Source organism: Uloborus diversus, chromosome 8, assembly GCF_026930045.1.
Source record: "Uloborus diversus isolate 005 chromosome 8, Udiv.v.3.1, whole genome shotgun sequence".
Classification (NCBI taxonomy): Eukaryota; Metazoa; Arthropoda; class Arachnida; order Araneae; family Uloboridae; genus Uloborus; species Uloborus diversus.
In genome coordinates, this window is record NC_072738.1 from 124,614,758 (window position 1) to 124,686,846 (window position 72,089).

Genomic DNA, 72,089 nt, shown 5'->3' on the forward strand with positions numbered 1-72,089 from the left:
CCAGGCCTAGATGTTTCAAAGTCTTATATTTAATATTTATCAACCAATAAACTACTGGCCAACACATAGTTAATGAAAACAGAAAGAAAGTGCTTTCAGACATCCTAAGGTTAAGGCAAGAAATTTTTGAATTTTGACAATTCTTGATATTTGTGTAATTTTTTCAGAATAATAAAATTTTGTGAATTATATATTTGAATGCTATTATAAACGTCCTTAACCAATTTTAATTTCTAAAATCCTCAAAGAATTATGAGGAGCTTTGATTTATCTGCATAAAAGTTAATATTCATTTCGACAAGTGGCTACATCTCGAATGCAACTAAATTGAAATTTTAGAGTGGGAGTGGTGAAATGACAATTGCACAATTCTGCTATCTTTACTAATAATGAAGCTAAGTCTGGATCTCTGTGATTGGCATAGCGCCTAGACCGTTCGGCCGATTTTCATGAAATTTGGCACAAAGTTAGTTTGTAGCATAGGAGTGAGCACCTCAAAGCAATTTTTTAAAAATTCGATTTTGTTCTTTATCTATGATTTTATTTTTACCAATATTGGTGGATTTAATTCTTTTGCATCGAGTGAATCACCATAACGTGGACGAGCAAATTACCATACCGTGGACGAGCAAATTACCATACCGTGAACGAGCAAGTTACCATAACATGAATGAGCAAATTACCATTACGTGGACGAACAAATGAACATAGCATATTGGCGAGAAATTCATCATTCATTATTTGTAAATGTACAGGCGAACCAAATGACCTTTTAATTTTCTACTATTCGTAAAACCGTGCCCGTACCGCTAATGTAATATAAAATATAATAACCACTGAAAATTATTGTATGTACAAAATTAGGGCTGTCCAAGTGATAGCAAACAAAAGCAGGGGAGTTTTACTTAAGGAGGATGGTATTGGATTTCAAAATGCGTAAAAGTGGGACAAAATCAATCCTTAAAAGTTGGCTAGTATGTAAGCATACCTTTTTATTGTTGGGAATTTTTTCCCATTGTAAAGGTTTAATGAAATCCACAAGTTTTGTTAAAATCAAGTCCACAAAATTTCCTCAGATGGCTCAACTTTTCCCACAATCCTAGATCACTGGATCAGACATATTCTGCAGCCTAGCTTATCCCTCCAAGAGCATCTCCCTCAAATGCTGCAAAGCCCGAACCCAAAAATGAGACTGCCTAAAAAAAAGAGAGACTAATGTAATGCCCCTCTAATAATTTCAATGGAGCAGCCTGCATCATGACCCCTGACCCCTTCCCTACTGCAGAGCCCCAAGCGTTCATTAAATATTTATATTCTTAGGAACTCTGTATCAATTATATATGATATATTTTCTTTTTTTTTTGTCTAGTCTTTTTGAAAACTCTGATTTTTCCTGCATTAAATATACCATTTATTCATGCTTTGTGTTAATACATAAATTTCACTTAAAAATTATTCATAAAATTAAGTGTTTTTGTTTCCCTGCCTTCAACACAATTTTAACTGTAAAAATTTACTTTAGCTATGGGCCCCGTAGAAGCGGATCCTGAATATTTACTCATTGTAGAGGCAAATAATTTAGCTGTTGAAATCGATAATGAAATAAGTAAGTGTGCTTCTTTAAGCTTAAACTCTTATAAAACACCATTTGACAAATTTTCAATTTTATTATTTCTGTTTTCTTGTAGGTATTATTCACAAATTCACACGAGATAAATATTCAAAAAGGTTTCCTGAGCTTGAGTCTTTAGTTCCAGTTCCTCTGCAATATGTATCAACAGTGAAGGTAACTCAGAGTGATGAAGCATGTTAGTTTTTTTTTTGTTTGTGTTTTATGCGAGAACTGAACAATTTCAAAGTTTGTAGACTCTCACAAAAGTATAATTTTTTTGTTACCTCTGCAATGTTTCAATCATTTTATATTATCAAGCAATTTTCAAATCCATGCTGTGCAAGGTTAGTTTTAATTTAAAGATAACACAAAACTTTAGCAGTAATACTTTCAGTCTTAATATTATTCACATTACATAGACTAACTATCTGCTTTTCCCAGTCCACCTTGAAAATAAAAATTGAATAAAAATTGTGTCAAGTGACGTATATTCAACAACCAGGCTTAAGTAAATAAATAAATAAATAAAACATCATGCAAAATTTCCCTCCCAAACAATGACAACAGATATGAAAATAATTTGAAGAAATTAAATCGAGATAGATGATTTAAAAAACATAACCATGGAAACAAAAAATAAAATAAGTTTAAGGAATTAAAATGCAAAAGAAAATGGTTAACAATTTGAGTGGAAATGAGATTTTTTGAACTTGACTAAAAAGGCTTGTAACTTTTTCTCCTTTCAAGAAAGAAGCTTAGTTTTTCAACCATAGGTCGAGAGAGATCTGGAGTAAAAAATATCGCTTTTTCCAATGGTGTCTAAAAGAAAACTGTGGGTCAATTCCTTCACTTTTTATTGATGGATTTAGTAAAGAAAGTAGTGCCTAAATTTCACCTTAGCCTAAAAAATTCAAGCTCAAAACGCAAATAAATCCCGCCGTGATTTAGTTACAGCACTGATTCAAATTGCCTAGAACGCGGAAAGTTCTACCTTTTCCAACGATATATAATTTTAATATATGGAAGCAATTCCCCCCCCCCCTCCATATTTGAGAATTTATGTGAAAATTGGGATAAAAAAGAACTATTTATCAGATTTTTTCGAACTGATTTACAAACCTTTCCAGTGCTGAATGAAAGATACTGTGAAATTTTCAGCGAAATCGACCGGGTAGTTTTCAAGTTTTGTGGGTTCAAACAAAGATGCTTTTTGGAGACTTCATTTTATACTATATAGATATAAAGCATCTTATAATAATGTATATTGTACTTTTATGCTTGCAGGAAAAAATATATCTTAATCAGGGGTCTGGCCAGAGGATATTTGGGTCCGTTAACGGACCCTTCACAAAAATACGATCAACCAAAACGGACCTTTCACAAAATCCCGATCAAACAAAACGGACCCTTCACAAAATTCTGATCAACAGGATCGGATCTTTCACAAATTGTTTATTGAAAGAGCAAATCTGAAAGCAAAATAACGCATATTTCTGTGTATAAACTGATAATTTTTAGAACCTTTTTTTAAAGTAAAATTAGAGGAATCAGCTTATACCAAATCGGCAAATTTTGAAAAAAAAAAAAAAAAAAAAAAAATCGGCACTCTAGCGATGCTCTTGCAAGCGATAAATAATTGCTACTGCCAAATAAATATAATGGTTGTTTGTTTTATCACAGCTAATTAGCAGCGGTGTTGTTGTAAACTTTTCTGAAAAGGCATTGGTAAGCACTTTTCTTCCCGCTCATGATTTTATAAACAATAATATATCTGCGAAATGAACTTAGAAATGCAAAGGGATAGTAAGGGTGGGGGAAAAAAATTATCGCTTCACATAGGGTTACCAACTTCAAAATTATCACCACTTAGCATCTGGAGTTGAACCTTTATAATGAATTGATTAGAAAATATTCTCATCATTTTACCAGCTTATCGATATTTGCGTTTTTATGGTGCAGTGCGGTGCAATGTTTAACTGTTATTTTGGGAGAAAATTATATGGGTTTTGATTTTTCGATGTTAACAAGGATGATTAACTTTAAATAAACTCTTTTAATTACCGTTTTTTTCTTTAGATGTCTACATTTTGAAAAATGCAATCTTTTAACATCCGATATGAGAATCATATTTTGTTCTTTTTTCAAGCTAACTTCGCTTCATTGGAATGCAAATAAAAGAAAAGTCTCTTTATTTCTGTTAGAACTCTCATTTCAAGTTTTTAAAGCAAAATTCCATTTTCTGTTATTAGTCAAAAATTAAAATGCTGAATAGATGGTTTATTTTATTTATTTATTTATTTATTTTTTTACGTCAACTGTGTCCACACATATTGATGAAATGTTTAGGACTCTAATATGCAATTTTAAAATAATTTTATCAAAAATATTTCTTTTACAAGCCGTTTTTATACTTTTGATGCCTTCACTTTGAGAATTGCGATCTCTTTGCATCCGCTATGAGAATCCGATTTTTCAAATTTTTGATGTTTATTACGCTTTGTTAAGAGGTAAACAATTAAAATATCTTTTTATTTTTGTTAAAATCACGGAATTTTTAAGTTTTAAACGAAGTTCTGTGCTTTTTAAGAGTATCTTGGGTCAAAAAGTTAAATGCTGAACCCTATTCCGAATTTTATTTTATTTATTTATGTTTTTGTTACAATTATTTTAAATACTGTACAGAAATATTTCTAGTATAATTTAACATAATGTAGAATGGTAAATAAATATTGATACTTGAGAGAGCGATGAGCCCCCCCCCCCCCCCGCCCCCGTCAAATATCACACCACTCCAGAATGATTTTCACCACATAGAAGAGGAAAACACTCAACTTTAAGTTTAATTGATGTAGTTTGTGCCATCTCTGAATTCTAAAATTTCGTTTTAACAAAATTTTTTTTTTTTTTTTTTTTGCGAAATTATTTGATTTTTCACAAAATTAATTCATTTTCCACAAAATTATTTGATTTTTCACAAAAAACGGACCCTGTAAAAAATCCTGGACAGACCCCTGTTAATTGTGTTTTTAGTTTTAGGCATATAAAATGCTTTGCATATCTTGCTTTACAAAGGAAGTCCTTCAATTGTAGAAAATGTTTTATTCATTTCAGCCATTTTCTCTGCAAATTCAACTAAGTTTAAAATATTCTTTTACTTTTATCTTGTGCAAGCAATATTTAAAATAAATAGGTATTTGATCTTTTTATGTTTGTTTATGGATTAATCCCAGATTTTTCTAAAATTTCTGTTGGAACAATTTTAGTAAAATTTTGATTTATCTACAAGCAGGCCAGTCATTTCAAATTTTTCCAAGGAGTCAAAGGATACGTACATAGCTTATATTATACTGAAAAAAAAAAAAAAAAACCACAAACCACTTTTGATAGCCACATGGTTACTGAAAATACAAAAGATGCTACCATTTTATGTGACTTTGGTAGCCAGTGGGGATATTCAGAATTCCTAGTCTAGAACTTTAAACATCGAACTAAACCATAGTTTTTCATTAAAAAAACTACAGCTATATTTTTTATCTTTTATGACTGGAGCAGTTCTAAGAAATTAACTAAATAATTTAATGCAAAATTAAAAAGGAAAATGTTTTTTTGTTCATGGTAAAATATAACTTGCAATTTGAAAGCAATACAGTGAAACCTGCCTACAATGATAGTGTTGGGACCTAAAAAAAATATAGGCAGGTATAATTTTACAGGCAGGTTATCGTTATCGACAGTTCGATTATTTATGCTGACGTTTTGCTGGGACCAATAAAAATATCGTTATAGGCAGATTTATTGTTATAGACAGTACTAGCTGCGTTGCCCGCCTTTGCACGGTCCATCTCAAAAATAAAAGTTATGTCAAGTGACACGAGTTCAACACTCAGGCTTGAACCAAAACAAACAAACAAAAAAAAGTCAGTGAAATTTTGCGGCAGATTGTGGAGAAAACCCCAAAAAGTAAACATTTTAAATCCCCTGATTACAGGAAAAGCCTCAAAACAAAAACAAGAACTTAACCTGTTCATATTCGAGAAAATAAATGGCAACAGATCTTTTATCTCAATGACTTTCTTCACGCTATACATTTTAATAGAAGCATTGTTGCTGAAAGTTGAGATAAAGTACTGAATAATAATTTCAATGGAGGGAAACCTTTGAAAAATAAGGATTTTATGTCGAAATCTAAGTGTCATAATCAATAGTTTTTAATTGATATCTCCACTAATTATTATCGAAGGATTATGTTAAGTAGCCAAACATGAAGACGGGAAGATTATGAATTCATCGATACCTGGTTCGATGGTCAGTTCACTGTCGTTCAGGAGAAGAAGCTTGGACATACATAGATACATAAGTACATATGCTCAGTTTTTAATTATATAAGATTGTCATACACAGGTTTCACTGTATTGCCAAATGTAAAAAAAAAAGTAAAGGCAATATTTATGTGTTTTAATTTTTGGTTCATTTGTTGAAATTTTTCATTACATTCTAGGAATTAGGAAATGATTTAGACAAAGCTAAAAATAGCGAAATTTTACAAGAAGTTTTAACTCCTGCTACTATTATGGTTGTCAGTGTTACAGCATCTACCACACAAGGGTAAGTTCTTGAATAGTTTTTCAAATAAATCAGATTATTCTGTTAGCACTATTATTTATTATTTAGTAATTCTTTCTCTTTTTTAAAAAAACATTTTTAGGCAGCTTTTGAGTGATGACGATTTGAAAGTGATATTTGAAGCCTGTGATATGGTATGCTTTTATTTTATTTTTTTCAATTTACAGATTTATTCATGTTTTATTTTGTATCATACACAGTTTCATTTATTGCTGAGTAAATAGTGCACAGAATTGAAGAAAAACCTCTGATCTCATTTTCTGGCAGTAATGAGCGGACAACCAAATGAATCTGTGAGAAATTATATTTCTAAAGTTTATACTTTATGCTTTAGACAAAACAATGAGTCTATTTCAAATGTGTGCTTACATATTTATCGTTAACAGATTTTTTCCATACTTTGTGAGTTATTAGAAGGTTTACCCACTGTTGCCTGCAACCAGCCCCAGGGCTTGAGTAACTCAAAGGGAGGCCCTAGGCCCACAATAATTTGGAGGCCCCTAAAGACTCTATAGCGGAATACAGTGGTTGATTTACAGGTTTATGGCCAGTCGGAATGCATTTTTGGGGTCCTTATGTCTATCACAGAACTATGTAAATAATTTATCAAGTGCATCATGAATCCCCTTGAGGCCCTTTATAATTGTGCATGGACAATTTGCTACTGAGAAAATGAATAAAAATTCTCCTTTGAGGAAGCTTATTTACAATTGACGAGTCATTATTTTATTATTATAGTTGAACTCCGTTAATACGAAATGTCAAAAATCAATGAATTTGTTCTTATTAGCCGTTTTTCATAACACCCGTAAATAAGTGATACTGTGAAAAAACGAAGAAGCTGTAAGTTTTGCTCTCCTTATTTGATTTTTTATCTTCCTAAAAGATGCTGCACGGGATGATAGTTCAAGAATAGCCTAATAATTTTCCTTTCTTTCACCCCAACTTGTGCATATGAAGCCTTACGATGGTCTTGCAGTGTGGGCATTAAGGCTGACAAGGTCTAGAAGTTACCTTGCTTGAGGATGGAATTTGGCACCAAAAATGAGATTTAAAATCCAGTGTCAGCTTGACTAAGTTTCCATAGAATCTCATGTTAAACCATTGATTAATTTTTTTATTAAAACTTTCTGTTAAAGTTTTCCTGATACATTTCAAGTAGTGCAAGAATTACACTTCAAGAGCTACAAATGTGATTTTTGCATCATCAAAATTTACTGGCAGTTCATTTTAATATCCATTGAAACAACTTCATCAGTAAAAGCTCATAAATCTTGTGTAGTTTGTTATTCATATAAAAAAGAAAAGCTTCATTTTATCAGTGTGATAATCATGACTATATGTGTTGATTATTGCATGGTGTGTTGTACTGGGTTGGCAAAAGCCCGGGTTTTTTTTTTAAAAAAGCCCATAGATCCAGGGTTTTTTAAAATATCCCCCCCCCCCAAAAAAAACCCTCTAACTAAAGCTGGGGTTTTTTAGAAAGAAATGTGGGTTTTTTTGTCTTCTTTTAAGGAAATGTGGGGTACTTGTAGCATATTGTAGTGCAAGTATATGGACAAAGCACAAAAATTGTCTTGGGGTTAAAAAAGCTGGAAAATTCAACGTTTTCTGAATAAAAGACGATGAAACCCAAGAATGGTGAAGTTTCAGATTATTTTAGTTTCCATGATTACCAACAGTTAAGGCATACTTCTCCAGTGATAAAATCTATTGTTTGTTCGTTTTTAATTACTACTTTTTTTTTGCATTTTACTTTATTGTATTTCATTTTGGTATGCAAAACTACTGTAGAACCTCAAGTAATTTAAATCCCTTTTTACTGAATTCCAGCTTAATCAAGACATTTCTTTCAATTTTATGTTGCCTGTTTTTCTGTTTCTGTGCACAGAGTAAGAAATATTAAACTTTTTCGCAAGATAATGAAAATAATGTACATCCTATTCTGTTTTCTCTCCTACCGTTTGTAAAACCTGTTAATTTCTAAAAAAATATACCTTGTTTATTCGAGATTTGTGACGTGTTGGTTTGCAGAAAATAATTCACATGAAAACCTTTTAGCTAGATTAGTTTCCTCTGTACAATCTACTAATATTGAGAAAATTAGATGTGAAAGGACTTAGTCAAGATAATTTATTGACCAGTTAAAGAAAAAAAATAAATATATTTATTTAAAATCTTTGAAGTATTTTTTTAATGCCGTTAAGAGTTAAGAAATACTATTGATGTTCAAAATTCATTTTTAGGTCCATTGCCTGTGGTGAAGAACAAATAAAAAAGAAGTTTAAATTGTGAAAGTATTTAAATTAATTAATTTTTTAAAAAACTTCTCAGAATATTAGAAAAACCCAAAAGTGGGCTAAATAATGGGTTTTTTAAAATTGGTTTTTTCAAAAAAAAAAAAAAAAAAAACCGTTGGGTTCCACCCAATTGGGTCCAATCCGGCCAACCCTGGGTTGCATGGTGCCAAACTATTAAATTAAATTTCATAAATTATTTTTAATGTGTTAATTCATTGAACTGAATCAATTTATAAATTCTTTCTGTGTGCCATTTTGGCTTTTTAAAAAAATATCATTTCGGAATGTTTCTCTCTTTAAAAACTTTTGGTGATCTGGACCACTTTTCACTTTTTTGAATGATGCAAGTACAGTGTAACTCCAATTTAACGATTGTCAAGGAACTGGAAAAAGTTATTGTCAATTCAAAGATATTGTTAATTCAAAGAGCATAGACATTTAATGTAGTCAAATCCAGACCAGTGAAATGTACCATTAAATTGAGGAAATCATTAAATCGGGTATCATTAAATTGAAGTTATACTGTAGTTACATAGAATGTAGATGTACTAAACCTTATCTACTAAATGAATGTTAGAATTTTCATGCCTATATTTGTATTTATCTCTTTTTTTTTCTTTTTTTGTTTGTTATTATTTTAAAACTGATCATTATTTATTTCTAATGGAACTTCCTTCATAAAATTTTAGGCTATTGAACTGGATAATTTTAAACAAGAAATATATGCATTTGTTGAGTCTCGGATGTCATTTATTGCGCCTAATTTATCAGTGATAGTTGGAGCATCAACTGCAGCAAAACTAATGGGTAAAATAACTTTTCAGTTGTATGTTTAGTTAAATCACACCTAGAAAAAAAACATTTCTGCTAAGTTCCTTCATTGGCAAAATAATTATGAAAATACAGACATAACTTTTTTAAATAATTTTTTTCCAAAATATTTACATTATTTTGTTTATTTATTAAATTATTTGATTGATTAAAATGTATCAGAAAAGGTTAAAATATATTTGTATAAGATCATGCCAAAAGTAAAACTTTCTTGTAACACAGTGATTTTGATTATTAAACATGCAAAAATGTAAACTCTCAGATAATAGAGGCTTGCTTTTCCACAGAAACTATTCTAGATTTATTAGAATTTCCAGTCTGACAAACATTTTATTCTGGAAAGAAAAAAAAAAGACTTGCATGCATCCATTGATATTTAATCCTTGTTTTACTCTTTTTCATAACTTGTTGCTTTGTGAGCTAAGCTATTTAGTTGATGGAGATGCAATCTCTATTACTGTTCTATATTTTTATTTTAAAACTTTTTTTGTGAAAAAAGTTTTTTTCTTTTTCTTTTTTTATGTTGGCATTTACTTTTTGCATTCGCCTTTGTCAAAGTCACGGATGGTCATGGCTGATTTATTCAGTTTAAAGTTTTGTGCAGGAAAGTTCAAAATTCATGCATTATGAACTGATTACCACTGTCTGCATAAAAATGAATTAAATTTTTTATGTACTTACCATAGTTTATGCTATGAATTTAGTTACATAATTCCCAATAAACAAAGAAGCCCCAATTTAGCAGATGAATGCAAAAATCAGATTTCAACTGCGCTACTCATGCGTTTTTCCTCCCCCAAGATATTTTGATGTCCTTAAATTTTAGTTCTGCAAATATTTTTTGCTGGTGGCATTTCAACTGTGCACAGTTGCCAATCATTTGAGTTTTATTTTACAGTATTTATTGCCCTCTGCCAAGGCTAAGGCAAAAATAGATAAAATACATCACCAGTTCAATCATTCCATCAGGTGTGCTAATTCTACATTAGCTACCAGTTTGTTTGGCTCTCTTGGCTCCTTTCAGAGGTTTTCCACCTCCAGCTCAGTTACTTCCTATTCCGGGCTGATGAGTGCTAAAAACACAAAACTCAGTCCTTGGATGGAATGACTGAGCTGGTGGTGTATTTTATGCATTTTAGTCTGGCACCTTTTATAATTTTTTTTCTTTTTCAGAGTTTTAATAACTTTTATTTGAAGCTATAAAAGATTAGTTTTATCTTTTATTTTATCAACTCTTTACTCAAATTGAACAGGTCAAATTTATTTTTATAATTCATTTATTTGTTAACTTTGTTTGTAAACTCAATTCACCAATGAAAACTTTCCATCATATTTTAATATTCTAATAGGTGTTGCTGGTGGTTTGAGTAATTTAGCGAAAATGCCTGCTTGTAATATTCAAGTTCTGGGTTCACAGCGAAAGACATTAGCTGGATTTTCTACAACTGCCATTATGCCCCATACAGGATTTGTGTATATGAGTGATATAGCACAAAACACTCCTGCAGTAAGTTCTTTGTTAGATACAGTTGGCTCTCTGTTTAACGACTTTCATGGGACCACAAAAAATCGTCGTTAAGTAGAAAGCGTCCTTAAATAGAATGCTTTTAACACTATAGTGGACCATCTGGGACCGTGAAAAGCTGTCGTTAAATAGAGAAATTCGTTAAACAGAGCATCGTTAAATAGAGAGCCAACTGTATTTTCATTTAAAACAATAACTTCAGAAATAAAAAGTAGTACTTTTTTCATAACCAAAACAATAACAGTTATTTCTTTATGTTTTATCTAGAATATTTTTTCTTTGATTTATCAAAAAAAATAAATTCAAAATGTGTTGTAGACTCCTTTGTTTTTTAAAGGATCTGAGAAGAAAAGCTGCCAGGCTTGTTGCAGCAAAATGTGCTATAGCTGCTCGAGTGGATGGTTTTCACGAATCCGTTGATGGTAGTGTTGGCCACTCTCTACGAGAAGATATTGAAAGAAAATTAGATAAATTGCAGGAGCCTCCACCAGTAAAACAAGTGAAACCACTCCCAGCACCCATTGATCAGCCCCACAAAAAGAGAGGAGGCAGAAGGTTCATTGTATTGTTTTTATCACACAATGAGTATATTTTAATTAAATTTAAGATGTCCAAAAACTATGCAACTTTCATGATTTTTGGGTGTCTTGATTCATGCTGTCTTAATAAGAGTAATTTTGGCTTTAAAAAAATGTTTTCCTTTAATATTTCAAAATCCTCTCCCAGATTTTTTTTCATACTGAATTGTTTCTCAAATTCAGTTTCACTTGAGAAAGCAATGGCAGAAAAGTATAATTTTTGAAAGTAATTGTTGATTGATTCTTACATCAAGTTTAATTCATGGACTGATGCATAATGTGATTTTGGATCTAATTTTATGTGCGGTTGGAAGTTCTGTTCAGGGCGGTCATTCCAAGCTCATCAGTTTGCGAGATCGAGATTATCGCTCACGTGATCGGTTGTCACGTAGAAATGTCACAAAGTAGCATTTTAATTTACTCGAACTTAGCTTTCGGCTAGGTTCGAGTAGATTAAAATGCTACTTTTTGACATTTCTACGTCACAACCGATCACGTGAGCGATAATCTCGATCTCGCAAGCTGACGAGCTTGGAATGACCGCCCAGGTGTGTATAGGGAATCAAATTTGAGATAGTGACCAGTATTAGGTTCTGGACTAAATTACGAATGGACTAAAATGTACAAAGATGAAAATTTTCAGCTTTTGCCCAGTTTCAGAAATGCTGGTTTTGTTGCACTTAGAATTTGAAAGAGGTATTTTTCTCAGGATTGAAAAATAGCAATGTACATCTTCGATGGATAGAGTTTAAGTGAAAACTAGAGAAAACTGTTAAGGATTATGTTCTTTTTAGGAGAATAATTTTGTTATTACATGTAAATTTTAATTTAAGATTTGAACTGTAAAAGAAATAATCATTTCAATCTTAATGTTTGATTAGAAAATGGGACATAAATAATATTTGACGTACACCGTTTATTGTGAGTTAAATCAAAATTTTTGCTTGTGTTTTTACCATAAAGAAGCCCCTATCAGTCTCATCAATGAATATGATTTATATTTTGTTTTGATTAAAGTATCATTAATATTTAGTCATTTGTTTCTTGCAATAATTTAGAGTAAGAAAGATGAAAGAAAGGTATGCGATAACAGAATTCCGAAAGCAAGCTAACCGGATGAACTTTGCTGAGGTAAGAATTTTAGGAAATCATCTGTTATTAACCAATTTAAAAATGTTTATTTCTTAATTTTTACTTCCTTTTACAGAAAAAGAAGTATTGTATTCGCGAAAAAATTTTCACTCAAAAATCGACCTTATTTTCCATTTTGCTCACCCCCGAATGAATGTTGAGTATTTTGTTCCACCCAACCACATGTGCATACATGTGTAAGAACGTATAGACGCCCGAAATATCCATTTTGACAATTCCCGAGTTAATTACAATGAGTTTTCTCATGACGTCTGTATTATATGTATATACGTATGTAAGTCTCATAACTCAGGAACAGTAGGTCCTAGAAAGTTGAAATTTGGTACATAGACTCCTAGTGGGGTCTAGTTGTGCACCTCCCCTTTTGGTTGCTTTCAGGTGTTTCTAAAGGGATCTTTTGCACCTTTTTGGGGGGAAATCTTTGTTAATTTCAATGCAAACTCAAGTGGCGTTATAATTTGGCAAAGACTTTGCAATGTATCGGCAAGCTTTTGGTCGGCAAGTTTTTTTGCCAACTTGACCACAAACATTGCGTTTTTTTTTTTTTTTTTTGAAATCTGGTTTTAATTTAGCCACTATTGGTGATAGTTAGAGAGTTAACCATTGAATCACATTAAAATTTAGAACATTGGGAAAATTAATCTGTATGAAATGTTTTTTTTTTCTTTTTTTGCTTCAGTTTGCAACAAACTTGGAATGAAAATATTTGAAGTGTTTCTTTACTCACTCCAAGTCCTAGGCATTATTATCATTAAATTAGCATAAAAGGAAGTCATGTGAGGCATACATCAGCTCGTTTTTAATAAATATGTGTTTTAAAATTTTCTAGATAGAGGAAGATGCTTATCAAGATGATTTAGGCTTCAGCCTTGGACAAGTTGGGAAGGCTGGCACTGGACGTATAAGAGCACCTCAGATTGATGAAAAAACAAAAGTTCGAATATCCAAAACATTGCAGGTATTTTTTTAAAGGAACTGTTTTAATTCTACCATTTAGTTATGTTTCATACAAGAAATACAGAACTGTTCGATTTATTTGGAATTTGTAAACAATAATTATAATACAGTGAAACCCAGATTTTACATTCCTCGAATCTACGTTTTTTCCTCATTTTACGTTTTTCCCCCATCAGGTCCCAGGTTTTCTGTGTATTAATAATGTCGATTCAATCTGGATGAAAAGTTTGTTATTTATGAATTTCCCGCCATTAGCATTTTTGTTTTATGAATTTCCTGCATTTAACAATTAGGAAGGAAAGAAAGAAAAAAATGTTTTGGAATAAGCAACCTGTCTCCTTTTGTTCTTTTTGGAAGCTAATCCATGCTGATGAAAGTAAATCTATGATAACAGTAATGCTACTGCTCTATCCAGTTATATTACAGACATTTTCACCCTAAATGTCCGAATATGCAGATAAGGTTGTTAAAATAATCTAAAATGGTATGTATGATAATGATGTTTTCAAAAATATGGATATTATGCCTTTTTGAAGAGTTATCATTACTACTTTTAGTTTTTTCTATTTGATTTTTGCTTTGTATGCAAATATGCTTTCTATACATTTCCCACATTTGACATTTTTTTTTAAACCCAAATCCCCTGAGAAATGTAAAGTTGTGGTTTCACTGTAGTTAAAAAGAAAAGTGACTTTGAATAGTAATATATTCAGTGGACAGTTTTTAGTATAAAAGAGAAGTACGAACATAAGGCTTACTAATTAATGTAACATTTTTTTTAGAAAAATCTACAAAGACAACAAGTTTGGGGAGGAAGTACATCAGTTAGGAGACAAATATCAGGAACAGCTTCAAGTGTTGCATTTACGCCTCTGCAGGTAATTTTCCATAAGCTTTCAGTGCAGACAATTAAAAAAAAACTCCCAAAACTGCATTTTGTGTGTTAATAGCTTTTCAGTGGAAAAAAATTTCTGAAATGAAATATGTGCCCTAAGTCTAGTTTCTATGATGTTCATTTCCCTTAAATTTCCATTAGTGCTGTTAAATATAATTTGATTAGTATAAGTACCACATTCAAATTTTATTTTGATCATACATCATGTATGCCAGATTTGTCTAAAATAGTTGGTTTATATTTCTTACAAAACTAGAAAATTGCCCGTCAAGGTATGGCGGGTGAAACTTGCTTCTACATTTGAACGAAGCCATTGCCTGTTTGGCTTATATTTTGATAGTTGTAATTTTAACCCTAACTCCAGTGGATTAACCCTAAATTTCAGTAGGTAGCGTTCATTGTTGACCATTTTGTCGTTTCTTCATTCCCCTGAAATGACACAGTCTTACCAGTAAAACAATTAAGTTACCGGATCCAGTTCCACCTCGTCAAAATAAAGCATTTCCCTGCATGTCAAACATTATCAAGAAATATTATCAACTTATCATGCCTTCACGCAAGTTTCATTGTTGATGATGTCAGGAGCGTTACTCAATCATTCGCTATTACGTACATGAGGATGTAATTGAATACATGATGGTAAAAATGATTTTACATGTAAAAATATATTTATATAAAATAGCAGCCTATATTTTACAACAGTTTATTAGTTATAGAATATAGGCTACTGTTGAATTGGAATTCAAATTAAAGTAAAATGCATTTAAGTGAAACAGCTATTCTTAAATTGAAAATCAAGGAATACAGCATTAGTGAATTTAAACGAGTTATAAAATAGATTTTCAAGTAGGAAAACACACACAAAATTGAGCATATTTGCTCTATATGCATAAAAATGGTTAGAAACAAAAAGTGTCCACTTGCATTTGTTTTATAATGCCTAAATGTTTGACTTCTATTTTGGATGGTTTGTTAGACAGCACAATTTATGGAGTTGAAAAACAATATTATTTTCAAATCATTGGTAAAGAACTTTAGTTGCTCTCTGTTTTGGCAAAGCCTTGCAACACTATTATTTTTTTAATTATAAAACAAGATTACTGTAACTAAAGTTAATCATTTCATGCTACGTTTTTGATTTTATAGTTCTTATTGTTCTGTGAGGTGATTCTTTTTAATTAGCTGTTAATTAGTAAGTTACATTAGCTAGTAAACAATTAGGATGAAAGTCATAGTTTTTCTCTAACGCAATATCATCTCAAAGTGCTTCCCAATGTAATACAAATTGCATTATAAAATCCTTATTTTAAAAAGAAGATAATATGAAAAAACTAAAGCTTTTCAAAAGAGATAGAAAGGCAAACAAAATGAAAAGTCTGATTCTAGCAGGATTAGATGGAAGAGATTTGTGTTTGGGTTTTTGTATCTAGTAGGTGTTATTGTCTTTCCAGACTGCAAGACCTGTTCATGGTGTCAGTTCACATGGGCACCCATATGGGGGGGGGGGGCAAGGGGTGGTTCAAGTCCCCCCCCCACTTAGAACTTCCCTGCTTTTTGTACTTTTTTCTTTGCGAAAAAGTAAAAACATTTCTTCTCCAGCCATTAATGAAGAAGTTATTAAAAATGTCAGACTTTAATAACCCTAATCTGCACTGAAATCGGTTTCTATGAGGAAAATATATCCTACAAAACCATGTGAAAAATATCTGAGCCCCCCACCCCCCTCATACAATTTTGCTTATGGGTGCCCATGTCAGTTCATGAGTATAAAGTTGTTAACAAGCAATTTAGGCAAATTAGGCCCAGTTAGGCTGGTCCTACTTAATTTATTCCCTTCAACTAGCACATACCCTCTGAAAACTATTCATTTCATTAGATGTTATAAAAAAACTAGTCCAAATACTTCAAACCCTTTGAAACTAGCAAATTTTCCTAGTTTAAAGATTAGCCTGTTGGTTATTAAATAGCCCAAAACAGTGACTTATGCTTTTGCCTTCTGTGAAAAATTAGCCTATCAACATTTTCTCTTTTAATAAACAATTGAATCATATGTTTATATCCTGTGACTGTCTCTGGTCAAAATTATACATATCAACATTTAAGCCCAGGATCTTAATCTAAATCAGAAAATTTGCTTACAAATAAGATATATTTCTTAAGTTGACCAAAACTGAACAATTTTATCCAACTGAGATCTTAACCAAGCTTCTGTTTATAATGAAAGAAACACTTCCTTGAAATATTTGTTATTGTGCTATTAATATATCTAATCATTCTTCTGTTATTTTTGTTACTTAAAATACTGCACTGCTGACTGAACTTGCTAATAGGGGGAATATAAAAGCATTTTCAAATCATAAGAATTACTAAATGATTTGAAAATGCTTTTATTTCCCCCTAACTTAATAATAGGGGGAAATAAAAGCATTTTCAAATCATTTAGTAATTCTTTTCTTTTATTTCAGTTGTTATGTTAATCTTAAATCCCTTGGTTATCCAGAGTTTAATTTGCTAATTTGTTAAACTTGTGGGATGCACATTTGTGACAATTATTCATATTACTTTTTAGGGCTTGGAAATTGTCAATCCTCAAGCTGCAGAAAAGAAAATTAATGAAGCAACAGCAAAATATTTCTCCAATACATCAGGTTTCATCAAAGTCGAAAAGAAAGGATAACATTGCAGACTTTTAATCTGTGGACATGTCACTGTATATATTCTAACTTGTAATTTAATAAAATGACTTTTTTTTGTACTTTTTTACATTTAATTTCAAAGAGGAGAAACACTGCAAGCATGCCTGGAAAAAGATATTTTGTAACTTTAATTGCTTAGTGATTGTTGGGGAGACTAGAGAACTAAGTGAATTTCAAACATTCATGTTGGCTGTTTTGCCGGATAGTCAATTTTTGTAATGGTCATATAAAAAAAAAAAAAAAAAAAAAAGATATCTAATTCCAGGAATAACATTAAGATATCCTACTGCTGTTTTTAGGTGACAATATCAATGCATCAAAATATGAAAATTTTTGAAACTTGAGGGTATACACTATAGTCTAAAAAATGAGAGTATACGGCGTATATGGAGAACGAGAACCCTATGGAAACACCACTGGTTTTGACACCAAAAGTCAAAATTTCTATGTGTTTAAATATGTGTATGTAATTTCTATGTGTTTCAAATGTTCTACGTAACATGAAGCAGAGCACATCAATATACTAAAAATAACAAATTTTCTTTAAAATATTTTTTTAAAATAGTAACCTCGAAATGATGAATAGTTATTGAGTAACCTAATCGCTTTTATTCCTTTCCTTAAAGAAATTGTGCTATTTCTAGCTTTGGAATGAAAATATGATATGGGAAAAAAAGGGCCCTCAAAGAACTTTAAAAAGTTTAGGGCACATTATTACATCTATTAAATAAACTAATAGTCCAAGAGCCCATGAGTGCCAAACCTACATCATAGTGTAAAGGTCGAGAATTTTTCTGCGTAAGCACATCACAGCAGGTTAGAAAGGTTCGCTAGTATTTAAGCCGAGTCACACAGACTTTGGCAGGAAATAGGTAGCAAAGGTGTGTGTAAAATTGCAGCATAAACCTAAGCATCATAGATTCATTCTATGTCATGTGACCTGGTGGTCCACCTTTGAAACTAACCTATGCAAAATTTCAGCTTCCAAAACACAAATCAAGAGGATCTAGGATAAGTGAAAAAGAAGTGGGCTCCAAAATGACCTCCAATTGGGGATCAACCTAAACATAGGTTGATCCCCAATGATGAGATGAGATATTCGTTTCACAAACTAATTCGCCATTTTTTAGCTTTTTTTTTAAAATATTGATCCTAGAGTACCTTTCTTCATTACACATCCAGACTGTGTTGGATTAATTTTGTTCTTTAGCCACTGCTTGCACTTCAGGATAAACACGAAGTGAATGCTGTGAATCTGTTGCACTTTGGGTAGAAAAGCTGCCAGGTTTGAATTCGTTAAATTCAAGGGGTCGATTGCGCCCCCCCCCCCCCCTTGAATTTAAAAAACATAATAAGATTATGAAATTTTCCTTGTACACTGATGCTTTTTTCCTTCAAAATGCATAGAATTCATACCTCTCCCTCGGAAACATTTGAAATGACCGGTCCTGTTTAAATTCTGAAGAAAGAGTTTGTTACGGATGTATCGTACATCGTCTTGATAATTTAGTTTTCCCCCCATCGAAAATGTGTTTCAGAAACACTTCTGCAATTTCACTCACCTTTTCTGGATCGAATTGGAAAGTATTGAATTGTGAGATGAAATAAAGCCGTTCGAGCTTTTCTTTTAGCAGCTTGAAAGCCCTAGATTTCCCCTTCCTGATCACACTACTGACGTGGCGTTACATCCAGTAGCTGCGTGGTGAAAGAAAAAAGAAAGGACCCAGAGTTTCTTGTATTTTCAATTTATTGTAACATTTTTCTTTGCAATTAACTGCGTAAAAAGTAGAGTTATGTTCCTGGTATACCTCTTTCAGTTAGAATTGAGAACAGATCTGTATCAGTACCTATTACTGCGATTGGTCTGGAGTTGTTCCAAAAGCGGACACACAGGGGTGGGGGGCGATTGCCCCCCCTCCCCGCAGAAAAAGGTTTGTGAATTCGAAAAATTTCAGATCTCTCTCTCCCATCCCCGAACACATCAGAAAAAATCGTCAGCAACTGAATTTTTACGACTTCAATTCCAGAATTTCCTATGGGAGAGTCCCTAAACCCCTCTTTCCAATTTCTTCGAAGATCGGCTAACATTTTGGATTTTTGGAGCTTCAATTTCGAAAAAAATCGCCGAGGAAAATTCCTTGAAACCCACCTCTTTAGCTATATTACCAAAGTTATTTTATTAGTACATTTTTAAGACTCCAGTTAAAAAAAAAACCCTTAGTAACACTACAAAACTTCACCACTTCCCAACATCACAAACAAAATCTTAAACATGCTTTTGGAACTTTTATATCGACATATTTCTGGGGAGAGTTTTGAATCTCATGACTTTTCTTAACGTCCTTAAAGAAGGCCTCCAATAGCGTTTTTTGGACTTCAATTGAATTCCGAAAAACTTCCGGGGCAGAGCCTGTTCCCTAAAATCAATGAAGATCCTCCAACATTGCGTTTTTGAAGCTTCAATATCGAAAAGTTGGACAGCTACTGACCCCATCCCTCCCCTAAACACTACCAAAGATGGCCAACCATTGCGTTTTCAAGGCTCCAATTAGGAACAATTTCCGATGGCAAGTTCTGAACCCCGTTCCTCCCTTACCCCCAGCCCCAACGTCATAAAAGATGGCCTACAACTGCGTTTTTAAGACTTCAATTTCGAGAAATTTCCGGACTAGAGCTCCCATGTCCTTTTTTCCTCTCTTTCAACATTATTTAAACATCGTCTAAAACTTAGTTTTTGGAACTTCTACATCGAAACATTTCTGAGGAAAAGTTCTAAAACCCCATATCTTCTGCTACGTCATAAAAGGTGGCCTAAAATAGGGTTTTTAGGGATTCAACTCCAAAAAAATTTCTGGGGGAAAGCTCACAACCCCCCTCACTTTTAGCATCACTAAAGATCTCTAAAATTAATTTGGATTATGGATCCAGATTATTAGTAGAAACCTTCCTTTTTTTTTTTTTTTCAAAACTCTTTGAATATACACTGTTCGACATTGAAAATGCAACACTAAGCAGGAGTGGTCAGAAAGTGATGAAATTTGGAAAAAAGACAGAGACAGCAAGGAATAATAAATGATCTTAATTTCAAAATGATAGGCAGAATACAGAGCGAGAACGGCGTCGGCTTAGTAGGATGTAGGACCCCCGCGAACAGCAATACACAAAGAAACACATCTAGGCATAGAATCAATAAAGGTGCGGATGGTGTCCAGAGGGATGACTCTCCATTCCCTTTCAATCATTTGCCACAGTTCGTCTTCTGAACGAGGCAGGGACAGAGTCTGTAAACGGCGTCCAATCACATCCCACACATGTTCGATTGGTGACAGGTCAGGAGTATGGCGGCCAGGGAAGCATCTGTGTGCTTTGGAGAGCATGTTGGCAGATGCGAGCACTGTGTGGTCGGGCGTTATCCTGCTGAAAAATTGCATTAGGTAGCCCTTGAAGGTAAGGGATTGCCACCGGCCGCAGCACATTATTTAAGTATCTTTGGGCCGTCGTAGTGCCCTGAATACGAACTACAGGTGATATGGAATTGTACGCAGTTGCGCCCCAAACCATTATGCCACGTTGTCGTGTGGTGGGACGTTCCAGTTACTGCCGGATTAGATCTGTCTCCAAGTCGACGCCACACAAGTATGCGGCGACTATTACTGGATAAACAGAAGCGGGATTCATCTGAGAACACGACATTTCGCCATTCTGTCATCCACGTCGCTCTAGTCCGGCACCATACTAAACGTTGCTGTCTATGTTGTGCGGTCAATGGCCGTCTTCTTAGCGGACGCCGTGATTGCAGACCACGTGCGACCAAACGACGGGAAATGGTTCCGGTTGACACGGGAACATTCAGGGTATCTTGCACCTGCTGCAGAATCGAGGAACAAGTGACTTGTGGGTCTGCTACAGCTTATCGGTGGATGCGTCGATCCACGCGTTCTGACGTCACTGACTGCTCCTGCACCCCTCAATCTTGCCACATTTCGTTGTTCCAACCATCTTCGGCACAGCCGATGCACCGTGCTCGCATCCATGTGGGTATCAGCAGCGATTTGACGTATGGACCAACCTCCCCTTCTTAATCCAATCACCTCGTAAAATCGTCTATCTGCTGGAAGTGCCTTCGTTGACGGCGGCCTGGCATTCTCTCGTGTTACACGTATCCTCCAAGACAAAAACAAAATTTCTTCGACAATTCTCCAGTCAGAAATAACGACACGAATATTGCCCATTCTGCAAGTTCCTTCCCTTATATCTTACTTCACGTGCATCGGAGAGCTGCGCATTTCACATCATTTACATAACTCCGTGATGTACGTCTACTCTAAAATTTGCATAAATTACTGAACACTGCTTCTTGGTGTTGTTTTTCAATGTCGAACAGTGTACATTATTCGAAAAAAGAAAAAAAAAAACGCGCTTCAGTTCTTAAACTCTTTTTAAGTTTTATTTTCATTAGTCACCCCTCCCCTTCATATATTGCATTACTCATTCGTCCCTCCCACAAAGATCGTCTGGATCCGGCACTGAGTTGTTCTGACACGTTTTTATTGAAATTGAACAAATTAATACAGCCAAGTATCTGTCCGCTCAAAAACTTCGTTCTATATGGCTTCAACTTAGAAACAAAATTTAGGAATGCCCCAAAACCCCCTACACGTAGCATCATCAAAGTTAGTCTAAAATTGCGTTTTTGGAACTTAAATTTTGAAAACTTAGACCTATAATCGCTTAAAATAGAATAAAAGTGCCGCGACCCTTCCTAAGCTAAGGTCACCAAAAATAGCTTAAAATTGACTTCAATCTTGAAAGAATTTTAGGGGGGAAACCGCAAAAAAACTTACCTTAAAGTTTCCAAAAAGTTCCTAAAATTGCGATTTTTGACTTCAATTTTGAAAGTTTCTTCGTGGACTCAATGTAAAACTTTTCTTACTCTTCATAAATTCATTCTTTTTCATTTCTTTCTTTTTTTGAAAGATCTAACTTGATACAATAATTTGAAGAGTATGGATAAAGAAGTTACTTATTAGTCAAATTATGCAAAACTCTCTATAGGTGCGGCACATTAGTTTTTTGCACGCGAGCGGACGACAACCTAGGATCGGTCCAGTTGAGATGTTCATTCACTGTTCAGGTCTACCCTATGGACAGGACATGGAAAGTTTTGATGCTGAGAAAGACAAATTAGTTACCTTGGTCACTATCGCTTGGAAGAAAAGTCTCTTCTTGAATATCAAATGCTTTATTGTTATACAAAATACAAGTAAACACATGATTTCTACACTCAAATATACATAAAACTATACTACATCTTTGGTTTTTTTAAACCAACAAAGTGAAAAGTTTTTTAAAACAAACAAAGTGAAAAATCTTGTCTTTAGTTTAAAAAAAAGCATAAAAACTCCCTTTTTAAAAACTTTATGTGATCTTAATGACGATTTTCCATACTTCCTGTAAAGAATGTCAAGTTATTTCGAATATGTTTGTTCTCGCACTGCGTTTCTAGATCAACAGAACTGTCCATTAGGGTGTTCGAAAAAAATAGATTTTTTTTTTTATTTCGGAATCGCGTTACCTCTCAAAAGTTGTTGTTTGATATCCTTATTTGGGGAAGAAAAAAAATTCTGAGTTCAGATCGCACATAAAGCCGAAAGTTTGAAAAAAAAAAAGTTAAAAATTGAATTTTTCAAAAATTTTAAAATTTGTTTTTGTCCAATTTTTATTGTGCGACAACCATAAATTTTCCGTACATAGCGTAGTTTGAACCTAAAAATATTTTATAGCTTTTGCAGAAGATCTTTAGTCGCGCATACGTAAATTTCAAATTTTAGGCGATTTTAGCTCGATTCAAGGCGTATGCACGAACTACAGATCTTATGTAGAAGCTATAAAACATTTTTTCTTTAGTTTCAAACTACGCTACATACGGATAACTTATGGTCGTCGCACTAAAAAAAAGTTATATAAAGCAAATATAAGTAAATAAATAGTTTTTGAAAAATTATATTTTTAACATTTTTTCCAAACTTTCAGCCTTATGCGCGAACTGAAGATGTGAACTCAAATTTTTATTTTTCCCCAATTGAGGATATTAAACTATAACTTTTGAGAGGTAACGCGATTTCGAAATAAAATAATCGATTTTTTCGAAACCCCCTACTGTCCATGAGACTTTATGAGGTATAATTCTCTCGACAATGTTTGGAGAGAACTTAAAAATTTTAAATCTTGCATTAATGTTATAAAACGAAATGAATCTATTTACTGTTCTATGCTAAGCAGATTTTCTATTTATTTATTTATTTATTTATTTTTTTTTTGATTTCATTTGATTAAATGTTATATATGTAGCCATAATTTGGAGGAGTGTGTGTGGGGGTGGGGGGTGTAATTTTTCAAGAGATAAGTTTTGGTTAATTCGAACAGAGGCGTAGGAACTTTGTAGAAGTAGGGGGAGCTGGGACACATTATGAGAAGTGTCTGGTATGTAAGGGGCAGAAGCAGTGGCCTCTTAAAATAGTTGGTGGGGGGGGGGACTTTAATTTTTTTTTCTACATATGAAATTAGCTTCGAAGCTTCCATCTCTTTTTTTTTTTTATCTTGTATCAATTGTTTGTGGAGAGAATGAGGTGATAAAACTTCTCGTTTTGAAAGAAGGTCAGTCTGTACTCGAAGATGAGTACGTAGAAATAGAGGAGTTTCGGGGATCCTCCCCCAGAAAATTTTCAGAATTCTTGTACTAAAAACGAATTTATAGGCGATCTTTGGTAATGTTAAGGGGAGAAAAGGTTTGAATACCTTCCCTGAAAATTTTTCCAAATTAATGTCTTAAAAACGCGATTGTGTACCATATTTGTTGACTTTAGTGAAAATATGACTCGAAGGATTGTCCTCAATCGATTTTTCGAAGCGATTTACATCTCCCGCCCAATTGAAAAAGTAATTGTAGACAACCTTCAATGATGTCAGAGAAAAAGGCTGTACTAGGGCTCTACTTTGGAAATTTTTAAACTTGAAGTCCTACTAGAGAGCGTTTTTCAATGATGTTATCAGAAAAGGTTCAGAGGTTTCTTCTCGTTAATTTTTTCGAAATTATAGTCGCTAAAACACGAGACTGTGGATCATATTTGTTGGGATTAGGAGTCCAGCAATTTTTTTTTAATTGAAGTCCCAAAAACGGAACATCACATAATCTCTCATGTTTTGGAGGGCAAGGTATTCAGGGACTCTCTTCCGGTAATTTTCAGGGAATTGGAGCCTTGAAAATAAAATTTGAGGTGTTCTGTAATAATTTTGGAGGAAAGGGGAGGCTTCGACAACGCAGTATTTAGAAGAATTTCTTATTTTCTGAGAACTCGAAAAAGGCGTATAGATGAAACAGGAGGGCGGAGAAACAGAACGTTGGAAATGTGTTAAAATGAAGTGTTCGTTATGTATTATATTGTTCAGATAAGTTTTTGTAATAGTTTTTGTTAGAAACTATAAAATATTAATATAATAATATTGTTGGGGTTTTTTTTTCTGCAATAGTAGATGAAAAGTAACAATTTTGTCATGAAAATATATCTGTAAGTGACGAAAAAATTGTAATTTAGAAAGCAATCTTTTGTTCCAGAATTATAGAGATATTAGCCCAAAAATCAAAAATAGGATGTTTTTTCTAATTTGAGTGGTCTTAAAAATGTATTCTAGACAGAGGTAAATCATAATGCATAACCTTGCTTGGATGTTCCTAAATAATATTCAGAGATTGCATTTGCTTTCAAATTTTGCAGAAAAAACTCTTTTTGACACTTTTATTCTATTTGTTCACTTATTATTTCTATTACATGTTCTTAAGATTGCAAAGGTTTCCTTTCTGCTTTTTTTTTCATCATCACTAATATGAAATTAGTGACGCCATTTCTAAAAAACTGGGGGGGGGGGGGCGCAAAACCCTTCTTGGTGACTGCTCTGGTGCCCCCCCCCCTCCCCCAAAAAATGTTTGGTTATGACTGGTACTGATTTTCGCAGGCCTCGGAGTAGAGTCCACTTTCCCGCATTTCGGCAATCAAGAGTGTTTAAACAGTGAAAAAAAAAAAAAGGTGAAGGTGAATTCAAGTGCACTGACCACTCCGTCTGCTCACTGTTTTTGTTGCTTATTGGGTAGAAATTCCGAAATTCCCAAAAAAGGCAGATCACATTTTTGAAATCAGGTTTGAGGTAAACAATGTTCGGCAAAAAACAGCAGTGCAAGAATTTTCCAGGGCAGCTGAGCCGGTCTGAAATATTCCAGGGGGAGCTTAAGCTCCCCCAGCTCCCCCGGTTCCGACGCCTATGATTTCCTTTATATTCAATGACAGCACCGTTTAAAAACTAGAATTTAATGGTTCATGGAAAAATCGACGCGATTAAAAAAAAAAAAAGAAGAAAAAATGGTTTAAAACCCTCTGAAATACTGGTTATTCATAAAAATCACAAAATGAAACTTTTATGTACATTTAGAATAAAATTTAGAAATTATATATATTTTTTTCTTTTAAATCATTTTCGTTTTATATAGTGTTGTATTTTCAATTCTGAGCTGATGTTTTATTGTAAGTACGTAATACATAAGTATAACGAAAATAGTTATTATACTTGCATCTTTAAAACGCTATTGAGGGAATCACGATTTTATGGATTATAAAAAAAGGCATATAGAAGAGAGTCGGGGGAGGGGGGATGGGACAACGAGAAAATTGGGGTAGCTGCATTGATGCCAAAATAAAATGCGAAAAATTATTTCTAACTTGTCCAGAAACGCAGTCTGTAAGATCGCCAAAATGACCGGCATATTTGAAAAATCATTGCTGCTCGTTTAGTTAATATTGGTTTTTCAATTGTACCCGTCATTTTGGGGACCTTACACACTGCGTCTTCTTTCATACCTTTTAAAATACCTGCAGCGCCATCTGTTAAGGAACATTATAACTAATTTTGAAAATTTGTCTCTCTGAAAATTTACTGTCGCCCCAAGCATAATGCAACAAACGGTATGTTTCTATCGCTGCCCGTTTAGTTTTTATTGATTTTTCAAATGTATCAGTCATTTTTGGAACACCTTGTATATACTGTTGTTTTGCTTCAGTAATTACCATAGTCCGTGTTCTTTTGGTAGGGTGATGCATTCCCATCCCATTTTCAGTACGGCTCCTCACAATTTAAAACCTGAATATCTCCTTGAATTTTGATCGTAAATGTTCCGATTACTTTTGCTTTATTTTTTTATGCTTGTGATTTTCCTGTATGAAATTTTACTGGGTCTAGGGACCATATAAAACTAAATATCGCATGTTTTTACAAAATATTATTTTTGCTTCAAACTTGTAATAACTTAACTCTGTATCAAATTTTGACCATTTTTGCAATTGGAGGTAGGTATTTGCAAAATGGAGGTCTTGCAGGTGAAACAGGTACACGCTGGTCAGGCGTCCCTCGTATAACACGGTTAATTCGTTCCGTGTAGCATCGAAACCGTGTAATACGAGACTTAAAAAAAAAAAAAACTTATTTTTTACACTAATTAATCATGTACACAGTAAAAAATCATGTCAATATGTATCGAAACAGTGTTTCGTGTTATATGGAAACAGTGTTATACGAGACTTAGAAATAATGGGAATCAAGGGATGTGCACCGTGTTATATCGAAACCAAGTTTCATAAAAACAAAGTAAAAACTTATTAGAGTTATTATCAAACATTAACAGAATGTATTTTTAAACATAACTTGCGTGTTATATCAAAACCACGAAGCATTAAATTCATGTTTCATACCGTGTAATATCGAAACCGTGTTGTATAAGTACCGTGTTATACGAGAGACGCCTGTATGTATTTGAACAAGGGGATCTTTGGATGAATCTTTGAAGAGTGAACAATACTGCCTTACAGTTCCGTAATCTGCAAATTGTGAGAATGGCTACTTGGGGTGTGGTACAATGAAGGCAGTGAGGACGGATCTCCTTTCGGCGTGTCACACTCTTCCGTTGAGACTTCTGTAATGTCACTCAATTGTCTTCTAACGCGTGAAAAATGCAAGGAGGAAAAGTTATTAGAATTAGCAACGGATGATAGTATTTCATCATCGTCGTCGTCCTCCCCTTCGCCATCGCTGTTGATTGGGTCCTTCAGTTTCTCCAGCTGGTGCTTCTCCTCGTTGTCCTTACTGAGCTGCTTGCGATTTGTTTTCATGGGTTTCTTTTCCAAGATGTCCTGGAAGAGAATGCAAATACAGGAATTCGGGAATCATACTCAAAAGCCTCGTTTTAATGGACCTTTCCTACCCCGGAAAAAAAACCTGCTTTAACTGAAATTCCGGCTATTTCACGGGTAAATGTGGATATTTCTTCCTCTTGCTTTTGACTGTAGTAAATGCGGGGTTTTTACCCAGAATGCACTATGTGAAGGAGTTTGTTTACTTGCTGGGTGTATCCGCTAACAGGGCCGTATACAAGGGGGGGGGGGGATGTTAGGTTTCACCCCCCCCCCCCGAAAAGTTCGGTTTGATATTTAAATGTTCATTTATATTTAAAAATTTCCAAAAAATATTGTTCCAAAACTCAAATGTCTTTCATATGTATATTCATTGCATAAAACGCCTTCATAATACATAATCCGAAGACTTGAACATTAAAATAAATTTCTTTATAGTTTGTTTGCTCTGCATGAAAGTTTTAAACCCTTCCCGAAATTATTTTCTGGTTACGGCCCTGTCCGCTAAGGATGCTGAGTAAAACTGCTTTCTCTTGTACAACATACAACCTCTTTTCACATGTGAACGGTGAATTTTCCAACCGTTTTATTTTTTCGGAGCTAGAGAGAGAGGGAGTATTGAGAGATATAAAAGTCTCACGTGAACGCGGTTAATGCAGGAAGACTTTTTGGTAAGCTTTGTGGTATTCAGACTATAGTTAAATTAAAATCCCAAATAAGAGCTTGCAAAAGTTAAATTGCAGTAAGGGTCAGGACCCGATTTAGCCTAAGTGATGCTCAGTTTCCGGTAAAATTTGGTGCTCTTCTCACCAGAAAACTCGCACATTAATAGCTTCCTAAGCAGGGAAGAAAGAAAAAAAAAAACTATTTTGGTGCTCCTAAAATTGTGGTTCTCAAGTTCACAAGACCTGCATATATCATACCATATCACATTCCAGGGTCCCCCGTACCTGCCACTATTTGTAATTTAACCGGTTAGATGGGGCTCTAAAGACAGCTCTGCTTTTTGATTCCGACCAGAAGAGCAATCCCTGGTCCAGCCCCCCCCCCCCCGCCTCCCCAGTGGTATTGATCCCTTTGGAGGATTTCGTAACCTATTTAACGTGCCCAGTCACCATCAACGAACACGGAGAATATTCGATCGGATGACATCTGGACCCTTCGGTCTTTGGTTACGAATCGATACCTTACATAGCAGATATGCCTAATTGCAGGACTGTGTGTTAATCATATCCACACGTTAATTACTGCGGCCCTTGCCTGATCATGTCGTGGGACCCTTCCAGTTTTGTTAAGCTTTGAAACTTGAAAGTTACGCCCAAAAGCAGGTTTTGATCTCACTTTTTCCATCTAGGGTCCCATTGCTGTTGTACCAAAGAAGTAAGTATAAAGGGCTGTTCGCTTATCGTCCGTCCGTCACGTCCGCACCGATTTTTTCCACCCGAAACAGGTTTTTTTTGCTGGTTGCCATGACAGCAAGTCATCTTCGATCGGGACCGGTTTCGATCAGAAGAACCTTGATATCTGACGGCCGTCAAAAGTAGGACAACATTTCATTGGTTTCCGCCACGCAGCGCGCTCTTCTCTCTGGTGGGTGAATTCAATCACGTGATTGATGTATGGCGACCATATGTGAATGCTATTCTGCTTTCGTCGGCAGTCCGTCACGTCAAAAAACGGGATGGACGGGACGGACGGCCGGTAAGTGAACAGCCCTTAACTGTTGGTTGTACCCTCCAGCCTTCCCAATGCAGGGGTCATGATAATATATAGAGTGGTCCAAAAGTGGAAGTACCCCCCCCCTCCTTTATTTTCAACATTATGTTGGTTACGGTTGAATTTTTCTTACACACAATTACTTTGAAGTTTTAAGAGTCATAAATATTGGTAGAACACCATCTATGTCGTAACACAGTTGAATTCTGCGCCGTGTTCTCGCACTTATTTTGCGGCGTTTCGAGGATTTGGAGATGTTTCAGGCAGAATTCAGCTGTGTTACGGCATGGATGGTGGTTTACCGATGCTTACAAATCTTAAGACTTCAAGATAGCTGTGTACAACAAACATTCAACCGTTAACAACATAACGTCGGCGGAAAAAAAGCGGGGTTACACCCACTTTTGCTTTACTCTGTAGTTTTGAAACAAACAACTTTTCCATAAATGAATACTAGTGGCAATTCTCAAAAACTTACATCACAGTATTCCTTCCTTCTTTGGGACCGTCGGCACAGAAGGACGACTGCTGTCACCGTCAGAACGAGGAACATTCCAGTCCCCAATGCTATGCCCACTATGAGGCCTTTGCCGGCGCCATTCCTCTCCTTCTGAAGCTGTATGAGGATGTCGTTGAAAGAATTGACCATGGATTCCAGGCCTTGATAGTACCAGCCAGACTCGAAGTGGATTCTGCAGTCTCTGAGAATTTCGTCGGCCTTTTCCTGGGCGAGGATGTTCTTGACAGCTGAGCCCATGCTGAAATCCGACTTCATAGAGTCAAAATGAGAAGGAACCTAAGTAAAGTAGACATTCCTTTAAATCAGTCTGTGAAAGGTTTCAAAGTTTAATCCTTTGTTTACCACATTATCAGTAACACAGAAAATGTCTTTGGAGTTTTTTTTTCTCTACGTAAGAGCAAATTAAAATACACTGTTCGACATTGAAAATGCAACACCAAGAAGACGTGATTAGAAATTTATGCAGATTGCAGGGTAGACCGTTATGGACGGGTAGACGCACCTCACTCAATTATGTAAATGATGTGAAATGCACAGCTATCCAACGCACGTGAAGTATGGTATAAAAAAAGGAACTTGTAGAATGAGAAATATTTGTGTCGTTATTTCTGCCAGAGGAATCAACGAAGAAATTTCGTTTTGTCTCGGAGAATACGTGTAATATGAGAGAATGTCAGGCCGCCGTGAACGGAGGCACTTCCAGAAGACAGACGATTTAACAATGGGTATGTTGATCGGGCTAAAAAGGACAGGTTAGTCCTTACGTCAACTCGCAGTTGATGCCAACATGGGTGCATCCACAGTGCTTCGGCTGTGGCGAAGATAGTTGGAGGAAGGATTGAGGGGTGCAGGTGTAGGCAGAGTGACGTCAGCACGCGTGGATCGATGCATCCGCCGACAAGCGTTGGCAGCTCCACAAGAAACGTGTATCTCCTTTCTGATGCATGTGAAAGATACCCTGGATCGATCTCCTATTGATCAGAACCATTTCCTGTCGATTGGTTGCAAATGGCCTGCACTCATGGCGTCCGTTTAGAAGACTGCTACATGCCACTGACCCCACAGCATTGACGTCAGTGCTTGGAATGATGTCGTACTAGAGCAACTTGGATGACGGTATGGCGGAACGTCGTGGCCTCAGATGAGTTACGCTTCTTTGTTTCCAGTGATAGTCGCCGCATACGAATGTGGCGTCGAAGTGGAGACAGATCTAATCCGGCAGCAACTATGAAGCGCTCAACCCTCAACAACGCGGCATCCTGGTTTGGGGCGCTATTGCGTACGATATCACGTCAGCTCTGGTTCGTATTCAGGGTACTATGAAGGACGAATGATATGTGCAGAATGTGCTGAGGCCGGTGGCAATCCCTTACCTTCAATGGGTGCCCAATGCAATTTTTCAGCAGGATAACTCCCTACCACAGAGTGCTCGCATCCCCCAACATGCTCTATAAGGCGGACAGATGCTTCCGCGATCTCCGTATTCTCCTTATCTGTCACCAATCGATCACGTGCGGGATGTTATCGGAAGCCGTTTGCAAACTCTGTCCCTGCCTCGTTCAGAGGACGAACTTTGGCAAATGGCTGACAGGGAATGAAGAGCCACCGCTCAGGACATCATCCGCACTCTTATCGACTGTGTACCTACACGAGTTTTTTCGTGCATCGCCGTTCGCGGTGGTCCTACATCCTACTGAGTCGAGGGCCGTTCTCGTTCTGTAATCTGAATATCGGTTCGAAATAAAGATCACTTATTGTTCCTTGCTGTCTGTATTTTTGACAAATTTCGTACTTCCAAACCACTCTCTCTTGGTGTTGCATTTTCATTGTCGAGCAGTTTAATTATAAAGAGTAAAAATTTAAATTATTATATCCTCGTAAATAATGATTAATATTACTTATTAATTTAATTATTGCTTTAAAATACCGTCGGTACATGAAGGTCCAATTAATATCAGGTCTTCAAAACACTAAAAAGAGTCGGTAGAGAAATTGAGATGATATAAAAACTATTTCTATACCATCTAGCAGTTCTCGAGATCGCATAGAAATAAATTCAAATACAGGTGATGAGTTCATACAATGGCATTTCTAAGTGGAGACAAGACGCTAAAAGATGCTATCTAGAACAAATAAAGTCCAGCACTCTTTAGTTGGTCCTTCACTCCGATTTATTTCAGAACCAACCATCTTCATGAAGAAGAGATTCACGGAGGAAAATTAACGAGCGGAATTCCAATGTGGTATTGGTTAGAACTTGAAACGTCACCTTGTCATTTAAGAAATCAGCAAAGAGGTGCAACATTTGAATTTTGTACGGTCGAGGCAGATATCTCATTGGACAAGTCATATTCCAAGTAAAGTGGCTGGGTCTTGGTTTTACTATTTTCAGTAGCCATTGGTCAGAGACAACAGCATCCCCTATAATTAATTTGAATTGAAATTTCGCGAGAGTAGGGGTGCAATAAAAAATGCAAAGTCCGTTAGTACACATTTATTTTTACAATTTCAATTTATCTTCACACCCACTCTGCAAGCGGTTGAATGTGTTACAGGTGTTATGAGCATGACACAGTGGCGGATCCACAGGGGGGGGGGCGATTTGGACAATCGCCCCCCTCAAAAAAGTTTCTACATTCGAAAAATTTCCGGGGAAAAGGTCACCAAACTCTCCACTTCCCCTCCCCCAAAACATATCACAAAATCTCCTACAATTCTATTTTTACGACTTAAATTCCAAAAAATTTTCAGGGGAGAGTCTCTCAACCCCCTCTCTCCAATGTCATCGAAGATCGTCAAAAATTTTTGAGCTTCAATTTCGAAAAAATCGCCGGATGCGAAAACTTTTTGGAAAATTTCGCTAATGAGGGCCTCCAATTACGTTTTTAGAACTTCAATTCCGGGGAAGAGCCTCCGATCTCAAAACCTTTTCCTAACATCAATAAAAGCCCACTAACATTACGTTTTTGAAGCTTCAATATTGAAAAGTTGAGAGATAGCTCCTAAAGTCATCCCTTCTATTAACGCTACCAAAGTTGACTAACAATAGCATTTCAAAGTCCAATTTCGAACAATTTCCGATGGAAAGTTTCAAACCCCGTTCCTTCCCCCTACGTCATAAAAAAATGGCTTACAACTGCGTTTTAATTACTACAATTTCAAAAATTATACGGAGAGGAGTCTCAATGTTCTTCTTTCCTTTTCTTTCAACATCATTCAAAGATCGTCTAAAACATCGTTTCTGAAATCCTACATCGACAAGTTTCTGGGAAAAAGTTCTGAACCCCATGTCTTCTGCTAAGTCATCAAAGATGGCCTACAATTGCGTTTTTAATGCTTCAATTACGAATGGGGGAAAATCCCCGAACCCCCTGGTTTTTATCATCATTAAAAATATATAAAATTGCATTTTTGAAGCTTTGATATCAAAACACGATTGCGGAGGATTCCTGAATCTCATCCTTTCTCTACAAGAAAAGAAAGATAGTAAACAATTGTGTTTTCCAAAGTATAACCTTAAATTTCAAAAAAATTCCAGAGGGACCTCCAAATTTTCCTTTCTCTTATTAACCACCAAATAGTCAAAAAATGCATTCCTGACAAACATTTTTAGGGGAGAGCCTGCAAACACTCGTACTTATGCGCAAATATTTAACAACTCAATCAACAAACAAATTCATAACTATCTTCAAATTTTATTTAAAAGTGCAATTTTAGTATTTCATTATGTTCAGTATCTTTGTCTTCATTTGTGTTCGGTACATTTCTTTCTGCAACCTTTCTTTTATGAGGAAAAAAGTTCAATTGAGGATCTGAATGGCTACAGAAAATACTTCACGAGTCCTCAAACGAACAAAAAATTTAAGGGTTTAATTTAGATAACCAATCCAGAATATTAGTAGAATTTCTTTTTTTTTTTTTTTTCAATTTTTTGTTCTTGGTACTCGAAAAACTTTAACTTTCATTCAAACTCTTTGAGCAATACACATTATTCAAAAAAGAAAAAAAAAGCATGCTTCAGTTCTTAGTTTTTTTTTTTAAACATTTTATTTCCATTAGAACCCCCCTCCCCATAATGTATTACTCGATCGCCCCTCCCAACAGAACCGTCTGGATCCGCCACTGACATGACATTAATCTACCAAGGGCTACGGATAAATTTTTGTACACTATTTGTACCAAAAACTATTTGTACCATGTTTGAAACCATAGCTGGTTGATCCAATATTTCGATAAGTTTTACTCACCATTTGTAAATGCGTAGCTAAAACGATTACGATGTCATCATTGCAAAATCCCAAGCTCCATCTTCTTCTTATAGTTTCTGCTAAGTCTTTCGCATCAGGATATTTTTCTAGTGATCTGATGAGGAAAAGAGAAGAAAAAAACGTAGCTTGATCGTGTAAAATTGGAAAATATGCTATTTTTGGGGCACAGAAAAAATAGTTTCTCCTGGAAAAATTCCTTTTCTTTTTAGAACACCAAAACCGAGTTTCTGAGACACTTTTTGGTATGATATTTTTTAATTTAGCATTAAAATGTCGGAACTCGTTCGCCTGCATGAACTACGTGCATTACAAGAGTTGAGAAAAACAGAAACAAAAAAAAAGGAAGTATTTTGAATGGTTTTTTAATGATATATATACAAATATACATACATACAGGGTGTCCGAAAAGTCATTGACACATTTTAAAAATTCATAGAAAAGCAACAAATTGTCGTATGAATATGAGGTTTGCACCATAATACTTCATAAGTTCAAGAATTGTTTGATGACATCGGGGAAAAAAAGCGAAAAAAAGAAAAAAGGAAAGAGTTTAATTGTAAGTACAACTGTGGCGGCTGTATCGTCACAGTAAGAACACTGTTAAAAAACACCTGAAAGTTCAGGTAGTTTTCTGACTGATTTTAACAGAATATTTCCGTAATGCTTCAAAACGTATTTTTTCCTTACAACAACGGAAATATCACGAAAGGAAATAACGAAAACGGAATTTTTCCATTTCTAGGGTTGCCGCTGTGCTGTACTTTGTTAGTATTCTGATTAGCCTTCAAGTTATGATAAACACTTTTTGATAGTTTTATTAAATCGCACTGTTACATTTTGTTAGTTAAAAGCTTATTTAGAATAACAACTCAGATGTCGTAGACAAAATAGATAGCTTGCTATTTCATGTCTGGAGAGTAATATACTCGTACGTCGAAATTGTTTTTACCCTTTGGGCTTTGTAGGTTTGGAAAAATGTTCGCGCCATTTCAGACAGGCAGATGTGTTTTGATCGCCCTGGTGATTTGATGTGGGTTTTACTGAGTCAGTATTAGAATATTATTGCGGTGTATTATTTTTTTGCTCATTACTTCGGACAATTCTATTCGTTAGTCGTATTGTGTGTTCCAGCGGTGAGAATAGTTTTAAGATCTCGTGTTACCCATTTAAAATAAAGGCTATTGGATTGCTTGTATCCAGATGCAATGGAGACACTTAAATTTAGCACCGCTGGTCACATGTAAGTATAGTTGAATATCTTTGTACATGTTAATATACAAATGTATTTTTCTTGTCAATATGCATTTTATAGAATTCTGATGGTAGCTGATTTAGAATTTATAGAACTAGTATAAAGTTATTGTTTTTGCTCTAATGCATTGTATTCTTGAAAGTCATTAAAACGTTAAATGGCAACATTTCGTATCAACCAGAGATTATCGTGGTGTGCGAGCAAGACAGTAAAAAATTACTCAGTTTTTTTTTTGACGGATTGAAAGTAAACATTTTAAATCTCTAAATAAAACTTATTTCTTGCTGTTATATTTTTTACGAAAAGGCATAGCAGATTGTTAATCTTTGAAAATAGAATTAAAATTTTGACAATAATAAGTTTTTTTGACTACTTAGAAATTTGGAAACATTCATTACTCCTTTCGGGATTTCATTCATAATAATAAATGTAAATTACTTAATTTATTTTATTAGGATCTCATCCAAAACTTATTTGAGATTATTGCAAGTTTCTTGTAAAAACATTTCGGGTAAAACGAACTGATTGATATGTTTAGCTTTAAGTATAATGATTATGCACTAAAAATCTAGGTTGCTATTCCAATGAGTGAGAAATGCGGAAATCACCGGGGGGGGGGGGGGGGAGGGATACATCATCTGAGCCAAAAATTCTTCACGTGTATGTCAATGATTCTGTTTTTAAACACAGTAAATTGGTATGCGGTACTCTCCATCAGGTATATTATTCCATGATAAAGTCAACCGGTTTTTAATGGTATTTTATTTGACTCATTCTGCAAATAAAAATATTCTATTTTTCATGTATGCTTTTCCATGCCACGCCAGAATATGTACGAGGGGATGTCGAAGGAAATATCGAACAGTATCAGCATCAAAAATTGGTGTTATATTCAACTCCACCAATTTCCTTGTTGGTACTTTTCGATTATTTTTATTCATCTGAAGGTGTTGAAAATTTCGTGATAGATGCTAGAAGAAGAGCTGTATGGTAGGTAAGTTATCAAGCAAAATTTTCGCTCAAAATATATTTGAGTAATAAATATAAATTAAAAAAATAATAGTTTTTGAATGGTTAACTATTTTTCTATTATATATCATTTTAAAGATAGGATAGAAAAACGAGAATGAAATTTCAGTAAAATATGTGAAAATGAGAAACGAAAAAATAGCGCAACGGAAAAATAGATGAACGGAAAATTTAAAAACGGAAAAATTGATCAACGGAAAGAAGAGAAATGGAATTTTCGTTAAATCACGGAAAATTTATAAATGAAAGAACAGAACTAAACGGAGAAATGAAACTTCTGTTAAGTCACGGAAAATAACTCAACGGAAACTTAATATTTACGGCAACTTTGCTGCCGGTACTTGATCCGTTATTTTCAGGAAATTTTTTTACAGTGAAAAACAAACGTCTTGTGAGATGTTTAATCATTTTGTTAAACAGAAAGCAATACCTTTCATTACAAGAGTTTAATGTGTGACTCGTTAGTGGACATGGGATGAACTTGAGTACTGTTTAGATGTGGTTCGAGCAGCATAAGGTGAACACATAGAACTCTTGGTACAGAAAGTTATTGATTTACGTTGACTAAAGTGATTAAACACCTCACATGACGTTTGTTTTTTTACTATGACGACATAGCCATTATTTATAATTTCTTTTTCTTTCCTCCTTTGAAAAAAAAAAAAAAAAAAAACTTGAACCTGTGAAGTATTACGGCGCAAACCGCATATTCATACGATACTTTGTTGCTTTTCTATGAATTTTTAAAATGTGTCAAGGATAGGGCTGGGCGATATACCGATATAACTTCATATATCGATAGATATCTACTACCGCGATAACGATATTTAGATTTCTCTCCGTCCGATATATCGTTTGAAAAGGAAATACGGGACTTAATTACGGAGAAGTTAAAATACTGACTCAAAATTACATAATCTTTCATAGATCGGTGTTTGAAATTTCAAGATATTATTCGCATTCTTCAAACAGTTATTTAATATTTAACTTTGAATTTAGTAAAAGGGAAAATTAACAAGGCCGCCGAAGATAAATGTGGGCCCCTTTGTCAGTTTGGGGTTCCCGGATCCCCCCCCCCCTATAACGTTTTCAAAACTTATACTACTACGATTCAGAGTGGGGCCCTCCAAGGACCACGGCCTTAGTTTCTGACAAAGCTGACATGACCTCTCGTAGGCACTTAAAAGTGAATGTGTGTTGGTTACGAAAGCATCTTGATGCAACGATTAAATATCAAACAATTGAGGCATCATCATGATTCATAGTTCAAATTAAACATAAACCATTGATATTGCGCTGAATAAAAAGGTTTAAGAAAAATACTGAACAGAAACATTTTTATTTAAAAAAAATTAAAAGCGAAAAAATCCTAATGAGATTATTTTTGTCGCATATTTATCTTACTAGAAAGAGCGCATTTCCTTCAGTTTTTGTTCTAAACGAATGTAACTTTAATTCCTAATACAAATTCAGTTTTCGTCGGATCTTTGCCAAATTTGACACAGCCGTTCTTTAATGCATAGGAACTTTCATAGGTAGCTTTTTGCCTACCTATGACGGAGACGGTGGGGGGCGAAAACACTTCACGGAAGTTTTCCTTATGCAAATCCAGTTAACGTCGGATTTTTGCTGAATTTTGCAGAGAGGTCCATTGATGCTCAAGAATATACGTAGGGCAGTTTTCGTTCACACTCGGAACCCCCCTCCCACTGGGGGGTTTCCTTTTTGAGAATCCGCAGTTTTCGTCATATCTCTGCCGAATTTGGCACAGCGGTTCTTTGATGATTAGGAATTTTTATAGGAAGTTTTTCGCCTACCTATGAGGGAGGGTGGTGGGGTGCGGAAACAAACCGTTGAGGTTTTCCTTATACAAATGCAGTTTAGGTCGGATTTTTGCAAAATTTTGCAGAGAGGCCCTTTGATGCTCAAGAATTAACATAGGGTACTTTTCATTCGCAATGGGTGCAACTCTACCTCTCCCACAGGGGATTTCCTTATGCAAATTCACCGTTTTCGTCGGATCGTTGCCAAATTTGTCACAGCGGTTCTTTGATGGTCAGGGTCAGGACTTGTCATAGGTTTTTTCGCCTACCTATGAAGAAAGGGGGGAGGGTGTGAATACACCCCACGGGGGGTTTTCCTTATGCAAATACAGTAAAATAAGTCAGTCCAATAAAAATTCATTTTTCAATCGATCATTAATTTTTAACTCTGAAAAAAGATGGGCCAGGCCTCTTTAGTTTTGGAAGTGAGGGGGCATTTTCCCCCTTGTCGAATCGTACAAGTGGCCTATGGGTGAGCGATTGCAAGCACGGTGCGACAGCCTTCTAGTCTTAAAGCAAATGTATCTTTTTTTTTTTTGCTAATTTCACTAGCTATTCATGTTTTCGCTTTAGCGAATCCTACTTTACCATATATCCGTTTGGAAGAATTTGAGGAGGGGGGGGGGGGGGTGATTTAGATCCAGAGAAGATAATTTCGCGAATGAATTAAAGATCCGCTCCTTTTTTTAAAGCTTGAAAGAGAAGAGAAGAAAAAACTGTATTCTAAATGATTTTACCTTTTATCAGAATTGAACTTACTCTTGCGACAAGTTGCTCTTTATAAATATCCCAACTGAAATGCCACTGCTACAAGGACGACACATGCATGATGTTGATCTGCGAAAGTCGTCTGCCAAGTGATCTAGTCGTTCAGCTAGAGCGACGAAACATAAAATAATTTGATTCAAAATAGATTCATGAAAAACATATAAAAGAAGTAGGGAGACTAAGACAAAACCGTACCCAAGTAGCACGCACGGTGGGAAGATGGTTGGCCAACGCTGGAAATCGGTGGGGGGGGGGAATGGTGGACTGGCGTTGGCAACGAACATGAGTCAATGATGGCCCCACAAGTTTCTGGGCATCGTTGGGTCAACCGTGAATATCTTCGTTGGGCCATCATTGGGAAATTGTTAGGCACTGTAGCGGATCGTTGGCCATTGGTTGGGTAACGGTTGCCAAAGCGGACATTGACAACGGTTGGCCAACCTTAAGCTCCAGTGTTGACCAACTGATTGTGCTATTAGGGTACAGGTCTCTCGTTTATGCATAATACAGTAGAACCTTATTAATCTGGATTAATAGGGGATCCAGGTTGTCGGAATGAATGAAAGTACGGATTAAAGAAAATAACCTATAGATTGAGACAAGGTACATGTCAACACCAGCACCTTGTGTCTTGTTATTTCCTGAATATTTTAAAAATTTATTTTGAAAATAATTAAAATCTTCTCCTAAACTATTTTCTTATGGTCATGGTCCTGTACAACGATTTATTATCTGTTGCAAAATACGGAACCATAGGCGGATTTAGGCTGTGAATTCTGGGGGTGCAACCAATATAGAAGTGGCGTAGCTTGGGAGGGGCGGAGAGGGTGGTCCGCCAGGGGCGGCGTACTTTTCGGGGCGGCGATTCAGCACTTTTGGTGTGAAAAAAATCAAATAAGGGAATCATACTTTAAATCTAATACTAGAGGCAGAGAAAAAAAAAAACCCTTTGAAATGTAAGGTTTTGGTATGACTGAACGGTCATTTCAGTGTTCAAAGTTGAAATATTTCTGTAGTGAGCCCTTGAACCTTCCTCATTCACTTAATGTTCTTAAATTTTAATTCAACACTTAAATTGTATTTTTAAAACTTAAATTTCGGAAAATATTCAAATATGTAACATTGAATATCTTTCTGAAATATAACATCTGTTTATGTATATGTTACGGCCAAAGCCCGAAATCGGCCAGTTCGCGAATTGGCCAGCCAATTCGCGAACTGGCCAACATTGCTGAAAACTTACCGGCCAAAGCCCGAAATTTTCTTCATTTCGGGCTTTTTCCGGCCAATTCGCGAAGTGGCTATGGACGATCGGCCAAAGTACGAAAAAAGAAATGAGGAGCAGACTGTTTTACACAATTTAAAAAATGAAGTATTTTGAAATGAGTACTTCGATGTACTATTTTTTTCTAAAGTACACTTGCTTCAAAAACGAGTTCAAATATATGTGATACCTCTTTGTTGAAAAGCTTGAAATGCATAAAAATATCTCGTGTTATTCTTTTCGTATTTAAGCCATAATAGATATTATTCAGTGAAAGTGCATAATGTAACAACGTGATAGCGTAAAGAAGTACATTTGCGCCCTTCAAGTGAGCGAATTATATCTTAAATAAATGCGTTGTGTAAAGTGTGCGAATGCAAAGGTAAATGAAATTAAGGACGATCGACAGTCTTTTTCTGCTCCGTAGACTTAATTTTAAAGATCCTGGATCACATTGTACCAAAAAATATCGCTTCAAAAAATTTTAAATTATTTTGGAAAGCCTCCATAATAAGGTCTCATTAAAACAAATAAAAAGCGAAAATAGTTGTGTTGTTAATATTATTTAAGGACATTTCTTTAATGCCGCTTTTTGTCAAACTTCCCCTACAACATGTCCTTATTAATACTTTATACATAAATGTCATTATATTTATTTTAATTTTCTCTTAGCATTGTTTTTTCCTTTATAAAACAGTCCAAATTTTGTTGAATCAATATTTCGGAAGAGAAAGCAATCTAGAAAATTAAGCATATTTTCCTTACATTTAGGAAATGTTGTTCTTACTGTCATAGTATTTATTTTAATTCCTTTTTTTTTCGAACGTTTTCACGCATGTTTTACTGCATTTATTTTAAGGCTGAATTGATTGCGTGTATTTTAGTTGGTTTTCTCTTCGTCTTGCTGTATTTGCAATGCGAAGTTTTAATTCAAAACTTTTTCTTCTTGAGGATGCGGAATTCATTTATATAATTTACGTTGCGTATATTTGAGCTAAATTCTCTTTTCTTCTACGGGGGATGGATAAGCGAGATTTTCCTTTGGTTCTAGATACAATGTGTTTTTATTTACCTTCTCTGCGAGGAAGGCGAGAGAGCGGGATTATCCTTTAAACGCTTTTGTAAGAAAGGTTATATCGCTAATCGACCGGAGTTCGCTTCGCTCGCAAATCGATTGGATAACGAAGCGTGGTAACTTGGCGAGTTTGGAGAAAAAACTACATTCTATTAATTATTTTACATTTTAAAGCAACTTTTTATGTACTTTAATGTCTTTTTCATGTAGCAAAATATTTTACAATTGCAGATTTTTTTTTTTTTAAATAGATTTTCTTAAAGAGTATACGCATTTCAGTATAAGAAAATGATTATTTTGCATCAGAGATGGGAGGGTGGGGGGATTTTGATTTATTCAAGAACCTTCCTTTAAATTCTTAGCACGGGAATCGTCATGCGGGTATAGCTTGTAATTAATAAAAGTACTCTCATACTTTTCGAAATGGCTTGTCGCACCAACGCAACGGTGTGAATAGACCGTGAGTACAGGCTAATCGCATGGACTCAGCTCAAAACATGCTAAATTTCCCATCTTTGCTATCTCGTTTTTTGCCAATTCTACACAAATGAAAGCAGAAAGAAAAAAAAACATTTGCAGCTTCTCAAATTTTAAACTTTCTGCTTCCAATAAAGCATATTTCAAGAAAAAAAATCAGACATGATTATTTAATTAATTTCTAAATGGAAACAAATTCATATTATTCGTGCAATAAGTCCTTTCCAAAACGTGTGTTGCCGAAGATTAAGTTGCTGTATTTGGATTTTCATCACTACTTTATAGCTAATTTTTTAGTCATGACTGATTTTGGCTTGGAGATTTTCTCTGAGATGTGGTTTTGTAGAAATTCGGGATTCAGAGGGATTTTAAATAGAACCGATTTTAAATGGAATTCTGGGGAGGGGAGCATACGCTAAATTCCTTACTTGTGATTAGGTTTGGTTTCAGAAAGAAAATTATATTTAAAATTTGTGTCACACACACTGAAAGGTTGAGAAACACAGCCTTAGGCTTAACCTTAGCTGGGACCGGTCAAGTATTATGTAGACAGAAAGGGGAGACTAAGGGCTGCTTATTTTCTCTGACAAGGGAAGTGGGGTCACAAAAATTCTTGGGTAAGCATTAAATAATGAACAACAAAAAACGTGGGAAAAGAGCATCCTGTGACGCACAATATGGCATAAAATCTTATATAAGCAAAAAGGGAAGGGGTATAGCGCATGCTTATTTTTTCTCACAAGTTGGGGGGGAGGTACAAAATGAATAAAAAAATGCCTACACAATACTTGAATGACACTTTATTAGCGATCGCATGTAATTTCAACTGAAAGTATTCACAAATATAAGTGAAAATATCAGAAATACATACTCATAGCTCAGTCGAAGAACTAACACCAAGAAAAACGAGGTCGAAGTTTAGAATATCTATTGTCACGACCTTCACAGGGACATGGTTGCACCCTCCAAGCCCAACGAGATGACATCATATCAGCCTAGTGGGAAACTAGGGATCCGACTCTGTATTAAAGTACTATAAATTTGTCTGGTTTTATAGAGGGAGGCGGGCCTGGTGGCGAAACTGACAAGGGACTCGATTTGGCTCTCGACGGCCCTGAACCAACCCTTATTTTCTAGTTTCTACCACTTGCACGCCGCGCCGTCACACTGGAAGCGACACATGCGTCGTTTACCTGTTAATCTAAAATATTTCGTAATCATTTCGGACTTTGGCCAAGAATTTCTGGCCACTTCGCGAAATGGCTAGCCAAAGTAGAAAATGCAATATTAATTGCAAGTATTTCGGGCTTTGGCCAAACCTGTTGGCCAATACGCGAATTGGCCAGCCAGTTCGCGAACTGACCGGACTTCGGGCTTTGGCCGTAACATATATAAATATCAAATATATTTCTGTAATATATGTTTCTTTGCCAGTGCTGAATTAATGCAGGGAAAGCAAAATATTGGAACTTTGTTATGGAATAAAAGCTGACTCTCCATCGTCCCCAAAGGCTTAAACTGATTTCAGTTTTGATAAACGTTCGGTAGAGAACCCCATTCTCCCAAAAGTTACTTTTAACTGCAATTTTTGATGTAAATTCAGAGTATTTCTCCGAGATAGATGCCTGATCCCGCCCCCTTTATTTTTGTAGGACGAATGCGGATTAAATTAGTTTCCCTTTGCTACCTTAAATGAAGTTTTATATTTTGAACGATAATTTTCAATGCTTTAATGTATTAGATATGTCTCAATGAAAAGGTGGCAAATAGAGGAACCGCCCAGGGCGACAGAAACTGTATAGCTACGCCATTGCAATACAGGGGATGGGGAAGGGATACCACACTGCAACTGGCGACTAAAGCTGCTATTTTGACGGCAAAGGCGACTATTTTGATGACAAAAGCGAGTATTTTGCAATCAGTTGTAAAATAAAGCGACTATTTTAGTAAGTGTAACTAAAATTCGTAAAAAACCTAGTTTTTTTTCTCCTAGGAGAAAAAATTTGTAAAAAAATTACCCCCTAAGTTACCACGGGAAAAAAGGGAAAAGTTTTACTGCATTTAATATTTCAAAACAATCGTTTTAAAAAGTGGGAAAATGAAATGTAATAAAACATTCACGACCAGAAAAAAATGTGAAATTTATTTTTTTTGTATAAAAAAAGTTTCGTAAAGTTTCGTCGCGATCGTAAAAGATCGCAATTTTCATAACGGTATCGTTTTTGTGAGTGCGATTTTTGTAAAGGATTAGTTTTTGCTATCGTGATTTCTGTTTCTGAACTACAGTAAAACGTGCGAAGTTGACCACCCTTATAAGTTGACCACCTGTCTAAGTTGACCGCTTTTTTCAGGCACGGAAATGGCCCTTATTATATAAATCAACCTCTGATATAGTTGACCACCTGTTTAAGTTGAGTGCACCGCAAGTGGTCAACTTACACAGGTTTCACTGTACTTCTTTTTTTTTTTTTAATTATTGTTTTTTGGTTCTTAATTTCTTTTATTCGTACTATACATTCATTTTTTTTTTAAACGAGAGCAAATTTTCTTTCGATCGGAAAAATGAATGTGACGCTTCGAGTTCTTTTTATACAGTCAGTCTTTTACTGTTGTATTTAATATTAACAGTCAAACAGTGAGAAAAATATGTTAGAATGTGTCGGTACTGGTTTCTCTCTAGTGTTTGTTCAGGGTTGGGCTAAAATTTGGAAAATATTTTTTGAAGTTTTCCTTTTTAAAAGCTGTTTCGAGAAAATTTACCTCACGTTGGTCTGTCCCACTTCATGGCATTAAAATGATATAAATGCTTTTTTTTTAAATAGGAGACTATTTTAGAAATTATTTTCTGTGTCTGGTAGCCATTTTGGAGACTATTATTCATATTAAAGGCAACAAAAGCAACTTATTTTAGTAGCGGAACTCAGTGATAGCACTGCCCCACCCCCTTCAGAAGATTTTGAAATTTTACAGTGGAAACGTAGGTTTTTAGTTGATTTCAGAGTGATTTTATTGTACTGTTTACTGGAATGATGTGTGTGGAATGATTTACTGGAATGATGGGACTTTATATCGTTTTTGAGGAAGTACATCACAATAGCCATATTTTTTGACTTTATTAGCCATGATTGTTTCAAAGAAAAAGAAAATTGTAATAATATACCAATAAATACCATATTACACAGTATAAAATTATCATATAATACAGTACTGAAAAATAATTAAAGGAATGTTTTTATTTGATTTATGTAATATTTATCATCTTTCTTTTTTTAATGGTGAAATACTTCTTTTTAATTCGTGTGGCACAATTTTATTCGCACTGGCGATGTGTGGTGACCGGGTCTCACAATAAGCTGCCTATTATTGTATTTTTGGGCTTGCTTTCAAGTAAATTAACTTGCATTTAGCTGTAGAAAAATATAAGTTGTTTTACAAAATTCCTGAGGAGAAATATGTATTTTCTCCTGATAAAATATATATCATTTAAATTTTCTTTGAAAATCCAACCAAAATTGTTGGGGGTGCGGCGCACCCCCTAGCACCCCCGTAAATCCGCCTATGTACGGAACGTTGATTTTTTTTTGTTAAAACCATTACAGATTATTGTTATACACGACCGTATTCCAAACAACCTCCACATGATTTTCATTTGTACTAAATGTACAGTTATAAACAAATTTCACACCCAGAAAAGCAAGTGATAAGAATGTATTCTGAATGAAATTAGGAATTCTTTACCATCACCGCGCTCCAAAATGAAGTCAGGGTCACAAACAAATGACGGTTTGTATCTTCCACAGAGCCGCCATTCCTTTTGCGGATTGGGGAACTCGGTAGCGGCGACCATACAAATAAGGAACCCCCACCACAGCCCCAATCTTATAACCATCCTGCACCATCAACTCGCCATCGTCCTGGAAAGAAAAAAAAAAAAATTAAATAATCTTTATAACTATATTTATGTCGTATTTTTCATGTAAATTTTGTAATTACTACTTATGCACAAATTCGAAGTCAACTCGCACAGTTAGTATTTTTTTAATTAAAAAAAAAAAAAAAAAACTGCGGAAAACGGAGATGTGTGCTGCTTCGGACACACATAGGAAAGATTTACAAAAATTTACAAAACGAAAAGGAAATAACACCCAGGGCAAGGACACCGGTTGAAATTGAACTAACGACCTCCGTTTTAGAAGACGAGGCTTCTACCACAGAGTCACGAAGACAACAACTGCCTGTTTTTTTAAACGAGTCACTAGCTCATAGGTTAAAAAAAAAAAAGAAAGAAAGAAAAGGAAAAAAAAAATGCATCAGCATATAGGGTTAGTGATAAAAATTGAAAAATCGATATGAATTTTGACGTCTTGAATTCAAATCACACTAGTCGACCCGTGCAACTCCGCATTGTGCTTTGGATCGTTTCATGTGGCATTCCACTCTTTAAAAATTTCAAAGAAAGTACATTATGAAGAAGAATAGAAAAAAGTAAACGGATGTTGGCACAAAAGAAGGTATGTAACTTGAAGTCATCAGTAACAAAACCTCTTTAAATGCAATGTTGGTAGTAATAATGTGATCATCGCTCACTTTTTGGTTGTACGTAATTTTAATGCAAACATAAAAAACATTAAAAGCTTTTACTCGTGAAAAAGCAGTAATTGTGCATTTGGAAAAACGGGTTGTGGCAAATACAATCCTGTCTACGTGAGCATCCGATAGAAAAAATAGAAACTTTAAAACGATATTTATTGGCACGGATTCGAACTGACTTCTTTCGGATTATCAGCATGACACTCCAACCAACCGAGCAAATGCGCTTTTGTTTTCGAATGCTATTCATTGCAGCAATGTGTAATAAAAAACAGCAAAAAAAAAAAATTAAAGACAATGGGTCTATGTTTTGTCCTTAGCCAGAGTATAATACGTTTGAAAAGTATTCCTAAAACATCGAATTTGATTAAGGAGTAAGGAAGATCTGGCTTAGCGATTAAAACAAACATTCTAGAGAAATAATAGATAAGATTGAAAAAAACGTGTTTTTATTTTAGAAAATTGATACAATCTCCCTTAGCAGGCTGCTTTAACCGTTACGGCTTGCATGCCAGCACATGTTTTTCTTTTAATCGAACACTTAGCATTCAAAACCAGTTGAACTGAGTCCGTTTTTCAAGTGTAATTTTTCGAACGTAGACAAAATGCAATTGTTTTTTTTTTTTTTTTTTTTTTTGAGCAATCACGATTGCTTATTGTTCTTATTTGACTGTTTTGAATTCCCATCATTTTATTTTCCCACCAGCACCCTCTGCCAGCACCACCGTCGCGTCGACCGGCCTCACGATGCTGCTCCTCTTGCGAAAACCGTCTCCAGGTTGCGTCCATATCCTACACACACACGCATACACACACGCCTACACACACTCATGCCTGAGCACAGACACAAACACACACTCCTACACACATACACTCATGCCTGCGTACAGACACAAACACACACACACATACAAACACTCATACCTGGCACACAGACACAAACACATATGCCTACATACACACACACACGAAGGCCTATACACACGCGCGTGCACACACAGCACTGCATACACACCACGCACACACATGCATACATACACACACACACCCACACACATGCGCCTACACAAACACACACGCGCATTCATACACACACACGCTCGTGATTGCGAAAAACATAATTTGAATTCAAGATGCCAAAAATTCAAATTAATATATATATTTATTTTTTTGAACAATCACGATTGCTTATTGCTTTCATTTGACTGTTTTTGTGATGTCCTATGATTTTATTTTCCCCCCGCCATCCTCTGCAGCACGACCGTCGCGTCGGGCGGCTCATCACGATGCTGCTCCAATAGCGAGAATAGTCTCCAGGTTGCGCCCATATTCTACACACACGCACATACATACATAACTACACACACACGCACACACGCTCACACATACACGCACACACAAACCCATACCCACAGGCATACATACACATACATACACACAAACACATACCCCTCCCCCCACACATATTCGTACACACAACTACCCACACACTCATACCTGCACACAGACATAAACACACATGCCTACACACACATTCATATACCCCTACACACAAACACACATACCCCCTCCCACATATACAAACACACACGCCTACATAAACACACTCGTGATTGCGAAAAACATAATTTGAATTCAAGATGTCAAAATTCAAATTAATTTTAATGTTTTACTTCGCATTCGAATAAATAGTTAAAGGCTTGCTGGGTGAAACGCGTAATTTCAATTTGGGGTAGTATTTTTTTTTTTATACAAAAAGTCGAACATTGCTGTACAAATTTAAAAAAAAAAAAAAAAATACCACCCCAAAATATTACAAAAATCTACATCTCAGCATACAATGAAAAAGTTTTTCTGCACAAAAAGGATTCCCTTCTGTCTGAACTTTTAAACCTAATGTTTTTTTTAATGCTTATTGCTTACATTATGCTTACTTTTCTGAAACGAAGTCAAAGCTTTTTTTTTTTAAAAGAAAGAACACCCTTCGATTAATAGTCAACTTATCTGAATAATAACCTGCATAAAGGAGTCGAAACACCAAGGAGCATTCCCATCGCATTTATTTTATTGGCCTTAGGGGAGAAGGGGGTACAGTGGGTCAAGGGGTACAGTGGGTCAGTGAAGATATTTGTGCCTCAGTGAATAGTTTTCAGATAATTTTTTTTTTTTAAAGTAGGTATCAAGCAACTCAACTCTGTGGAAAAAGGTAAGCAGCTCACTTTGATTGTGGAGGGAAGGGAGAGCCATTTTGTTTTCTGATCATCTGCAGGAAATTTGAAGTACAACTTTGTGTTATTACACTTGAAATTTGTCTATTAAATATGAGTTATGTGGTATGCTTACATAGTCTAACTTATCTTATTTCCTATGATATTGCATTTAAATGCATATTTTAATGATTTAGAATTTTGAGATGAAAAATCCTACATTGGTACGTATGGGGCACACTGGGTCACTTAAAATGGGATACAATGGGTCAGTGACCCACTGTACCCCCCATTTACATATTCATTGTCTTTCTGTAAGTTTTGTTAGTATCTTACATTTTAATGCTTGAATGACCTAAATTTAACTTATGTAGTTTATTAAAAAAAGAGCTTACACATGTTGTTCACAAGGGGGCATTTGGTTTTCCATGTGGAACAAGTAAATAGATAATACATTTATTAAAATAAATTATGGAAATTTATTTTGCAAACCTTTTTTTGTACAAATTGAAAAACCCATTAATTATTTTAAATACAGGCAAATAAATTATTTTAATTATTAACATTTATGTAAGAATTAAGCCAAGGGATTGTTATTTATCTTGTTTTTGATTTTCTTTTCTAGATCACTATGGTAAGAAAAAGAGAACGGAAAACCAACATTGGCCTTTCAAGTGAAGAAACAATGCGTGAAGCAGTAAAAGCTGTTCTTAAAGACAAAATGCCTATACGCGAAGCTGCTCGAGAATACAATGTCTCCAATACAACTTTACAACGGTACGTGCTGAAAAGTAAAGATGTTAACTGGGACGAAAATTCAAATGCAAAGGACATAAAATTTAAACCTAATTATGAAGTGCGTAAAATATTTTCTACAAAAGAGGAACAAATGCTTGCTAGCTATTTCATCCAGGCTAGTAAATTACATCATGGTCTTCCACCTGAAGAAGCAAAAATTCTTGCCTTTCAATATGCTACCAGCTTAAAGAAAAACATTCCAGAATCTTGGAAAAGAAGTCAATGTGCTGGCAGAGACTGGCTGGAAGGGTTTATAAAACGTTCCAAGTATATTTCTTTGCGCAAACCAGAAGCTACATCATTGGCCAGGTCAATGGGCTTCAATAAACCTGTTGTCATACAGTTTTATGACAAATTATATAACTTATTGGAAAAGTACAAGCTCGGACCAGAAAACATATACAATTTGGATGAAACAGGGGTCACTTCTGTTCAAACTCCAGGCAAAGTACTTGCAAAAAAAGGTACAAAGCAAGTAGGGCAAGTGACCAGTGCAGAAAGTGGAGAGTTGGTCACTTTATGTTGCATCATCAATGCATTAGGAAACTCCATCCCACCTTTCTTCATATTTCCGAGAGTGAAGTTTCTCAATGCTATGTTGCATGGTGCACCTTTAAGATCTGATGGAGCTGCAACAGCATCTGGCTGGATGAATTCAGATATATTTTTATTAGTCATGAAGCATTTTATTAAATTTTCAAAGTCGTCTCTACAAAACAAAACACTCTTAATCATGGACAACCACTACACCCGTGTAAGTATTGATGTCATAGACTTGGCCAAAGATAATGGTGTAATTTTGTTCACCATTCCTCCCCACTGTACCCACAAGCTGCAACCGCTTGATAAAACAGTTTTCGGTCCATTTAAAAGATACTATAATGATGCTTGTCGAGCCTGGTTGTTAAATAACCCAGGAAAACGCATCACTATCCATGAAATCGCAGGTCTTGTTGGCAAGTCATATCCCCTTGCATTTTCTACAAGTAATATTTTGTCAGGTTTTTCATCGACAGGAATTTTTCCTTTTGATAAAAATATCTACAAAGATGAAGATTTCACTGCATCTAATGTTACAGATATTCAAATGGCATGTGTCATGGTTGAAGATCAACCTCATATTTCTCAAGAAGATATTTCTCTAGCTGCATTAGTCTAGCCTAATGTCGAGACCTCTCAGAAAAATGTTGCAATTCCAGGCCCATCGCAAGCATTTGATAATTTGTCAGATGTAGATGATTTATTGGAAAACATTCATGCACAAAGTGTGTTTCATGATGTCTGTAATAATAAGTCTTCCACAGAACCTTCAGTTGAAGAAAATTATGTAAGACAAGAAATGACACCAGAGATGATAAAGCCTTTTCCTAAGGCTGATTCAAAAAAGAAAAAACAAAGCGGCAAACTAAAAAATCAGAAGTTGTTACAGATACACCAGTGAAAAACAGAATCAGAAACGAGACAATTGAAAAATTAGAAAAGAGGAAAAGACAACGATGTGAAGCGAGGGAGAAAAAAAAATTGCAAGCAATTTCAAGACAGCTCAACTGAAGAGGAGGAAGAATGGAGAGAATCTTCAAATGAATCAGACTTTTGAGGATTTAGAACTTGAAGACGTAGAAGATTTTAATATTGCCATTGGAGATTTCGTATTAGTCACTGTCCATGGCAAGAAAAAAGACAGTTTTAAACACTATGTTGCTGAAGTCATGGGCAAAAAAGAAAATGAATTTGAAGTTCACTACATGAAAAGAATTCAGCCAGGTTATGCATTTATCTTTGATGAGGCAGACATTTTTACAGCAGACAGTAAAGATATCGTGAGAAAGTTGCCAAAACCAAATGTATTTCAAGGAACTGAGAGAACAATGATAAAGCTGACTTTTGCAGTAGATTTTCATTCATTTAATGTCCATTAGTTATTGTAAAATAAGTTTTTGATTTAATGTCATAAAAATAACTATACAATCATGAAATTTTGTAAACTTAATAGGATTTAAAATGAAGTAATATCTAAATACACCTTTTTTCTTTTATTTTGTGAACAAATTTAGTGTTTGTATATTTTTAAAGCAAGAAAATTAGCTTTTAAGTTATAAACTTTGCGCTACTTTAATATCTAACTTAATACTAAATATTGTCACGCTGTAAAATATGTTTAAAATGCTCAATATTGAATGAAAGAAAATTATTTATTGTACTTTTTATTAGATGACCCAGTGTACCCCATTTGCTGACCCACTGTACCCCTTTAAGGGGCACAGTGGGTCAACCAGTAGTACTTCAGAAAAATGCTTTTTTATTGTACAAAAACGTTTGTTAAATTGAAATAAAATTAATTAGGATAGCCAATAGATTGGAAAACATAATACATAAGTTTGATATTCTGTTTTTAAAATATTTTTAGACTTAGATTTAAAAATCTAAAAATTGACCCACTGTACCCCCTTCTCCCCTAGTGTGTTATCTACTGTACGTTATACGTATATGTAATGCATAACATTAATCTAAACTAGAGCTATAATGGCAGACAGATCAGGCGGGCACGAAGTTCAGCTAGTTTATAGCCGAAGGCTCTACCGAAAAAAACATCAATTTAACCGCCTAGTGCTTTTATACTTTATTTTTTTTTTTAAATTACATTTTATAAATGCTATTACATGCATTAGAACTTATTAACACTCATTTGATTTATATGCACAATCACAAAAACCTTAAATTGATCTTACCTTTTTTCATTTTCACTTTAAAATATTCTGCAATCAATTGTTTGTATACTTATTTATGTATGCTATTTTATACTAAAATATTACTTGAATAGGAAGAATCTATATAATTATTTATTATTTTCCAACTTCAAATTTTTATTTAAAAACTTTGAGTTTACTGAAAAAGTGGACGAAATGAATAAAATGACATTTTGTCCGAGACGGTTTTTTCCAGTTTTTTTCCGGGTAGGACAAAATAGGACAATCCTGTCATTAATAAAGAGAGTCTAAAATACCCCCCCCCCCTTTCTAAAACGGTACTCTGTATCCGCCGAACGAAATCGAACGTATCCGTATAACGAATCAGTGTTTATGAAAACTTTTGAAAACGGAATGCTAAATTACATTAATTCCTTGTCTAGTTTTTTCTTTGGTGATTTTAAACTTTTTTCCTTTGCTTGTTAGAAAAAGCAACAGCGAATCTAATCAAAGAATTGCTTCGACAGTAGAATGCTTTCATCTCTGTTCGTGGGAACATGTAAGAAATATTTTCTCACCGGGAGAAATAAGCTAAGAATTGCATTCGCCTATCACTTCCGACTTCGGTTTCATCCGAAGATATTGAAAGAGAATAAAAGACCCCATTAAAAAACCGAAAAAATATTATATGCCATTGCTCCCTCAATACTTTATCAAACTTCATAAGTAAGGTATTATTTAAAAGATTTTTTTTCACCGCTTTCGGAGAAAAATTAAGAGAATTCACACTTTGGCTGTTTGGTCGGGGAAAAAAAAAAACATTTTTTTTTTCTGTTTTCTATTACGCATGGCTTCAATGCATAGCACCCTCAGAGTGGAGACCCTTTGGCTTAGTTGGTTAGAACGTGCTGCTAATAATGCGAAAGTCGTGAGTTCGAATCCGTACGGGTTGAAAAGTATCCCTTGAATGACTAATTTTCTTCTGCAGAATTCTGATCTTATTTTCGATAAATGTATGATCCAGGTTTCTGAAAAACATTTCTGTTGTAAAAATCAGAAAACAAGACATTGATTTTTACATGGTAAATTGCAGTACGACATATTTTAGCAAAATAGAGACATTGATTTTAACTAATATTTTTGTGCTACACATTGCTTTTGTATATAGCATCCCGAGAGGAAGGCCCAGTAGATCAGTTGATTCAGAGTGTCCTGCTAATAACCCGACAGTCATGGGATCGATCCCCCATGGGCCAGAAAATGTAGATTTTGAATTTCCTCAAAAAATTTTGATTTAAATTTCCCTGAATATATTATCTTTCCATATTGGGAGGCAGGATCTAAACCACAGTTGTGTTTTTGTATTGAAATCAGACCCCCCCCCCTATTTTAACTTGGGGAGGCTCAGCGTCGTTTTGGTCGAGTTGGGGCACGTTGGGTCGGTCTTAATAATTTTAATACTATCGGGGTTGCCAACCTTGGAGAAACAGTTTGAGCAGCATTTGTGGCGATTTTGAGGGGGAATTTAAAATTTTGCGGAGCAATTCGGTATATTGTACAAAAATCAATAAAAATACCTAAAACCACTCATCTAAAATTGTTCTATAGATTTAATACATCATTTTAAGCACAAGTATAAAAATAATTATTTTTAAATCAACAAAACAACTTTAAACAGTATTTCAATCTTTGAGTAAGCATCTTTAATTTCCCATATTTACTTGTTGGTTATGATAAAATAGCAAAATTTAAGCTTGAAAACTTTCGGCCGGTAAATGTGGAGCAAAAGAACTTTTTTGCGGAGCCGCGGAGTTTCGCCATTTATGCGGAGCCGCGGAGTTTCGCCATTTATGCGGAGCAGTTGGCAACCATGATACTATTAATATCTATTTTTTTAATTTATCACCCACAAATAGCCCCAATAGTCCTACAAATCCTATAACAAAATAATATAAGGTTGTTATAGGGTTATAATATAGGAATAATGAACAAATTTTATTTTAGAAACAAATTTTATTGCTATTATTTCAGTCCTGAGTAATTTTCATAAAGAATTTGAGTTCTCTTGAGAATTTGTGCTTTATTTACGTTCGATTTTCAATTGAATCAATTTTCGTAAGCCCGCAACTTTTTCAAAAAATTATTTTAATGCAGAATAGAGTAATAAATTGATCTCTTCTCCTGAAGTAAGTTTTTTTAGTTCATAATTACTCACAATTTTATTTATTTTTATCTAAAGAAAAAAAATGATGACAGCATTTCTTCAAATCAAGAACGAGGATAACGTTAATCCACTTTTAGAAAACCCACTAAAAATGAAAACTTTTAGAAGAATTAGAAAAGCGAATTTCAAGAAATAGCAACCGTGAAGTTGATGAAGACCCAACACCCAAGTTGTGCTGATTCTTGAGAAGATGATTCTGGCATAAACAGCACAACTAGAAGTTTGTCAATTGAATAGTTTAACATATTATATTGACCTTTAAACTTTTTTTTTCATACTAAGCACAAAAGAACATACAGTTAGTTACAATGATGGATAACATTTATCATTGAAGTTGCTATAGAAGTTGTTTACGTAATGCGGACCAACGTACCCGTGCTTGCAGTCCGATGGTCCGTTCATTGGCGACTGGTACACCAAAAAAGTGTGATGGGGGGGGGGGGTAAAAGAAGTGCAATTGACGGCCCCTAAAGGTGATCTTTTTCTTTCTTGTAAAATTGGGCTCGATATTACTGGCTCTCAGCGAAGGGGGGGGGGGGGGGCACAGGTTTTAACATGAATGCAAATTCTAACAGCGTAGTTTATGCATATGAAAGGGCTGTTTTGATCAAAAAGACCCCTTCAGAAGGTATACTTGATCAAAAAATCTCCTTCAGAAGGTATTTCGATCAAAAAAACCTCTCCAGAAGGAATTTCCGGCTGCTCTAGTACTGGCTCTTAACATTACTGATTTAATAACTTCTAAAAATGTGGAGTATGGCGTCAAAAATCGGGACGGATGGCCACCGCAGACGTCCAGTTTCCATTTTAAAATTCGCTTCTTATGAAATAAGTTGAAAAAAGTTCATTTATTTGGAAGTTTAAGCTTTTATTTCAGTGAAATAAATTAAACCTACCTATCAAAACCCATTTCTCAACCAATAATTAATTTGTAATTCTGAACAGTGAGGGGCAAGACCCCTTTACTTTTGGAAGTGAGGGGGCATTTGCCCCCTTGCCCGTCCCTGTACGAGCCACCGCCTATGGACCCGTTTCACAAAGCTCTGTTAAAAATTGACATAAAAAAGTTAATGAATTAAACATTTTCAAAAAAATCTGAGATGATGAGAAATATTTAATGAAACTCATGGTAAAAATCAAACTGTTCATTTGTTTTTTTGATAAGGTAAAAAATAAAAAGTAGAAAAGCGGACCAACGAGCCCCATCTCCCCCTATATATTTTTAAATGTATAAATATATACATTCCTATTACTTCCTATTTAGGGCTCCAGGTAGAAATGACAATTGAGTAAATTCGTACGGCAAGATTAGATGAGTTTTGGGACAAGCAAAACGCTAATAATCAAACTTCGGATAAGTTCTCAATTTCGAATTAGCGGAAGTCCGGAAATTCTCAGAGTTAAGAAATTTTACGGAATTCCATTTATTAGAACACAGAGTACAGTAAAAAGTAAAGTTTTAGCATATACATTACCAATAAATAATGCTTTGTGATCGCAACACTAATCTTCAAAAACATTAGAAGCTTTTATAACAGCAAAACATTTACTTCAAGTATGGCAATAAAGAAAATTAAACCATCAACATAATGAGCTTTCGAAATGATAATATTAGACAGTAAACCCATGTCATTAGAGTTAAGAACAAAAAAATAATCCGCATCAAAATTAAAGAAAATGCGTTGTAATATTTAAACTTCGTGAATTGTGATTTAAATGTGGAATTTCAGCTCATTTTCTGTGTCACCTTGTTTTTTCGAATTTCTAATGAGCGTTTTGTGTAAAAGATAGTTTGACTAACTTAACCTTCATTTTAAATAATTTTCTTGATTTTCACTCAAAGCGTAGTGCCGGCAAAATAAATAAATAAATAAATAAAAATAATAATAAATAAAGTAAAATAAAAAAATAATAAATAAAAATAATAATAAATAAAGTAAAATAAAAAATAATAAATAAAAATAATAATAAATAAAGTAAAATAAAACTAGTATGTTGTGGCCATCACGAAACTTTCTTCTATATTTTTCTTTTTTTTTTTTCTAATCCCTCCCCATGCTTGACGAGGAAGCAATATTCCCAACAAAAACAAAATTACACATGCAAAAACTTGACGACTATCCCAATGTCTGAATTATTGCAAAAGCAAAGCAAAGAGCGAAAATTGAAAGTTATTTTAAAAGCCTTGCTTGAATGAATTACAAATATTTTATTTGTTAAGAAACATAAGATGGCAACAGTTAAAAATTTTAAATCATTGAGATAATATTTCCTATCATTTCCATACAATTAAAATCACGAGAAATACGCAGACGACAATCTATTACGATTTATCTTTCTTATTGTTGCATTAATAAAAATATTTTTATTCGCAAAAAAAAAAAAAAAAAAAAATCAACACCTCTTGGAGCGATCGGCGTCAAAATAGAACCAAAGCCTGTTTACATATGGATTCACATATATTCCAAATTTCAACCAGAACGTAGCATTACTTCTTGAGATAGGGCACTCAAAATGGAAAAAAAGAACGGGTGATTGCGCTACCCCCTTTTTAGCTGTTGACACAAAAATAAAATCAGTTCTTATACCCACTAAGGGCTACTTGCCGATAAATTTTTCTTTCATTCCGTTCATTATTTCTTGAGATACAGCAGTCACAATTGACGACAAAAAACGTTCTATAGCTCAACCCCCGTTTGAGTTATTGACACCAAAATTGAATCAGCACCTGTTCCTGTTAATACCAACATATGGACCAAATTTTGTTTGATTCCGCCAGTAACTTCCTGAGGAATAGCAAGCACGCGTAACTCGAAAAACGTCCCATTGCTCCACCCCCCTTGGAGGAATTCGCGCCAAAAACTAATGGGCACAAGTTCACATAGGGGCACATATGTGTACTAAATTTCGTTCGATTTCATGCGGTAGTTTTTGTTGTAGAGCGGCCACAAAAAACTGGTCACACACAGACGTGACACACATACATACACACACACACATACATACATACACACACACACACAGACAGACATTTTCCAAAAATGGTCGAAATGGACTCAGCACACCTCAAAACGTTCGAATCCGTCAAAATTCGAAATTCGAAAATTTGCACGAATCCAATACTTTCTTCTATATATTAGATATAGAAGAAAGTAAAAAATAAATAAAATAAATAAAAATTGCATTTTGACATCTTAAATTCAAATTATGTTTTTCGCAATCACGAGTGTGTATGTGTGTATGTAGGCATGTGTGCTTGTGTTCAGACATGAGTGTGTGTATGCCTATGTGTTTGTGTCTGCATGCAGGCATGAATGTGTGTGTAGGTGTGTGTATGTATGCGTGTATGTGTGTGATATAGACGCAAACGGGACACGATTTTCGCTAGAGGAGCAGCATCGGGAGGGGCCTGTCGATGGTGGTGCTGCAAAGAAAGGCGGGGGGGGAAAATAAAATCAAAGGACATCAAAACAGTCAAATGAGAACAATAAGCAATGTGACTGCTCAAAAAAATCTTTACATTTGGTTTGCAATTAAAAACTTTACATGCAAACTTCCTGTTACGATTTTACTTGGCATGATCCCTAGTGATTTGGCCAATTGCCGACCAAATGTAAAGATTTTTTTTTCCCGGCACTGTATGCATCCTAAGATTGCATTCGGAAACATCTGTAAACTCATTACTCTGAAATTTATTCAGAAATTTTGTGAAAAAAAAAAAAAAAAAAAAACTAATGCTGTCAAACATAATTGTGAGCAAGTTCATAAATCACATCCTCCTCCCAAAACATTTCCCTATTCGTCAAATTTTGTTGACGATTCCGCAAATTCGGAGACAAAGTGCAACATTGAGATATTTTTTTCTTTTCACAAGTTTTTAAAAGTTTTTTTTTTTCTGCTGCCATATTTTATCATTTGGTAAACTTGAAATTTCTTTCGGCAAATTAAGAATTTTCCTCCTGACAAAACTTTTACTTCTGGGCGCTTCTGAATGCATCCTAACTTATAGTAATGAAGCTGTAAGAAATCTGTAACGGATTTTTAGTTAGAACACGGAAAGTTTTCCTCCAAATAAGTTTGATTAAGATAATCAAAATATTTCAATTGTAATAATTATAAAACCATTTCTTCCAATTCCATGGCATTTTTACCTAGATGTTTATAGTAAGAAGTTCTAGTGCTATATCTTCGCGGTGCATAAAAAGTTTATCAGTTTGTAAGACATTTACCTACATTCAAACAGCAGATAACATTTTCGATTACTAAGGAACAAGATGAAAACATTCTTACCTGTGATTAAATGGAGCTAATCGAATGGCTAAAAATTTCTACGACGCATGGACGAGACGATTCTATAAGTAGATGACTCATAACACAGTTAAAAATCCAGGAATAAAAGATATGGAAGTAAATGCTACTTCCAACAGTTATTGCTTGAAAATGCAGAAAAGTTACTAAATGCCGCTTCAGCGAGCGAAATCGGACTTCGAACTCGAAATAGATAAAAAAATAAAGGCTCAACCAGAAAGCCACAAAGCGCATCTGTCACTTAACGTTTACCTTTCGTAAACAAACTCAGTTAAACCAGGAACAGTCCTGCGTGTTACACGGTCCCTATGGTTTCTTTAAAATTCGAATGTCGATGACGATTGTTTTAATGTAATATTCCTAAATTTTTTTTTTTTTTTTAACTTCCTTTTACATAGTAAAGGAAGTACTGTATTCACGAAATTTTTTTCACTCAAATATCGGCCGAAATTTCCATTTTGCTCATCCCCTAATGAATGTTGAGTTTTTTTAATGTCTTTTAGAACGTATGGACGACCGAAATAGGCATTTTAACGACAATCGAGTTAATTACCACGAGTGTGACGTCAGTATGTTCGTATGTGCGCATCTCGTAACTCAGAAACGGTAAGCCGTAGAAAGTTGAAACTTGGTATGTAGACTCTTATTGGGATCTAGTTGTGCACCTCCCCTTTTGGTTGCATTCGGATTTTCCTTAAGGGGTCTTTTTCACCTTTTTGTAGAAAATCAGTATTAATTTCAATGCGATTCAAGTGATGTTATAATATGGCAAACACTTGGCGATATATCACCAATCTTTTGGTTCCCAAGAAGCCAAATTGCGAAGTTGGTAACAAATTTGGCGAAAAAAGAAATATTTTTTGAATCTGGTTTTAACTTGGTGCTATTGGTGATATTTAGAGAGTTATTCATTGAATCACGCTAAAATTGTCGATATTGGGAAAATTAATCTGTGTAAAAAAATATTTTGCATCGACAAACTAGGGGTGAAAGTATTAAAAGTATTTAAAGTGTTTGTTTGTTTACTCCAAGGCACTATTTGGGTAAGGTAGCAATATTTCCTCTTTTCTTTTTTCTCCAATGGGCGCGTACATATTACTTAAATATGTACGTCAATAAAAAACGTGCACGCACTTTTTTTTTTTTTGAGTTATTAAAAAAATGAATTATTTAACAGACTAGAAAGTCGCCCGTCATGGTATGATGGGTGAAAAATTGCTCTTACATTTGAACGCAGCAATTGCCTGTTTGGTGATATTTTGGTAGTTTTAAGTTTTAACCCTAACTCCAGTAGATTAACCCTTAACTCCAGTAGATAGTGGTCATTGTTGACCATTTTTAAATTTCTTCATTCTCCTAAAAAAGGCCTTACCAGTAAAACAGTTAAGTCACCGGATCGAGTTCAGCCTTGTCACAATAAAGCCTTTCCCTGCATGTTAAACTTTACCAAATCACATTATCATGCAGCGGCACGAGTTTTATCGTTGAAGCACGTTACTCGATCATCGGCTATTATTTAAATGAGGATGTTAAAGGCAGTAGAGTTATATTCACATCAGATTTTTTTAATGAAAGATTATAAAAAAGTTTTATGATGCCCATAAAAAGTCGTTGAACATGCTTACATCTACATGTTGAATGGAAAACTATCTTAAATAAAATTTCCTGAAATATCATTTATGTCAAATTATTATTTCACTAGCAGTACCCGCTCAGCGATACCCGTGCTAAAAATTTAATGGAAGTCCGCTGAATAAAAAAAATTGACGCCCCCTCCCCCTCTGATGTGAAATGATCGTTTTTCTTTGTATAAAATGCGTACACACCTTTTCAAAAAAAAAAAAAAAAAATATTTAAGTTTCTTTGGAATTTAAAACTTTTCGTCAAATCATTAAATTAGATTTAAAATTGCTTTAAAACTCTGTTTAGCGAGTCAAGCGGTTTTTACTGCAAATTAAAATATTTCGCCAAATAAATAAAAAAAGACATGAAATAATATCTTTCAAATGTAAAAATAATTCCGCTGCCCTATTGTTTATCGCCAAACTTGCCCAGCAACCTCGCTATCATAATTCATCCGACGAATGAAAAAAAATACATCCCGTGGAACATTCAAAAATCATCGTCAGAAAAAAAGAAGAAAATGTCGTACATTTCACTTAGATAAAAACAAATCAAAAGTTTCTTTTCTTTCAAAACAAATTGCCAAAACAATGAATTAAATTAACGATTGCCTTAAAACAATAATCCTAGATTGAACTGCTCAGCGCCTAACGTGCCAAGGGACCGCGCTACCGGAACCCAACCCTTTTGCGAGTGAAGCGGATGTTTTTTTTTAGCAATAATAAATGTTTCACCAAACAAACAAAAAGGTATAAAATCACATCAACAGTAGCTTTCAAATCTTTATATATTGAGGGCTGCGTTGCCCGGCTTTGCCCGGTCTCCTTGAGAACAAAAATTGTGTCAAGTGACATATATTCAACAATTAATTAAAAGAATAACTTAATAACTTAAAGAATAACTTAAATAAAAGAAAAAAAAAATACCATGCAAAATTACCCTTCCAAACAATAATGACAGATATTAAAATGCTTTTAAGAAATTAAAATGCGAAAGATGGATTTTAAAAGCCTAACCATAGAAACATGAATAAAATTAGTTTAAGAAATGCAAAATAATTAAATAAACAATGGATTCAAAAAGCGTAACCATGGAAACGCGAAAATAAAATGATTGACAACCTGAATCAAAATGACATATTTCGAAATTGATTTAAAAACGCTTGTAACTTTTTTTCCTTTGAAGATAGAAGCTAATTTTTTCGACCAAAGGTCGAGAGAGATCTGGAGTAAAAAATCTCGCTTTTTCCAATGCTTTCAAAAAGAAAACTGTGGGACAATTCCTTCACTTTTTATTGATAGATTTAATAAAGAAAGTAGTGCCTAAATTTCAGCTAAGCCTAAAAAAGTTCGAGCTAAAAACGCAAATAACTCCCGCCGTATTTTAGTTAGAGCATTGAAATAAATTGTTTAGAACGCAGAAAATTCTCCCCTTTTTGACGATATATAATATTAATATACGCAAGTAATTTTTCACCCCTTTAATAGCCAATAATAGCCAATTTACGTAAAATTTGGGCCTAAATTTGAATTAAAAAAGAACTATTTATCGGATTTTTTTCGAATTATAGCCTATGTTACTCAGTAAGAAAGCACCTTTCATGTAGTGAAAGAATTTTTCAAATAGGTGCAGTGGTTCCGGAGATTACCTCGAACATATAAACACACAAAAATCCGCCCTCTCTCTTTATAATATTAGTAAAGATAATTAATTTCAGTGCAACTAAAGGAAAATACACAAGCAATGGAACTAATACTATTTATACGTGAAATACACCGCCAGCTCAGTCAATTCCAGCCGAGGGCTGCAGTTTCGTGCTTATTAGCACTCATCAGCCCGGCACAGGAGTGACTGAGCTGGAAGTGGAAAACCTCTTAAGGAAGCCAAGAGTGCCAAACAAACTGGTAGCTAATACAGAATTAGCACTGACCAGACGAGTGACCGAAACAATGGTTCGGTTCAACTCGAATATCGAAGGCCTTCAATAACTAAGGCTAATTCTGTATTAGCTACCAGTTTGTTTGACACTCTTAGCTTCTTTAAGAGTTTTTCCACCTCCAGCTCAGTCACTCCTATGCCAACCTAAGGCTTACGGCTAAGTGGTGGGGTGTGTGCGGAGAAAAGTCACTCCTATGCCGGGCTGATGAGTGCTAATAAGCATGAAACTGCAGTCCTCGGCTGGAATTGACTGAGCTGGTGGTGTATTTCATGTGTTTCTGCCTTAGCCCGGGCTATAGGACGCTAACTTACTGAATAGTACTATTTATGTTCCTTCCTACAAGGTAGGGAAGGACGTGCCCCCATCTCAATTTTTTAGAGATATAAGATTCTCTATTTACCGGGGAGCATAAAACTCCGAATTTTACAGCGAATGATAAAATACGAGCATGCGCACATCTAATGAAAACAGTCATTAGGCATCACTGAAAAAAATAATAATATTGCATTACTGTTTCTAGATTTAACGAATCGTCAGACATAATTTGTCGAATAAGGAGAATTGTTAGGAAGTCACCAGTGATCTTCTATCGGGGTGCCCTTGCTCTTACACAACACTAGCGTTACGTAATACATCATTTTTACAAGATTTTGCCAAAATAATGTACATTAACTTTGAAATGATCTTCAGTAACAGTCAAGTAACGTAAATTTTTCATTCTGAGGTTCCGTTACATTATTATACAAATTATTACTGTAGACGTTGTTACTGCGTTTAGTACCGGTTTCCCAAAAGTTCTGCACCATCAATGGTGCGCAGATTGCGACGTGGATCGCAAGGCCGTATCCAGAAAATTTTTTCGGGAGGAAACCCGGATTAGCACATTGCCCTAACACACACACGCACATATAGTATATATAGACACACCAAACGCATAAAAATGTTAACATAGAAGACTTTTTGTTTCGAGTTTTAATGATTCCACTGTTTGGACTGTTGTTATTTTAATTCTTATTATTTTTCTTATTCACCAAGAACAAGAGTGTCCCTTTAAATAGGATGTAGAACATCCATAATTTCAGGGGGTCCGGGGGGTTTTCCCCCCGAGAAATTTTCGAAAAAAAATCTGTATTTTGAGGCCTTATATTAGGTAATTGAGACTACAAAAATATGAAAAAAAAAATAGGCAGACAAAGTCTTTTAAAAGTTATACATTCTTTTGCAAATCAAGATCAAACAAAATAAAAATTGCTTGCTCGACAAATCATGGAACTTAATGGACAGAGAGGAAAAACGAGAGAGGAGAAAAGAGAAGTACTTCGCCATCTGCCTATATCGGCTTTTAGTGAAGTTTGTTTTTGATCACTCCCGCTACCCCCATTTTTTTTCATTAAATGCCCAACAGTATGAAAATTGTACAAAAAGGTTTAAAAGAAATGGTGTAGACATTCAGAAAATAAGAACGGAAGAGTAATATTCTGGCCATTTGGAAAATTCATACTTTATTTTCTTGATAAGATACAAAATTGAAGAACTTTTCAAGGAATTTCAAAAATTTAAATAATTTTCAAAGATTCTCGAACAGTTGAAATTATTTGAAGCTCTTTATTTACACTTTTCAGAAGTTGATTGCACAGTCTTACAAAATGATTATAACTTTATAGGACACACCTGTTTTAAGTTAAAAATAAGTGCAACGAAATATTTCTCGAAACAATTTTTTTTTCAATCACAAGTAGTGCAGAAAATGAAAGAGAGTAGAGTAAGTGTTATTTTTTTTTTAATCATACTTAAGGTATTAATAATATGCAGTAGAAGTAAGAAAAAAAAACAAGCAATAACAAAAAAAACTTCCATGATGTTGAATTCGGCATTAAATAAATGCAAGACAAGAAACATATCAGTCACAAAAATGATCTTGAAAATTATGCTACAAAAACGCGAGAATCGTGATTTTTGCATTTTTTACTCAGGATGTATCAAGGAGCTGAATTTGGCACATCTTGGTAACAAGATACTCGCCTAATCGGAAACTAGGGGCCCAGCCTTTGGGGAGTCCCCGGCTCGAAATCAGTACAGTGTAAGTTTTATAAGAGTTTTAGGGGGAGGAGGGCAGGGTCGTTCACAGAGGGGAGAAAGGACACCTGTTGGCCCGGGCCCGAGCTTATATGGGGCCCAATATTTTTAAACCTAGGGTTGAAAATATGGGTAAACAATATGGAGGGGGCCCAAAAAAAAAGCATTTGTGACAGCCCAAAAATTTCGGTAGACTTGAAAAGTCTACCGAACTGCCAAAGAGCCTGCCTTGACCCTGGACTGCCCTGAATTGAATTGGGAAAGAGAGCAGGAAGTCCTAATTAAAGGTCTAAATTTCAAGTGTGCCTTTCAGCTAATGAGAACTAGAACTGCTTTTTCTGTATTTCTTCAAAACATTATAAATTTTGAATAGTAGCAAAATTAAGAATTAAAAAAAATTGTTATTTTCCTTTTCTGACATTAGAAATTTAAAAAAAAGAAAAAAAAAACCTTTTTCTGTTTTACGGTACAAAACATTTTGGGTTTCGGGGGGGGGGGGGGCGGGCCCGTCAGGCCCCCCCCCCCCTCTGGATACGGCCTTGGTGGATCGGACAACACAGTAAGATGCGCATGCGCTCAAAACTGCCACCAGGGGAACAAGTAGAGGTCATAGAATAGTGTGGATGTTTATTGAGGAGAATAGCGTCCGTAGTAGTAGTGTGACATCGCGAAAGATGTGTGATTCAAAAACTGCGACACGTGCCGTGCTTCGTTTTCTCTGGAAAAAAGGGCTAAGTGCGAAAGCTGCTAGCGAGGAAATCTGTGCAGTTGAAGGACCTGATACGATCAATCGATCCACAGCATCCCGGTGGTTCAAACGTTTTTCGTCTGGCGATTTGAGCCTGGAAGAGCAGCCTCGAAGCGGACGGCTAAATTTGGATATTGGGACCGCTGTGGCAGCTGCTGTCCTGGCCGAACCTCAAACCAGCACACGTTCGATAGCACACAGGATAGGAGTATCCAAAAATATAGTGCACTGGAGGCTCCTTGAACAGGACTTCAGGAATAAGCGACCGAGACAAAGTTCACATGAGCTGACCCAACGGCAGGCCGATAACAGAGTGAAACTCTGTCAAGAACTTTTGAAAAACCCAAGGGATGATCGATTCTGGAAACGAATCGTTACTGGGGATGAGAAGTGGGTGTTTCTCCGATATCCAGACACGCGCAAACAGTGGGTACCACGAGGTCAAGATACCCAGGCCCACGCGAAACAGGACAGATTCGCCAAAAAGGTCATGCTGTGTGTTTGGTGGAATATCCATGGCATTATTCACTTCGAATTGGTTCCTGCGGGCCGTGACGTCACAGGGGACCTCTATGCCGAACAACTGGAGCGTGTTCACGCTGTACTTGTACAGAAATACCCCGCTCTAACAAACAGAAAGAGAGTATTGCTGCAACATGACAACGCACCAGCTCATCGCTCCAGAACAGTGCAAGCAAAACTCGAGGAACTCGATTGCATGGAGGTTCTTCCGCATCCTGCTTATAGCCCTGATATTGCCCCTTCCGACTACGGTTTGTTTCGTTCCATGACGCACTTCCTGTGTGGTAAACAATTCAATGACTATGACGAGGTGACACACGCTTGTCAACAATTTTTCGATTCGAAACCTGCCTCATGGTATCATCACCAAATTGAAATTTTGGCACAACGATGGCTAGCTGTCCTGAATCACAATGGCCTGTATTTTGCTGAATAAAATACTTTGCGTTTCTGATACCATTGCTTTTTATTTCGATGCTTGTATGGTGCAGAACTTTTGGGACAACCTGCTAACTTCTGGATGTATTGTAAATTTAGTACATTACCTACTAAACGATGATGATTTATGTGACTGAGGCGAATACGCAAAAACAGTGCTGTATCTATAGGGGAGCAATTCAAATTCAAGTGTGACGCCCAAACATAAATTTAAAAGGAAATCATGATCCTCCTTAGCGAGACGGAAGAGAACTTAAAACTGTGTGTTAGGCCTTCAATTTCGGAAATTTTTAACTCCTGAACCACAGGTTCTACCTTACTGTGAATAAAGATTACACAAAATTGTATTTTCAGGACGTCAACGTTTCTGGATGAGAACACAGCTTACCCACTCTCTCTTAATTAAAGCCAAGTACAGTCTATAAAATTGCGTTTTTCGAATTAATAAAAAAAAACTCTGTTTAGGAATCTATCTTTCTCCCTTGCTTAATTCGCCTAAGATAGCTGAAAATGTGTTTTGGGTGCGGGAAAGCTTCAGAATCTCCGTCTCCCCCTAACATTAACAAAAAAAAAAAAAAAAAGTATAAAATTGGGTTTTTTGAGCCTCATCAGCAGGGTGGAATTTAGCTCCATGCCGCCTCTAGGCGGATTTGAAATCTGCCGCCCCCTTCCCCCTAAGAGAAGCAAAAACTCAAAAACACGCAAAAAATGTTCCCGAAATTTTAACTGTCAAACTTATGAAGAAATGATGACGTTTCACATTCAGGGAGCCCCGACGGTAGGTCTGAGCGATCTCGCAAAAAATTCCTTATTCGGCAAATTTTTCCGACGATTTAGAAAATTTTGGGATAATATTGCGACATCTTCTTTTTTCTTCTTTTGAAGTTTTAAAATTGTTTTTAATGATACCTAACGTTTCTTCTCATTAGATTCTTCTCATTTCCGCTTTTGAAAACTGCTCATTTGAAAAAAAATATATTACGTTAAAATTTTTTTGAAGACTATTTTTGTTCTTCAATATTTAATTTAGCATGTTTGCTTTATTTAAAACCATTCAGCCTTTTTTGCTTGTCACTCATTTTCATTTGCCTCCGAGACTTAATATTGACAGAAAATAATTTTTAAATATTAATAACGTAAAAAGGAAATAAACGTCTATTACTCAAGAAACCAGTTCTGAATAAACTTTATTATAGCACTAAAAATCTTAAGTCAAACTCCAATCTTGTTGCGACTTCTGGTCAAACGCAACGACTTTCTGAAATTGACATCCGCTTTTCGTCTTCATTTTCTGTTTTACGCTGATCTATTACCATGATTGAAATACATTTGATTTTCGTAAGAGGTGTGAAAGTAATCATTACTAAATGACAAGAAAAAAATGTCTCTGAAAAATGAAAGAATGCTAATATTTTACTTTCAAGAATAAAACATTAATTTTAAAAATGTGTGGTTAAAGCAAAATTTTGCCGCTCTAGGCAGCTGCCTACTCTGCCTATTGGGAATTTGGGCCCTGCGCATCAGCGAAAGTTTTCCGGGGAAAGCCCCCGAACTATCTGCTTCTCTCAACATAGCTTAAAGTGCATTTTCAGGGGCTTTAATTATGAAAAATTTCTGAGAGATAGAACTCACCTTTCCCTTAATGTCCCAATACAATAGACACGTTTAGTGGTGACGTCAGGGGTTGCCAGAAACTCGGGGAAGTTTCCAATCATGCCGTTGCTATGCGCGTTGCTAAGGAAGAAACAACATAGGATCTTCGTACGAATAGGGTTAGAGCGATGTTTAATTGATGGTTTCTTGCCAATTAAATGCTTAAATAATTTTTTTAGTGGTTTCAAGTTACATATAAGCCACCTGTAGACATCATTTGACGAATATCGATAGTTTTTACATGTGAATCGGGTTAAAATTCGGCAAAACATAGACTTATGTGGAATACAAGTGTGTTTTCTAGAGTTATACACTCTTCTTATTGTTATTTCTTTTTCTTTGGGAGGAGGGGAACAGCTCCGCCATTTGAGAGGGTCTGGAAAGACATTGCCCCCCTCCCCCGCTTTCGGAAAATTGCTGTATTTCTATAAATTTTGCGCAATTTTTTGTCTTTCGATGCAATATGCATTTACTGTATATGATTTAACCCCCCTCCCCCCCTTGCAGAAAAATTTGAAATGACGATATTTTTTTTTTTTTTGAATCCTGTTTAAAGTTTTCTAAGAACTTGATTAAAATTATTTTCTTCGGGCGGGATTTTTTTTTTTTTTTTTTTTTTTTTAATGGTATAAGTAATTTTTTGTTTGGGGAAGGAGAATTTTTCACTTTTCTCGATTGTGATGCTTGTTTGCATTGAAATTATTTTTTTTCGAATGGGAGGGGGGATGCTAGGTTACATTGTCCTTATTCTAATGCGAGTTTGATTGGGATATTTTAGTTTAAAAGTTTTTCTTCTGCGAGAACACACACGTAATTTAAGTTAAACTCCAATTGAGCTCTTTTCCGAATAGGAATAAAAACTAGCTTGAAGAAATTGATAAAATTCCCATTGAACCTAGAAAAAAACTAATATGTATATCCTTGTCCCCCCCCCCCCCAAAGAGCAATTACTTAAAATTACGCGCAGCAAGAAGAAATATCCCCTCTCCCCGAAGAAAAAAAAAATTTAATTGAACTATGCATTGCAAATAGTAGAACAAACTGAAATTTTCAATGTATATTTATGTATATTGATACAAAAAATATGTATAACAAGTAGAGTAAAGTAAAAATCCCCCGCCTCGGAACACAAAAAAAAAAAAAAAAAAAAAAATGATTAAAATACTCGTGACAATTTGAAGAAAACACGCAATTCTCCCTTTCCCCCAAAGAGCCCGAAGGAATGGAGTTTCATTAAAATATGCATTATTACTGGAACAAATGCAGAAAAATTCTCCCCCCCCCCTCCAGGTATCGCTGACTAGGCTGACATGGTCTCTCGTCTTCTAAAGAAAAGAATGCATACAATTCAATTAAAACTACTCCTCCTCCTAAAAAAAATAATAATAATTAAATTTCGCTCTAAACTTTAAAAGAAAAATCTCACCCCCCCCCCCCCCCAAGTCATGATATTTCAAATTTCCTAGAAGGGTACGTGCAAAAAGGAAAAAGTCAATGTACGAGTATGTTGCGTCGAAAAACAGCAAAAATTACGCCAAATTTATAGAAATACAGTTATTTTCCAAAAGACATGAGAGGGGCAATACCTCTCCTAACCCTCTCAAATGTCGGACCTGTCCCCCTCTCCCCCAACGAAAAAGAAATAACAATAAGAAGAGTGTATAACTCTAGAAAACACACTTGTATTCCACATAATTCTATGTTTTGCCGAATTTTAACCCGATTCACATGTAAAAATTATCGATACTCGTCAAATGATGTCTACAGGTGGCTTATATGTAACTTGAAACCACTAAAAAAATTATTTAGACCATTTAATTGCCAAAAAACTATCAATTAAACATCGCTCTAACCCTATTCCTACGAAGATCCTATGCTGATTCTCCCTTAGCAACGCGCATAGCAACGGCATGATTGGAAACTTCCCCGTGTTTCTGGCAACCCCTGACGTCACACTAAACGTGTCTATTGGTTAAAATTTCGTTTCTGAAGCTTCATTATACATTAAAAAAAGGTCTTGGGCAGTCTCTAAAGCCTGTTCCTTCTCCTAATGTTATCGAAAAGTCTAAAATGCGTTTCAGAACTTCAAATTTCGAAAAATTTCCTGGGAGGGGGGGGGGGATAGATTTAACCATTTACCACTTCCTGTAAAGTTACCACAGATAGCTTAAAATTTCGTTCTTAGAAAGCGGGACAGTCTAAAACCGACTTTAGTTTCGTAAAATAGTACGGAAGGAAACTCTGAATACCTTGCCCCCTCTTACTCCTGTCGCTACCATTCTGAATCTAAAATTACGCCATAAGGACGCAATTTTCCAAAAATTTCCGAAGAACCACCTAATTTCACTTTTGGTGGAAGTTGAGGTCTCTCCCTAACAATACTAAAGATAGTCTATAATTTATTAATACTTAAATATAAGAAAATTAGCCGGATTAGCCTCTGACACCTAATGTCACTAAGTTGACTCTAGTTTTAATAGAAGAAAAAAAAAAAAAAAAAAAAAAAAAACCAGGTGGGAACTCCAAATAATTTATAAGTACAAAAATTTGCGATTTTTTATGACGTAACTTCTGCAGAGAGGAAGTGTCCCTCAATTTTCTTCTCCGACTACCATTAAAGATTGTCTAACATTGCGCTTTTAAAACTTCAATTTCAAAAAAAATCTGCGAGATTCTCCACCTCCGTTCTTACTATGACGCAATCCTACACTGTGACAACAGCTTAAAATTGCATTTTCAGTCGTTGAACTTTTGGTAATTATTGTTTCTTTAAAACAATAAAATGTACATAAAGAATTTCCCAGTGTTGAACTTATCTTCGACCGTTCATTCTGTAACCCCCCCCCCCCCTTTTTTTTTCTTTCTTTTTTAAATGCACTAACACTGAAATTTGAATGGAAATGGGTTAGGATGGCAGTTTCAAGTTTTAAATTTACCTCAGAAAAATAGAAGACCAACACTGCGCGAAAAGGAAGAAAAGGAATTATTGTTACAGAGTAAAATGACAGCAAAATGATGCAAGGAAATGTGGGGCAAAAGAAAATGGTGCAACATTTTCAGTTTGCATTTGAAGTGCCACCTATCTAACAATATTTTAACTATGATATTGAACATATAGCCGAGTCAATCAAAAAAAAAAAAAAGTTCCAAAGATATTGTATATAAACTCATAATTACAAAATCACTTTCAAAACTATGTACTCATATTTTTTGTTTGTATAAAATGATAAAGACTCTGTAATTGAAATATTAAATATAATTGAGATTTACTGATGTCCATTGCAGTACTTATTTAGTTAATATTTGACAAGTTTTGAGTTCTGAAATTAAATGTATGTTTTGTCAAGTGTACAAATTGCAAAGTGAAAAACACAGTTCATTTTGTTTCCTTTATCATTCATTTATTAAACAGGGTGTCTACTTAAAATTTTTTTTTTAACTTCCCTGACTTTTCCAGGTTTTCCATACCTCTAACAAAATTTCTTCAGGTGCTTTTTTTAAGGTTAGTTTAGTTACTTTCACTATTTTTTCAATGCTTGGCTCTGCTTATACGAGATTTTATACTCCTTACATTTATATCCCTGTTAAATGTAAATTTCAAACCATCCCTAAAACAGATTTTGTTTTTTGGGAAACTTTGAGAACATTTAAGACATTGCTTCAATAAATTGTTAAACATCAAATACATCTCTTCACACAGGAAAGGGGTCATTGGTATACCAGCCAAGAATCTTATTAAAAAAAACTTGCAATTCTGATGCCACCAAAATAAAGAAACCCAACTTTGCTTCCAAAAGTTCACTGCACTTCAACAAGGATTTCATTGTGTCATAGGTATTTGTATTCGGATCAGCATTTGTAACCTCTGCCTTTTGAACAAAGATTTCTAATAGTGGGAAAATGTCTAAAGCCCTTTGTGCAATGGCTGAGCTCTTGAGCAAGATTTACAGTGGAAAAACACTTCTTTGATGACATTTTTAGAGTTTGTTTGGTTCGCAATCAAAAGGAATTGTTTCAAAGCATTTAAACATAAATTGACTAACACATCTCTACAGAGATAAAGAACTACATAAACACCTAAGTAATACTGAAATTGAACAATAATCCATAAACTACTTTACCCTTACTTTGAATAGCTTATTTATAACTGGTATGGGAAAATTAAACATTTTTTTCATTAGTAGTTACAGAAACAACCTAACTATTATTGTTTAGGGGATGTAAACTTCTAAACCCCCATGAGAAACTGGAACTGTGCAAAACTAAGGAACAAAAGGTGGGGTAGAAGAACTGGTTTAAGGAAAGAAATATTTTCTTTTAGTAATTTCAAGTTGCATGAATTTCTATCAAATTAATTTTACTAAACTGCAAAAAATGTAAAATATTTTGAAACTGGTTATAATTTTTAAAAAAATTCCAGGTTTTCTGCGCACAAAAGTAAATTTCCCCGACATTTTCAGTACAAAAAATTTCCCCGACATTTCCAGGTGGGTAGACACCCTACACGTATTCATTCAATAATTAATTTAATAACATTCCTTCAATCCTTAATTCACTTTGTTATTCATTCCATATTTTACTCACTCATATATTTTTCTCATACATTAATTATTTATTCATTTGTTTATCGCTTCATTATTTCTTCATTTATCTGTTTAGGTAAAAAGTATTTTTAGCAGT

The 72,089-nt window shown here is 35.0% G+C and overlaps 1 protein-coding gene across 1 annotated transcript; it reads left to right on the plus strand.

The window, feature by feature from the left end:
* Positions 1 to 1,522: 1,522 nt before the first annotated feature.
* On the plus strand, positions 1,523 to 17,205 carry LOC129227576 (U4/U6 small nuclear ribonucleoprotein Prp31-like; the record flags this gene model as incomplete). Its single annotated transcript, XM_054862159.1, is given in 11 exon segments — positions 1,523 to 1,606; positions 1,689 to 1,786; positions 6,111 to 6,217; positions 6,318 to 6,369; positions 9,225 to 9,342; positions 10,716 to 10,873; positions 11,229 to 11,446; positions 12,528 to 12,600; positions 13,451 to 13,579; positions 14,361 to 14,456; positions 17,043 to 17,205. Coding segments are annotated over 11 exon segments (1,241 nt in total), but the record flags the coding sequence as incomplete, so codon positions are not given.
* Between the last annotated feature and the right edge of the window lie 54,884 nt (positions 17,206 to 72,089).